The following is a 72089-nucleotide window of genomic DNA, read 5'->3' as shown; positions in this document are numbered from 1 at the left end:
CAAAATTATGTCAAAATGCATGTCTCTGTAAGTATCCTTGTAAACACAGTTGCTTATGGTTAAGGTGAAGGTAAACAATTGAGAAAAAAATGGATGTGTAACAGTATATTCACAGCAGTTTAATGTTCCTGTTGCTTTCTATGTCATTAATGTTAATCAAACAACAAAACACAGAGAAAAATCACTTTTGTGGCTTTAACACAGATTTATTAAGACTTAATTTATACAGTGAAGACTATGTAGTGTTATTTTACATATGACTATTCATCTATGCATGTAATATGTTTATTTTCTATGCTGATTTACTCACCTACAAAGTCACCCTACTCATTAATCGTTTATTTCCAAACACAGCTATTCAAGCCATCTGGTGATCACAATATATAATCGCAGAAAAACAAAATATCCCAATGTGAGTTTTTTCCAATATTGTGCCGCCCTAATTTGAATTGTAACGCATCTACCCGGTGGGAGATAATTTAAATTTTAGCATTTACAAATCGTAATGTCATTCATATTAAAAGGTTAATAGATGGTTAATTAATGCATTACAATTTAACTAAATCTGATATATTTAGTCAACTAAATCTACTGAATCTAATATTTATTAGACTAAAACCAAAACAACTGATACGATTAAAATATGACTAAAGCTAAATGGCATTTTATTCAAAAGACTATGACTAAAACTAAATCAAAATTTGCACACATAGAAAGCACCTGGGTAACAGTGTGATTAGTTCTGTCTCAGATTAAAGCATTTTTTATTAGTATATTACTTCATAACTAACTGCTACATCAAAGCTTATTAAGGCATAAAGACAAATTACTTTGGAAGTCTAAACCAGGAATAAGACTCGCAATCAAGGACTGTAGTGATGCAGCAGCTTTGGGCCGGTACAACATAACCTGCCTATATACCGCTACATCAATGTAGAAAATGTTATGAGAGATTCAATATTGTTATGGTTAGGGCTGTGACGGTGGCAGATTTTTACCACTGCAGTGGTAATGGGACCAACTAATTTATATATATAAATTATATTATAAATTTAATTTTATATATATAGTTTTTTTATTAATATTATTTTAATATAATTTAAACATTAAACTGAAAAATTTATTGCCTGCACAACTGCTGCTTCTGTCAATTTTTCTCTTGACAAGAAGTGCATTTATTCAGTAGCAGAAACGAGTGCAGAAACGGTAGGCTACTGTGCTCGCAGCGCGTGCTCTTCAATTGCACGCACAAAGGTCCCAGTGCGCACTGTAGCCTATATTCTTTCATATCAAAGCGTGAAATAAACTACATGCATGCAATGCCGTGGTCAGTTAAGTCATGAAGTTACCAAAAAGGCGATTAAAGCTGACTTAAATCTGTGCATGCATGTAATATATTTCATATGAGTCACATTTAAGAATATGTCTCTGAAATGGTTTTCAAAACTATCCTGGAGCAGCCCAGCACTGTCTCACTCATCTAACACACCAATTTAACTTGTCAGTTCGTGTTTATTTAAGCACTTCGCACCCTGCAACACTAAAATAAATATAAAAGAAATAATACAGTTAAACAAGAAAGTAACCTAAATAAGAAAGTTAAATACAGTCTGTCTACCTGACGCGAGTGACGCGGCGCAACAAAATACTATAGAACTTATTATAATAAGTGATGCTACATTGGATGCGGCACGACAGCATATGACAAATCCCCGACAGTAAACTACCTCGTCCTATTCATGAGGTACTGACACAGAGTTCAAATGTCCTGGGTAGACACTAGACAGACTCAACCTGTTGCGATGCGGCGGTGTCGCATCTGGTGTAGACACGGTTCACTGTTCCGCCGCCAAGCAAGCAGTGCATTAACACCTCTTCTGCACGCGCTCTCTTTGGAATAGGAATCGTTCCCACATTTCTTGTTAACATATTTCATTTATCGCTGTCTCGTTTGTATTTGGCCAGTTTGGAGAAAACCTCAACAAACCTGACCAGCCAGGCGTCTGCGTTCACAGGAACGTACAATCAGGGATGGGTGACATGGAGATGGCTCCAGATCAGCGATTTGGTTTCCCAACAAGGTCCATCTCCCAACACAAAATTAATTTGCTGAATGCATAAACTGTATTACCCTGTGCTCAAACCTGCCAATCTAAAGGAAACGCTGCGTATGGCCTTTGAGGTAATTTGTAAATTACCATAGACATAGTCTAAATAAAACAATTTACTATTACTATTTACTATAAACAACTATTACAGTTATTACACTTGTATACAAAATGTATTATGCTTGTTATAGAGTGCGTGACGTCACATGCACTTCCGCCGCGTGACGTGGCTGTCACGGCGACCGTCACAGCCCTAGTTATGGTTTGCAACAGATCCTCGCCAGCACTTTTTTTTAGTAGAAAAGGGGTTGTGTGTGTGCCACAAGAAAACAGAGTAAAAATATACCTTGGGCTTTTTCTCCAGATCTGCCTCAGTTTTTGGACCCAGAAGGTGCAGCACCTGAGAAAAAATGCAGAGTTTCAGTGTTCATACACACAGTGATACACAATGATTTGGACTGATTTGAGCAAGGTAGTAAAACTGTCACACAAACCTGCATATCCACTTCATTCTTGACAATCTTCCCATCAGCCCATTTGAGAGCAGTCCTGGCCTCACCTGAAGAGCACAAGCCAAAACTGTTCCTCAGCAGCACCACACATGATGGTATTCACACACATATGATATGCTGCCTCACCCATGAGTATCCCCATGTTAAAGCGATATCTCTCTGCCAACAGCTGATCTTTGTGCTTCCTGATAATCAATTCAACCTGTGGAATTATTAAATTATTAATATGTCATTGACATAATTGAAAACTTCTTTAATGGTTCTTTTAATTCTTTCAAATAAATAATAGATAACTACATAAATTAATTTCTCCAATTCTCGCTAACTAACACTTAAAAAACTATACTTCTGCCTCAATATAATCCTAATTACTGTTTATTAATACTAAGTAAAGTAGTTGATGACAATTAAATTGGGCAGGATTAAGGATTTAGAATAAGGTCTTGCAGAATAAGACATTAATATGTGCTTTTTAAGTTATAATAAACAGCCAATATCCCAGTAATAGTCATGCTAATAACCAACTAATTAATAGTGAGAACTGGACACTAAAGTGTTACCAATATTCTTGAGAAGTAAGAAGGTTACATAAAAATCATGCATTTTAAGGTTAGACTTAAAATTTTGATGTTAAATTCAATATTGTACGGAAGTTCTAAGCGGCCATCCATTATAATTTTTTTCCTTTTTGTTTTCTCGTTATAACGACTTAATTTTCTCGTTATCTCGACATAACGAAAGTTTGTTTTCTCGTTATAACGACATGAAAGTTTTACTGTTGCTATAGTAACGAACTCAACTTTGACAGGCATCTGATGGACAGCCATGCAGGCGCTCTTACTGTAGCCTATATTTCAGCAAATTTTGCTTCGCCTAGGTAATAATAACGTCTACAATACTGTATAAATAAAGGCTGATCAATCACTGTTGATTTTTTCCAGAGACAGTACAACGAACATTTTGTTTTTGTAATTAACATGTTTAAATGGCAACACCGTGCCATTAGAGCTGCTTGGATTAAACTCACTTTTAATTTTCCCTTTATATGAAATAAAATTATATATAATTTGTAATTTGTAGTAGTCATTATGTGGCAGATATCATGTGTGTTACAAGCTTCTGTTTGAAAAGAGCGTTCATGTGTACGTGTAGTGTATATGTGTGTGTGTAGAAAAAAACCATTACAACATTACAGAACAAAACTGAATTAAATTAGCCTATGGATTTTACATATACATCACATTTCTCATCAATATGGTTAACAATAAAGATTAGTAATAAGGAAAAGAAGCACATCAGCCTACATCGTTAAATCCCGTCCTACTGTTGATAAACAGAACATCTCCGCTTATTAACTACCTAATCATTAAATTAAAATTAAATTTAAATTAATCATGAGCCTAAAAGAAGCACAAATATAATATATATTGGTGCAAACAGAATACAGTGATGTCAACCTTGGTTTTGATAAGCAGTTATTGATGAAACAGAATGCGTTGGTGAAAACTCATGCATCTAGCAGGAACTTAATACACAAAATATTCATATTGATTCAAGCATTTAAACATTTATGAATTAATTAAATGTCAGTAATAAACAAGACTGCACAAATTATAGCGATCACGAGGAAGGTCCGCGTACAGTAAAGTGGATAGTATACACAACCCCCCATCAGTTATATTCAGGTCTATAGTGCCACCTGCTGGCGCAGTTTTGTAAATTCTTAGAGGAAAATTAAATCGTTATAACGAGAAAACGAACTTCGTTATGTCGAGATAACGAGAAAAATTAAGTCGTTATAACGAGAAAACGAACTTCGTTATGTTGAGATAACGAGAAAATTAAGTCGTTATAACGAGGGGGGGGGGGGGAAAACGACCTTCGTTATGTCGAGATAACGAGAAAATTAAGTCGTTATAACGAGAAAACAAAAAGAAAAAAAATTATAATGCATGGCCGCTTAGAACTTCCGTAATATTGTATTGTATTGTATATAAATATACAATACAAACACCAGAACGACCAGACACAGGAACAGTTTCTCATTTGTAAGTCGCTTTGGATAAAAGCGTCTGCTAAATTATTAAATGTAAATGTAAATGTAAATGTTTCTTCCCCCAGGCAATCCATCTAATGAACACTTGATAATAACTGTGGAACACATTACACTATTTATATTTACAGACACATACACTTATTTATCTAACACACATACTTAGTGTACACTTACATTTTTTTTTGCACATAATATACCTGTAAATACATAATTGCACACTGTAATATATCTGCCATACAATTGTCAATTTGTATATTGTCATTCCTTACCTACTTATTTGTATTTTTTGTATTTTTTATTCTTTTATTGTGTGTTTTTTGTTCTGTCGCTGTCATTCTGTTGCACTGCGGAGCTTCTGTCACGAAAACAAATTCCTCGTATGTGTAAACATACCTGGCAATAAAGCTCATTCTGATTCTGATTCTGAATATTGTCTATACACAGTATTAAGTTCAATTACATAAGTAACTAACTAATTAAATTACAGAAGAAAGAAGAGTAATCCCTTACTTTATTTTTTCAAGGGAAAAGTAATTAAATTACAGTAACTAATTACTTAGTAACTAGTTACGCCCATTGCCATTTTAATCCTTGGCCACTATATAAACAATTAAAAATAAATATGAGAACAAAGATACGTCATTCAGATGAAACTGGTATTTCTCATTATCATCATAAACTATTTAAAAAAAAAAGGTGAAACGCTAATGAGCTGTAGCAGACAGCAAAGGAAAAGCATTCAACAAATGTCCAGCATACATAGGAACTTTTTAAAAGAATCCCAAAATAATAACATTCTGAAATTAGTAATATTAAAAATAAGTAGAAGTGTTCAGTTTTTGATTGACATATCTCCTACACGTCTGCACTCACACCTCAAAAATCTTTCAGTATTCTATTTGTTTTCTTTTTTATTTATTATACAATTAACAAAAGCAAAAAATGCCTCTAACACTAGCTTGCTCTATTCTTTACTTATTCTATCTTTTTATTTTATTACATTTTTTTCATTTTCTTTTTAATTATTATACGATTTAAAAAACCTTGATACGTGTACTGCATTAAGTTAACTGAGACTTCTTATAGCACTTGCATATCATTGCTCTTTTGTTGATTTTAATTTCTTCCATTGTCCTCATTTGTAATCGCTTTGGATAAAAGCGCCTGCTAAATGACTAAAATGTAAATATAAATGTAATGTAAAAAACCTTGGTAATGAAGTATCCTTACCGCATCTTCTATCTGCTCAGGTGTGACCACCACTCCCACGCCACAGGCAGCCTCAAACTCAAGTCGATCCAGATTCTCCTGAGGGTGGCTTTTTATAAAGTCCAACGCCGCTGAGAAAAATATCAGAAATAAAAATGTCAGCAAGTGGTGAAATGCAAATTATTGAAGCCCTCTAAACCATGACAAAGGGTCCCTGGTGGTTAATTTATTAGTGCCGATAGATACAGATATTTCTGACAATCTAATCTTCTTTTATAAAGTTTTCTCTTCACATTTATGTTTGTGTTTTCTTTTCAAATTATGTTGATATCTAGTGTCTAATAAATCTCGCTAATTTCAACCAGTTGCATGTCTTGTTTTCGGTTTCCCGCAATCATGATTACGGCGTAAATACATTAACTTTGCGTTGAAAAGTCACACAATCACAGCTGAATTTAACTGGCTTATACTTATGTGAGGGGTGCCCTTATTGTAAAACCTCTTAATCTCATTGATAACAGTAAGAAAAAGAAGTTTCTTAAGAATTATGATTAATTTTAGTACTAATTAAGGCGTCTTTTTACTTTTTCACTTTCATTTTATATTATTTTCTTCAATGAAGTGTTATTTGTTTTCTTGCAATAAAATAATATTACCATCACTTCAAAACACTAACAGTTTTATTAGAAAATTTATGCATTAGAAATGCACATATGCATCATTTTGATAATCACATAAAATTTATTTTAAAAAATTATTAACTAATTTTACTGATCTCTACAGTACATATAGAACACAAAACATTACAGACACTGAAGGAAAAAATTGTGACAGAAGAGTAAAGACAATCAGATACCTGACAGCTGCAGTTCTGAGTTTATCTTTCGTGTAATGATGTATTCTGTGAGGAAAGACAGTCGAGTGGGGTCTTTGAGTCGTGTCACCATATTATACAGCATAGTGCCTGCAGTCTTATCAATGCTAGCGGACCCCAGCAGCCCTCGAGCCTGAAAAATAAACAGTAACATCAGCAATAATATTACAAGTCTTTTTCAAATACTTTATGTGAATGTAACGAGTAAAGAAACTGACACGTGAGTTCTCTAGAGAGGCTGGTGAGGTTGACAGCGCACAGCAGCAACTGCTTTATTATGCGTATTAATTAATTATGTACCTGTTCGATAGCCTTCTTGAGTGTTGATGAGAGTGCTTCATTTTTTAATGTTTCCTTAGCTTTCTGCTCATTAAGGCCAATTGACATGAAGATAGACACCATGTCCGCCATTTCGCTTCCTGTACAAACGCCAGCCCCGCAGGAGCACGGCCCTCAGCAAGCGTGCATTCGGATTGGAGCGAACCATGATTTATCCAATCAGATTTGTACATCCTTCCACCAATAATCGGTGCGCTTCTGTTGACACACAGTTGCATCAGAGCATTGCCACGTGAAGTGCAACACATTGTTAATAAATACATATCTTTCAATGTTTTGAACTAAGTTATGTAAAGGACCTCTAGGACAGTTTAGCTTCGCTAATGTAACATTAAGTGTAACGTACAGATCAAGACCACAGTGGAAAAAGACTGGAAGTCACCCAGGGATCGTTTACTGATGGCCAGTTAAACTCCGGGAACGTTTTAGGACATTTTTAGAACGCTTGTATTAAAATAGAATTGTCAGATCGAAAAAAGACGTTCTCTCTAATGGTTCTCTAATTATGTATTTAAATAGTTAATTGTCATATTTTAATTCTTTACTGTTCATTTGTTTTCTGTGGACTACATATATATATATATCTATATATACACTATAAACAAAAGCGACTTACAAATGAGGACAATGGAAGCAATCAAAAACAACAAAATTTAGCAGACGCTTTTATCCAAAGCGACTTACAAATGAGGACAATAGAAGCAATCAAAAACAACAAAAGAGCAATGATATACAAGTGCTATAACAAGTCTCAGTTAGCTTAAACGCAGTCCACGTAGCAAGGGCTTTTAAAAATATATAATAAATAAAAAGAAAAAACAGATAGAATAGAAAAAGAATAGAGTAAGCTAGTGTTAGAGGTCTTTTTTGCTTGTATAATAAATGAAAAGAAAACAGATAGAATACAAAAAGATTAGAAAGGTAGTTAGATTTTTTTTTAAATAGAATTAGAATAGTGAGTGCAAAAGTTAGAGGGTCAAATAAAGATGGAAGAGATGTGTTTTATATATTATAAAAACAACAACAACAACAACAACAGATGACTCATAATAACAAAATAATCAAAATAACAGATAATTAAAAAAACGTTTTTCATTGTGCATTCCAATTCATATCAATCAAACTGCAGTTGGGTTATTTTCATTAGTTTAAAATATTATATTATTATAACTAAAAAACAGATAACTAACACAAAAACATGATAACATTCATGTTAACAAACAGGAGTTATCTGTTTTTTTTCAAATAAACACTTTTGTTTCATAGTCCTTAGTATTAAGAATCGATTTTATACACACACACACACACACACACACACACACACACACACACACACACACACACACACACACACACACACACACACACACACACACTATATTACACTATTAACATTTTTACACCAAAATGGACTTTATGTAATTCACTAAGAGGAGTTCTTCAAATAAACTGAGGAGGGCAGCAATACTTTGATGTGTGTAGTCTGCCGCAGATCTCATAAGAAGAAGCAGCAGAAGAGCGACGGACCATCCACCGTCATTTACTAGACGGTTTCGATTTGTATCTCAGATGCCAATCCTTTGGATCATTAGATGTAACTAATTTATTGAGCAAATTCCAATATGAAATAATAAAACATCTGGTATAAAAACAAACTGCGATTTGAATGCACCTTGATGGGGGATTTCTCTTTTTGAGCCGTCGAGCGTCCCTTGGAAGAATGTGCATTAAGTTGCACATTAGCTAGCAACAACCCAATGGATTACAAAATACTTTTGTACAAGCACGAAGATATATTAAGTATACTGGCATAGTCTGTCTCATCTGTGTCTCTTTGTAAGCTACAGACCTTATCTATTTTAACTTTTCTTAATTGTAACCATAGATTTGTGTGTGTTTTCATAGCATGCATTTTAATCTGTTTTAGTTTATGTTATTCTTTCCTTTAATGTATTTTTGTTATCACAGTAGCTAACTTGATTGGTCCTGACTGTGAAAGGAACAGAGCTACATAATGTCCCAGCATGCTCTGCTCTCTGCGGGTTGTAAGGCATGGCGGTCACTGTCATGTCCCCGGTCAGAGCTTCGGCTGGATCTCACTCTGGGATGTGGTCAGACGTTCCGGTAAACTATATATTACTGTTTCATTGCTGTCTTCAACAGAAACTTTCTTTATAGGGGTCGCATTTTATGTTTTTGTAGCATTTTATTAATTCCCTGGTGTCCATTTATAATTTCAGTCATTGTTTCTTACTCCAAAGTCAATCATAATTTAAATTTGACACTTTCTCGAAAACAGCCTCAAAATGAAACAGGCTGTTTTCGATACTGTACCTTTAAGATGTCTGTGTGTAAATCACTGGTCCACCTCCTCATGTATGATATAATTAACAACACTCCCACCAAGCTGCTGAATACTAATATACTGATAAAAAAATATGGGCAGTATTAAAAAAAATAAAAATAAGCAGTAAGCAGCAAGCAAGCAAATTTTATTTATATACTGTAGCACTTTTCTAAACAATTTAATGCAATTCAAAGTGATTTACAGACATGAGGGAACCAAAATGATACAGCAATTAATAAAAATGAAACTAAACTGAATTAAAACAAAAATAAAATAGACCCAGTAAAATACATGAATAAGAATGAAGTTTATAAAGATTAAAATATAAAATAAAACATTAAAAATGAGGCAAAACAAAACATGAAATATACAGAGGTTTTATAAGTCTTTACAGAAAGGCCAGACTAAAAAGATATGTTTTTAATTTAGATTTAAAACTATTAATGTTTTCAGCACATCTTATCCTCTCTGGAAGGTTGTTCCAGAGGCGAGGAGCATAATGGCTAAAAGCAGCATAAACTAATTTTTTAGTTCTGCTATGAGGTACAGTTAAAAGAAAAGAATCAGAGGTTCTAAGAGTCCTTCTAGGTTTATATACTGTAAGCATTTTTGAAAGATAGTCTGGAGCAAGTCCGTGCCTTATAAACTAATAAAATATTTTTTAAATCAATACGACAACTAACAGGTAACCAGTGTAATGACTTTAATACTGGTGTAATATGATCTCTCTTTTTGTTTTTTGTCAATATTCGAGCAGCAGTATTTTAGTTATAAATGCATGCATGCATTTTTCTGTGTTGCTCAGAGAAAGAAATGGTCTTACTTTTGCAATGTTCTTCAGATGATAAAATGCTGTTTTGGTAACATTACGTACATTAGCTTTTAAGTTAAAATCAGAATCAAAGACAACTCCTAAGTTTTTTGCCACATGTCTTGGGTTTAATCTGAGTATATTTAGTTAAGGGGTCAATTTCTCTCTCTGCGCTTTTGATCCAATAATTAAAACTTCAGCTTTATCTTGGTTGAGTTGTAAGAAGTTTTGTGACATCCAGACAGTTATGTCTTGGATTCTATTTGCGAGTGTATCAATTTGCACAGGGTCAAGCAGCGTACAATACAGTGGCACTGTGTAGTATTGTGTAATTAGTAAACTAGTATTCCATTCTGAACAAAGCCTTACAATTAAACAAGCTGTGTTTTTGATAATGCATATAAACGTCTGTGTTTAGTTTTCCATAATACAGAATGACTATATTGCCCATCCTTTTAGATGGCGTGAGACTGGAGATGGTCACTGGACGGGAGTAATGCGAGGAAAAGTGTGGACACTAACTCAAACAGAGGATACTTTATGGTACTATGTTTACAGTCATCAAATAAATCCAACAGAAAACAGACAGAAATGGAAGGTGGAAGAGGAGGAGCAGTTATTGGGGAAGATGTCAAAAAGAAAGACTGACATGAAGCAGGAAGAGGTGGGATTTTGCACCATGATGTCAGAGCCTGACAACAAAGAGGAGGAACATCTGAGGGAGTATTTCCAGTTAGGTGTTAAATTAGGGGATCTCTACAGGGACTGGAGCACTGTGGATCCACACTTCAAACATACAGCAGACATCTTCACAGGTACATGTCTCATTAAAGGAATAGTTTCCCCAAAAAGGAAAATTTGTTAATAATTTTCTCATGTCATATGATTTTCCACTGAACACAAATGCAGTGTTTGCCTGAATGTTCATGGTGTTTCCATACAATTGAAAGCATATATTTTGCTTTCTTATAATGTTGACACCCTTGGTAAGAGTAAAACATGCTGTAGAAAAATGTATTTGCCTTTTTCCTCTTTCCTCGTTTAGGCAAAATATTGACTTTAGGTTGACTTTTGATTAAGTAAAATAATTGAAAAAATATGTACATTTGCCCAAAATGTTTTATTGCTTGATATACAGGTATATATCAAAAAATTAGAATATCATGGAAAAGGTCTTTATTTTTTGTAATTTAATTTAAAAAAGCAAACTTTCGTATATTCTAGATTCATTGCACACAAACTGAAATATAATAAACAGAGTTTTTTGTTTTCATTCTGATGGTTACACTTACAGCTTTCAACTTATAGCAAAATTAAAAATTCAGTATCTCAAAACATTTGAATATTTTCTCAAAGATCAATCAAAAAAAGATTTACAAAACAGAAATGTTCAAGATCTCCAAAGTAGGTTTAATTATGCACTCAATACTTAGTTGGGGCTCCTTTTGCACAAATTACTGCTTCAGTGCGGCGTGGCATGAAGGTGATCAGCCTTTGGCACTGCTGAGGCATTATTGAAGCCCAGATTGCTTTGATAGCGGCCTTCAGCTCCTCTGTATTGTTTTTCAGATGTAACTTATCTTCCTCTTCACAATACCCCATAGATTCTCTGTGAGGTTCAGGTCAGGTGAGTTGGCTGGCCAATCAAGCACAGTAATATCATGGTCAGCAAATCACTTGGAATTGGTTTTGGCATTGTGGGTAGGTACAAATGTCCTGCTGCAAAAATGAAATCAGCATCTCCATAAAGCTTGTCAGCAGATGGAAGCATAAAGTGCTCCTCCTGGTAGATGGCTGCATTGACTTTGGACTTGATAAAACACAATAAACCAACACCAGCAGACATCGCGGCACCCCAAATCATCACGGACTTCGGAAACTTCACACTGGACTTCAAGCTTTTGGATTCTGTGCCTCTCCAGTCTTCCTCCAGACTCCAGACCTTGATTTCCAAATGAAATGCAAAATTTACTTTCATCTGAAAGGAGGACTGTGGACCACTGAGCAACAGTCCAGTTCTTTTCTCCTTACCCCGGGGGAGATGCTTTTTATGTTTTTTTCTGGTTCAGGAGTGGCTTGGTTCTAGGAATGTGACAGCTGTAGCCCATTTCCTGAAGACGTCTGAGCGTGGTGACTCTTGATGCGGTGACTCTGGCTTCAGTCCACTCCTTGTGAATCTCTCCCAAGTTCTTGAATTGGCTTTTCCTGACAATCTTCCCAAGGCTCTGGTCATCCCTGTTGCTTGTGCACCTTTTCCTACAATGCTTTTCCTTCCAGTCAACTTTCTATGAATATATTTCGATACAGCACTCTGTGAACAGCCAGCCCTTTCAGCAGTGACCTTCTGTGACATAACCTCCTTGTGGAGGGTGTCGATGATCGTCTTCTGGACAACTGTCAAGTCAGTAGTCTTTCCCATAATTGTGGTTGCATGTTCTAAACTTGCCCAGGAGGTACCCAGTATTTATACTCCAAATTAATCTAACTAATCAAGCTCAAAATTTAATATTAAATTTTTTTGAGATACTGAATTTGTAATTTTTCTAAGCTGTTAGGCGTAACCATCAGAATTAAAAACAAAAAAACTCTTTAAATATTTCAGTTTGTGTGCAATGAATCTAAAATATAAGAAAGTTTGCTTTTTTTAAATTAAATTACAGAAAATAAATACTTTTTCCATGAAATTCAAATTTTTTGATATGTACCTGTATGTGTACAGAGATGTATTGGGAACCCATACTATTAATACTTCATCTAGCCCAGCACTTTGACACCCCCTGGTCTCTGTATGTTTTCAAAATCATATTTGTGAGATAACACATGATTTTCTCCTTTTAAGCTGCACCAGGTGCATTTTTTTTCTCATTAAAAGAAGATTTGCACATATATAACTGAATAATAATTTTGGAAAATGTAGATCCAATGGAATATACTTTCGAGAAAACAGATTAATCATGGCTGAGTGCATATCTACATTACAGTAAAACCTGTAACTGAAAATATTCGCTTCTGCATGAGGCTGCATTAGCATTGCTAGGTGTCAATATACAGTACATCCAAGACAATAGACACATTTGCATGTGCAACATAATCCAAAATATACTAAGTTCACCTTTAACATTGTAGAATAAAGGTTTTTTTTAACAGTGGTCCTTATTACAAAACACCTTTTTTTCTGCATCTGTCTGTTTGAACATCTCAGGAGTGCGTTTGTTGCGTCAAGATCCTGTGGAGTGTCTTTTCTCATTCATCTGTAGCTCGAATAATCACATCTCGCGGATTCAGGGCATGGTTGACAGACTGTGTCAGACACTTGGGACTCTCCTCTGCAAGCTTGATGACGTGGCCTATCATGATTTCCCCCCTCTGCATGCTCTTACAGGTAGCTATACTAGCACTCATAGAACGTAGTAGCAAATGTTTAAGTTCAATACTGCTAATTATCCTTGGCAATTCTACTACTTTTGTATATAATCATAAAGAAAAACGCATTGCATTTTAACATATAGGTATAAGTAATGACACAAATACACAATAGAGTGATTCAAACATCAGTATTATAAAAATATGTGAAGGGCTGGTGCATAAGTCCGTCACATCTTTCCTCTCACACATGTATATTGTTTTATTTAAAGAGAGCTGGTACAACACCCTTAATCTTCTGTGATTTTAGGTTCAAGGTAATACAGTTACAGTGTTTACCAGCCATTGCTTTCTTAGTACTAGTTTGGCTGAAGTACAGCTTTAAAAAAAAAAAGTAAACCTCTGTATTTTAAAGATAATGTACACAGTAATATTTAGAATATATCATTTTCTGCTTCTGAAAATGTAGACTGTAAAATCTTCTTCCTAACTATCATTTAATCAATTTCAAATAACCAGAAATAGGCAAGCCATTTTATTTAAATTCATAATTACATCATGAAGCTCAGTACAAGTGGTCCATTGAGCCTACAATTGAATAAAATGCATATTAAATGTTAGGTAAAAAATAAAAATGTACTATGGGAGTCTGTTTTGGGCCCTATATTTTAAATATCAGCAATATTTTTACCACTTTTAGTAGCATTTTGCCACAAGCACTGGTCAATTTTCTGACTTTGGTACTTACTAAATAAAAATAATTGAATACATTTGAAATATTAAATATTTAAATTTAAATTAGCTCATCCTAAAAAAATTGAATTTAAAATGTACTCACACTCATGCATTTCAAATTCATGAGGCTTGTGTTCAATCTTTGTAACACAAAAGAAGATATCGTAATAGAATCTGGAAAATATTTGTCCCTCCATTGTCCATTCACCCAAAACTTTGCTTGCTTTATGTGTAAGAACTATGAGATTTGTTCTCACATGTTGTGCAAGCACATTTGAGCTTCTGAAAAAACCAGTGAGGTTTGTTCTTGAGCGTCATGTATGTTATTAATAAAAGCTGATGTTAAATCTGTTCATCATGTCATCATAAAATCTTTTCAACACTATGATGTCTCTCGGAAGACTTTTCTTCCATATGACTGTTTCATATAGATATAGGTTGTATGTAAGTTATATTCACTTTTTGAAGTTTAAAAGTTTTATGAGAATGGGTATTCAGTGGTGGGACATATACCTTTAAGATTTCATAAATAGTATCTTTGTGTTTAGAAGATAAATTGAAGTATTACGGATTTGGAACATCATGATATTTACAGTTTACTATCATTATACAAAAATATTTGGCTGCTGAATAAATGTTTCTCAAAATCATTGATGCATCATAATCCAAAATTATAAAAGCACTTAATGTTTAATATTTGAATGTTTGTATATATGTGACAGATCCTAGTGTGGAGATGCGTTTGCGTGATTTGGGTTTTGGCTACCGTGCTCGTTTCCTGCAGCAGAGCTCTCAAATCATTGTGAACTCTCACGACCCTGACTGGCTCCAGTTGCTCCGCAGCACCCCGTACCTGCAGGCCAGAGATGCACTGAGAGCTCTTCCTGGAGTTGGTCTCAAAGTAATTATTTATTCAATCTACATTTATGCATAAAAATGTGCAAGTACATAAATAGAACTTGGAGGATTTTCTCTTTCAACTTTCTGTACAATGCAGTGCAACACTTTTTTGTTTGTATACTTGCATAGAGTATGCTTTTGGCATATGCCCTTTTAATGCATACTCCCCTTCCCAAGATATATTTTATTCTTATTTTAGTCTGTTTTAGACTGCCTATTTTAGCTATTATTAGCATACATTTATCATAATTGTCTTACATTTGTGAAATCTATGTTTGCTGGGGATCAGGTGGCTGACTGTGTATGTCTGATGTCCCTGGATAAGTTTGAGGCTCTTCCTGTGGACACACATGTGTGGCAAATAGCCAAACGAGACTACAGCTTTGCTGGTGGGAGCAGTCAGAAGACTTTGACTGATAGAGTCTACAAAGAGATTGGTTAGTACCCAAAAAAGATACCCTGCCCTGGAAACCACCCACAACAGCCTAGCATTTATGCCTTTGAGCTTTGGACTGACACACAAAAAGTCTACTTTACTTTGAAAGTAAATGTGAAATTTTAATCCTCTTTTGCAGGTGACTTCTTTAGAAAACTCTGGGGTCCCTATGCAGGCTGGGCACACTCTGTAAATAATACTGCACATAATTCATTGGATATTATTATTATTATTATTAATATTATGGTATTTATTATTATTATTATTACAGAATTATTTATTCATTTTGTCTTTTCCGGGCTCAGGTACTTTTCTGTGCTGATCTAAAGAGGTTTCAGAAGCTGAAAGAAGAGATTCCTAAACTGAAAGATGATAAAACAGATCTGAAGAAAAAGATAAAGGAGAGAAGACATGACAGATGTGAGGAAAAACAGAAAAGAGAAAAAGGCAAAAAGCAAAAGAGAACATGAGATTATATGACTCACAACACACTGAAGGGCTTCTTGTTTGTGACAAAGGATAAATTACTTTTATATTATGTAATTCCTTTTTCTTAATTACTATTTTCTAAGTAGATTGCATCTTTCATTGGCTCATTTGCCATTTCAGCTCCTTAATATATTATTTTATGTTTTGCTTTTGGATTTATATGTAGAAATTATAAAATCACTATTATAACATTTTTTAAAAATCACCTTTTCTCAAAGTTCAGCACTGTTTTGTGCTTGAATATGAAGTAGCATAGTTTTCAGAGTCTCATGGGATCTACATGAATCACACAAATGACCTATTTTGAATTCAAAATGGTGATTTTCGGTGAGTGGTATAGATCCCTGTTAACAATCTTGTCAGTTTCTCTTGATTGTAAATTGAATGCTCCTACAGAAACATACTACGACTTTTCTGAGCAACAGAGACAAAAATAAATGTTGATTGACTTAAGCTTACAAATCTCTGTTTATTCATTTGGCCATTGCTTTCTTCATTTTAATGCACTGTTTTTAATTTTTCCTTTGTATTTTTCAGTTCTGGGCCCCAAAACGTTTCCCTCTTCTATTAATTTTGGCCATGTGACTGTCTGTTACTGTTTCGAGGGGTGAGCGGTTGATACTTACATAAGTATATATATATATATATATATATATATATATATATATATATATATTATATATATATATATAGAGGTGCATCTCAGTAAATTAGAATGTCATGGAAAAGTTATTTTATTTCAGTAATTCAACTCAAATTGTGAAACTCATGTATTAAATTAAGTCTTTGGTTCTTTTAATTGTGATGATTTTGGCTCACATTTAACAAAAACCCACCAATCTCAACAAATTAGAATATGGTGACATGCCAATCAGCTAATCAACTCAAAACACCTGCAAAGGTTTCCTAAGCCTTCAAAATGGTCTCTCAGTTTGGTTCACTAGGCTACGCAATCATGGGGAAGACTGCTGATCCAACAGTTGTCAAGAAGACAATCATTGACACCCTTCACAAAGAGGGTAAGCCACAAACATTCATTGGCAAAGAAGCTGGCTGTTCAAAGAGTGCTGTATCCAAGCATGTTAACAAGAAGTTGAGTAGAAGGAAAACGTGTGGAAGAAAAAGATACACAACCAACCGAGAGAAGCTCAGCCTTATGAGGATTGTCAAGCAAAATCTATTCAAGAATTTGAGTGAACTTCACAAGGAATGGACTGAGGCTGGGGTCAAGGCATAACAAACGTATCAAGGAATTTGGCTACAGTTGTCGTATCCCTCTTGTTAAGCCACTCCTGAACCACAGACAGCGTCAGAGGCGTCTTACCTTGCCTAGGAGAAGAAGAACTGGATTGTTGCCCAATGGTCCAAAGTCCTCTTTTCAGATGAGAGCAAGTTTTGTATTTCATTTGGAAACCAAGGTCCTAGAGTCTGGAGGAAGTTTGGAAAGCTCATACCCCAAGTTGCTTGAAGTCCAGTGTTAAGTTTCCACAGTCTGTGATAATTTGGGTTGCAATGTCATCTGCTGGTGTTGGTCCATTGTGTTTTTTGAAAACCAAAGTCACTGCACCCGTTTACCAAGAAATTTCTTCCTTCTGCTGACCAGCTTTTTGAAGATGCTGATTGGCACCTGCCCACACTGCCAAAAGCACCAAAAGTTGGTTAAATGACCATGGTGTTGGTGTGCTTGACTGGCCAGAAAACTCACCAGACCTGAACCCCATAGAGAATCTATGGGGTATTGTCAAGAGGAAAATGAGAAACAAGAGACCTGTGCCACAAACTGATCACCTCCATGCTACGCCGAATTGAGGCAGTAATTAAAGCAAAAGGAGCCCCTACCAAGTATTGAGTACATGTACAGTAAATGAACATACTTTCCAGAAGGCCAACAATTCACTAAAAAAATGCTTCTTTTATTGGTTTTATGAAGTATTCTAATTTGTTGAATTGGTGGGTTTTTGTTAAATGTGAGCCAAAATCATCACAATTAAAAGAACCAAAGACTTAAACTACTTCAGTCTGTGTGCATTGAATTTATTTAATACAGGAGTTTCACAATCTGAGTTGAATTACTGAAATAAATGAACTTTTCCACGACATTCTAATTTATTGAGATGCACCTGTATATGCCTCATTAGCATCTGTTTCCATGGGCCACTATACGTAAGCCGTCCACCTTACTGGAATGGTCAAAGCCAATCCATAAACACCCAAGCTGTGTTACCTAATGACTTCATTTTGTTGTATTGTGTTATTTTAGCAAAATCATCTGCTGAAGCCTACTGCAGATATAGATATTCATATATGCGTATAACTATGGTTGCAGATGCACAGTTGATTTGCTCTTGAGTGATCACAAACTTGTTTTGTTATGTGTCTTAAGTATCCACATTTTACCACCTTTTCTGTGTGTCCTTGATTTCCATTTAGAGATAATTTGACTTTGAATGAAACTCATGATATGGATTGACAGTGACACTGTATTTTTCACATCAACGCAGACATACCATGTTTGAAGGTGGGAGCCAAACAGACTTTCAGTCCTGAAAAAGTCAGGAAAATATTTCCAGATTTTATTTGGAAAAAGTCTTTGTCTGATATCTGGTCCTCTGGTAAAACATTTCTATTATGCGAGTTATTTTGACATTGCTTGGCATGCTGTAAGCCCCTCAGAGCAAGAACAGTGCACGGGTCACACTTACATAAGCCACTGACTCAATCTAGTCTTTCCTTTTTTAGTGTCACTCTGTTTGTGTCTCTGGGCGAGTGGCCATGTATATGTATATATATATATTTATATATTTAATTTATTTGCATGTCCTTATTTGTACTTTATACTTTTTGTACGTCCTTTTTTGTATATTTGTAAACTACAATTTTATTCAATCTCTAAAAAATAAAATCTGAAAATTAATAGATTTTTATTGTGAGTGAATACACGTTGACACTTAGCGGTCCAATGTGGAATCTGCGTATACATATCTATGTTAATATCTCCAACAGAAAACACTTGGTTAAAACACCAAAATTTTTGGTCCTGTTATTATTTTTATGTCTTAGCTATGTCACCATGTAACATCAGCTGTGTCCAGATTTGAGCAGCCCTGATTTAAGATTGCAGATCACATATTTACGTCTCCAGTGTACTTCACACAAAGATTGTAATTTGTGTTATATAAGTGTTATTTGAGTCTCTACCTATACATAAACTTTTGTATTTCTCATTCTGAACCATAACACTTAACTCTGCTTTGTATGTATATGTCTGTTTGTGGTTGACGTTTGTCACAGTGTGCCTAGGAGAGGACTAGGAGAGATGCTGGTAACGTAAACTTCACTTTTATTAAGTAAACACAAACTCATATCACCAGAGGTATCTCCATGGAAGCAACTGAGGTGAATGTCAAGTCAAGTCACCTTTATTTATATAGCGCTTTAAACAAAAAAGATTGTGTCAAAGCAACTGAACAACATTAATTAGGAAAACAGTGTGTCAATAATGCAAAATGACAGTTAAAGGCAGTTCATCATTGAATTCAGTGATGTCATCATGCAGCTCAGTTCAGTTTAAATAGTATCTGTGCAATAATTTGCAATCAAATCAACGATATCGCTGTAAATTAAGTGTCCCCAATTAAGCAAGCCAGAGGCGACAGCGGCAAGGAACCAAAACTCCATTGGTGACAGAATGGAGAAAAAACCTTGAGAGAAACCAGGCTCAGTCGGGGGGCCAGTTCTCCTCTGACCAGACGAAACCAGCAGTTCAATTCCAGGCTGCAGCAAAGTCAGATTGTGCAGAAGAATGTGGCAGAGAGTGCATGAGAACAGTCTTACCTGAAACACCCGGTTTCCAGTTCACAGTCCTTTGAGCACACAAAGATCTTGGTGATAGGCAGAGCACAGGTAAGTTACTGTCTTTTGGCAGAGCCGAAGAGAAAGACACGAAAGAGTAACCTTGAGACCAGCCAATGGTCCAGAGTGGTGAGTGTGCTCTTATAGTGCATGATAATGACCTGATCCCGGAGACACCTATATAGAGTCCAGAAGGGAAATCTGGAGGGAGGTTGGTATCTTCTGGACCTCCCGGTGGAGCAGGTTCTTCCTAGTTGGCGGCACGGATGTCGTCATTCAGAGACCAGATGATAGGACACACAAAGAGGTTTGGAGGGAGCACAGGTTCCGGATCCTCAGATACAGGGTCAGGTGAGTGAATTCTTGATAGAGCATCAGTTTTCCTATTTATTTGGCCTGGACGATATGTGACGATGAAGTTGAATCGAGTGAAGAATAATGCCCATCGAGCCTGTTTGGGGTTTAGGCGTTTCGCTTCTCTGAGGTATTGCAGGTACCTTTCTTATGATCAGTTATTACCTCAAATGGATGATTTGCTGTTGCTGATGTCATAATTCTGCTCCACCAGGGATAGCTTCTTTGAGAAGTAGGCATATGGATGGAGTACTGGGGTTTCACCTCTCTGCTGGGATAGCACTGCTCCGACTCCGAGAGATGAAGCATCCACTTTGACAATGATAGGTCTGGGTGCCAGAGTGCTGGAGCAGTGCAGAAGGCGGCTTTTAGCTTTTGGAAGGTTTCGACTGCACTATATGTCCAACTGAGACGTTTTGGTTTCTGGCGTAGGAGAGAAGTTAAGGGAGCTGAGAGTTCACTATAGTTACAGATGAATCGACGGTAAAAGTTTGCAAACCCCAGGAAGCACTGAAGATCCTTGTGGTAGAGGGTTGTGGCCAATTCTTCACTGCTTCCACCTTGGTTTGATCCATTTGGATACCTTCTGATGTGATGATGTCACCAAGGAACTGGATGGTAGGTTGGTGAAACTCACATTTCTCCAATTACAAATAGAGGTGGTAATGGCGGAGCCGACTGAGTCTTGTTTGACATGATGGATATGGATAGCGAGATTGGAGGAGTAGATGAGGATATTGTCTATGTAGACTATTACATATTTGTGGAGCATGTCACGGAAGATTTCGTTCATGAAATTTTGAAAGATGGAAGGTGAGTTGGAGAGCCCATACAGATGGTGTCTCCGTGACAATGTTATTCTGGTGTCAAAAATGAGTTGTCTTTATTGTCAGCTACATTACTCTCATGTGTACCTCACATTACTGAACAAAGCACTTTCTGTTCACATAAGATGCCCCCTTCTACAAATTTGTGCTTGTGTAATTGTATGTGTGTGTGTTTGTGGACTGAGCTTCTCAGTGATGATTATGCAACTGTCTTTGTAGCCCACATGCTTACTCTCAGTGGCCTAAATCTGTTCTTTCTCCTGTCAGGCTGTAAATATCTCTGCTTTTCATTACACTGAGTCTCCCTTTCTCTTTTGGTGCTCACACATATTCAATTACACAATACAGCTTTCTCCATATTCAAACCATTCACTGTCATGTGCCCAGTAGGGCCCACTCTGCATTGACTTATATAATGACCTATAGTTATTATATATGCATACTGTGCTCCAAATGTTTGAAACAACCTTAAAACTTCAAAATGCATTTAAACATGCACATAAACAAAAAGCTGTAGGATTTTGAGAAGCAAGTTAATGTTATTATGTAAAATCAAGAAATATAATTAACACTTCACAAGTCAAGTCAGCTTTATTTATATGGCACTTTATACAATACAGATTGTTTCAAAACATCTTTACAGTGATAAAACAGGGAAATAATGATTCAACGGTCCAAACAAAATTCAATTATGCTGCAAAGCAGCTCTGAAAAGACAATAGTAGACAGTCATTATTCATTTGAAATCAGTTCATTGTTGATCCAGTTCAGTTTAATAACTGTGTAAAGTTTATCAATTATGATAATGAGTTTAATTCATCTAAGAACATGAAGAAAATAGTGATGCCATCATCCATCTCAGTTAAGTTCTCATCCACTAGTGCCATGCAGTCAAGTCAATAATATTGCCAAAATAATAAGGTCTCATTTGTTAATCTCTAACAGTAAAAAACAAAGTGCAGTATATTTTGACAGCATTTATTAATCTTATTTATTGGGCATTTATTTAGGTGTTCTCTAGGACATTGTCAAATCATACTGAATAACATGGATTATCAGGTTTTGTTCATGCTCAAGTGCTAGCATCAACATCACAACCATGCAAGGCATTAACAGAGAGCAATTGCACAGCGCTATTGCCATGAATGAATGCATGAATGAATCTGGCAATGCTTGTGTACAGTGTGATGTCATTACTGCTCGCTGGGCAGCCTTGGGGAAAACATACTGTCAAACATGTGAGGAACAGACTGAATTTCTGTCTGATGACACAAGGCAAGACAGATGAGATTGCTGAGACAGATGAGATTTAGAACAGGGGTTTTCAAACCATTCCTGAAGCCTTCCCAGCACTGTCCATTTTGGATGTCTCCCACAGTGCAACAGTGTTTAGCAACAATTTAAAAACCCATATTCTGAAAGTTATGCATTATTTAGTTGCCCAGTGGAAGGAGCTCCAAGATTGAATATTATATCAGTTATATATTATATCATTTTGCTATTATTCCACTATTTTGTGCTTATTTTCTTGTGTTCATGTTAAGTCTTGTATATTTGAATGAAGAAAACCATTTCATTTTATCTGAAGATCAAATAACCCTTGAGTTTCTTATTAGCCTGCTTCTATCAGATAAAACAAATTATCTTCCATATTATGGGCATGATCTGCTAATGGCCGACAGCCCTACCATTTTTTTTTTAAATATATTTTCTGGAACTATAGATTCTGTTTGGCATGCAGTGGTATTCAAATAAGGAAGCATCACGTTTTTTTTTTTTTTTTAATTCAAGTTTAATTAAATTCAAGTTTATTTGTATAGCGTTTTTTACGATACAAAATGTTTCAATGCAACTTTACAGAAAATTAAGTTTCTACAATATTTAGTAGTAACTTATCAGTGGTGACTGTCAGTTTATGTACATATGGCAGGAATGAAAATATAAAAAAATGTAAATTAAATGTAAAATGTTGACATTCCTTGTACTATCAAAAAATAAATAAATAGATAAATAAATAAAAAACAATACAATACTATTTTGGGTTGCACTTTATTTTATTGTACGTGTACTTACATGTACTACCTAAGAAAGTTCTGGTAATACCTGGTAACTACATGGGGTATGGTTAGGTTTAGGGATAGGTTCAGGGTTAGTACCTAGTTATTATCTCGTTTTTGTAATAACTATTATAAGTACATAGTGTGTACTGTCCATAAGGAAAAGGACTGTAAAATAAAGTGTATGTTTACATTAAAAATGTAATGTTCCTGTTCCTGTTTCACCTTGTGACTGTGTTCCTGGCTAAATTCTAGTCGATAATGAGCATCCCTATGCCCTATTGCCTCTGAACGGCAGAACCCTTTAAGTGGGTACTTTTGATGGAGCAGGGCACTTGTGTCATACAATGGCATACACTGTCTGTCATAATGTGTGACAAAGTCATTTGGAGTGCACTTGGCAATAGGAGCGATAAAAGACGATGTTGTGTCATAGCATAGACATTATAGGAACACTTCTGGGTTGACAGGTGTCTGAAGCATGTGTGTGCATATTCCAATCTGTGATTGGCTTGAGTATGTGAACGTGTTGACATACCACAGCATCATCAGATTGAAATGTACATCAACACATTGTAATCGTCTAAAGGAGATGCACAGGTTTGACTGAGGCATTGTGACACAGTGGTTCATTCGCTTTTCAGGGAACCTGGTTACAGACGTAACACACATTACATGAAAACAATGCAATAAACATTAACGTGCCCCTATTATGCTATTTTAAATGTTTCTAATTTTGTTTTAGGAGTCTTCTAAAATATATTCAGTTCTTTTATTTAACCAGGTTAATGTCTAGAATGGTTCTTAAAGATCTGGTCTCTCTGAACCTCTGCTTTCTGAGAGGCTGCTCTGCTCTGACTGGTCAGATGGCCGAATCTGTTGTGATTGGTCTTTTGGCACCTTGCATACACAGTGATATGGACAGCACCAAAATTTTGCTCCACACTTTATCATTACTCAGACATAATTGCTGAGGGACAGACAAACTGCATTCATCAACACAGTTTTAAGTTATGGTGGACCCACAGCTGATCAGCAGAAGTATTTCAAGACAATAATGTGAGTTAGCTGGTTAGCAGACTAGTGTACTAGGTCTACACTGTATACAATACAAAACTATGTTTTTTGAATACTTTGTATGGAATATATACTTAAATAATGAATCATACTTACAGGTGGGTAGTTTTAACAAAATGTAACAAAATCCTAATATAAAAATAATAAAAATACTAAAAATATAAAAGACAAAAAACAAAACATTTTACAGTCTTTTTCGGTACAAATGACAAACATTTTGTTAACATTCTACTAATTAAGTGACTTGAAAACTACATGTCAACTAACTCATTAATTTGCAGCTATATGTCAGCTAACCTGTATATAATAGTGGACCATTAGGTTAGGGTTAGTAGAATATGTTGACATATCCTCACAAAGTTACTTATAATAGAATGTCTAAAGTGGACTATCAAATAAAAAATGTTACCAACATTTTTAACAGTCTATTGTGCACATATTTTACAGTGCTTAAAACATGTTATATGCATCGGTCACATAACTCTTACAGTCTAAAATGGACCATGGACCCTGATGTTGGCAGAGTCACACTCCTGGCCATAAAGGAGACTGAAAGTAAATGTCCTTGCCACATTACTGTAATCCTGTTAACATGCAAAGGATTAACGTCATGCTCCTAATATAATCTGACATGCTATATGCACAATTATAATTAAAATTATTCAACCCCACTAGAGACTGTAATCATTTACAAACGTAAGCTTTCCTGTAGATCCAGAATTTAAAAAAAAGAACATATTAAAAGTAATAATGTCAATAATGTAAAAGTTTTGAGATAATGTGTATATGTTTTTGTTTTGTAATTCAGCTATTTCATACTTTTTAAACCCCTATTCAATATTGTTCTTTTGACTTATTTGTATGGTAGGGTAGACAATTGTGTCAAATAGCAATTAAGCCATAAATTCACATAAATTCAGTGCATACATGTGCTAAAGTTGAGTAGCAAATATGGCAAAAGAGCTCTCTGTCAAAATGACAGAAAACCCTTTGAGGGAGGTGAAGAAAAAGCACAATATCATCAAGGTTAGTAAAACGTTTAATCATAAGATAAAATAAATTTGGATAGACCTGTGCAGTTCTGGAAGAATGTTTTATGAGAGATGTGACTAAACTGGAACTTACTGGATCAGCAATGTCTGGTACAAAAAAAGACAAAGCTCATGAGCTTTGAGAGCAGATCCATTGTTGGCTGATGAATTAAACTCTTTCTACAGCTGCTTTGAAAACAGTCAAGGCAGCGCGAGTCTGCCGATCAGCACGTCTGGTAGCAGCAGTCAGAGCTGCGATAATCATGTAATCACTGTGTCGGATGACGAGGTTCAGAAGGCCCTAAAGCGAGTAAATGTCAGGAAAGCAGCCGGACCTGATGGGATTTCTGGCGGTGTTCTGAGGTCCTGCGCTGATCAACTCACTGGTTTGTTTACTTTCATCTTTTTCATGAGTACCTTGCTGCATAGGTGGTTCCCACCTCCTTTAAAAAATCTGTCATCATCCCTGTGCCTAAGAACAATAAACCCTCTTGTCTGAATGACTAGCACCCAGTTGCCCTCATATTGCCTTTCAATACTATAGTCCCCAGCAAGCTAGCTTCTAAACTCATAGACCTCGGTCTAAACTCTTCGCTCTGCGACTGGATTCAAGACTTCCTCACCAGCAGACCTCAAGTGGTGAAAGTAGGCCAATTCACCTCCAGCTCCAACACCCTGAATGTAGGAGCCCCACATGGCTGTGTCCTGAGACCCCTGCTCTACTCTCTCTACACACATCACTGTGTGTCTTCCCACAGCTCCACTTCTATTATCAAATTTGCTGATGATACTGTGGTTCTGGGCCTCATTTCCAATAATAATGAAACCGCATACCTGGATGAGGTAGAGAAACAAACATCATGGTGCCAGGACAATTGTCTCTATCTGAATGTGAGCAAAACTAAAGAGCTGATTGTTGACTTCAGGAAGAGACAGCAGTTGCCCTACACTCCTCTTAAAATCAGTGGGACCCCCGTGAAGAGGGTAAGCAGCTTCAAGTACCTTGGTGTAAACATCTCTGAGGACCTGACTTAGACTACCCACATTCAAACTCAGGTTAATAAAGCCGAAGACTTTTCCATCTGCGACACTCAGCCTCTTAACATCAACACGACTCCACTTAATAATCACTTAATAATCAGTAAGATATTCATTATTCTCTATCTCATATTGATATTGACAGTGTCACTTGCACACAGCACTTTCTGGGATTTTTTTTTCTCTGTTTGTATTGCTGTATACAGTATTCTTTCATGGACATTTTATTTTATATTTTATTCTTATATTTTTACTGTTTACTTTTATTCCATTCTTTCATACCTACATTTATGTATATTTTCCACTGTGTTGTATTCTTTAATAATTGCACTGTCCATGGAGCGGACCTGATTCACATTTCACTGCTGGTTATATACTATTCTCTATATAATCGTGTATGTGACGAATAAAAATCTTGAATCTTGAATCTTGATTGAGCTGAAGAACACCATCACCATGGTCAAACATAGAGGTGGGCCAGTCTTGTTAGGGGAATTTGCTTTTTTAAAGTGGAAATCTTTACTGTATTAAGGACATAATGGATTCTTTCATGTATGAGTCCATTGGCAAAGATTATTAAGCATTCAGTGCATCGACTAAAGCTTGATGATCACTGGACACTCCAATGGGACAATCATCACAAATACTGTATATCCAAATATACGCAAGTTTGGTTCAGAGATGGGTCATACAATGTTCTTGAGTGGCCTGTTTAATCATCAGATTTAAATCTTATTAAAAATCTTTAGTGAGATTTGACTAAAGCAATGGCAACATAAAAACCAAAGATTATGAGTGATCTGGAAGCTTTTTCAAGCCATGAATGTGTTAAGATCCCAGTAGAGAGATCTTAGAAACTTATTATTAGCAACGTTTATTTACAGTATCAGAATGCCTTGCAGGTCAAGAGGATTTAATTATTCTGACTGCAACTGTATGCAAACAAAAACACAAAATGCAGTCATATTTTCATGATTGCCTTTAAAACTGATGATTCAGACTAAACCATTAGTTGATATTTATATAACATTAACATATGGTTAGATACATAGGTATGAGGTATAGTATAGGAAGGTGTCACAACAAGAAATCTCTCTCTCTCTCTCTCTCTCTCTCTCTCTCTCTCTCTCTTTCTCTATAGGACAAACGAACGAACATAGGCGCTGTATTTGTGTCGCATTGTCTTCACGGGCAGAGTTGCTGAAGGAAATACAAAAGACAAATGAATAAACAACGTAACGACTGAACTGCAACAAACGACAGTCTCACAGGTACGAATGTTTAATTTACTCCTCTCTGAGAACACATAGTTAAATATTAATGAAAATAGCCTACGTGTGTATGCGAGCGCGACTGTAATAAGATGGTTCATGACCATGACAGATGCTTGCGCAGTAAACTCTTTCGACTTGTCTCTAATCAAGCGTAAATGTTCAGATGAAAATGCTTGTTTAGAGATGTTACTGTTTATTTTAGTGTCGTTGCGTTTTGGAAAGCGTTGGGCTAAAGGACGTATAGGCTATATGCATAGTACAGAAAAATAAGAAGCGAATGCAGCACGTCTATAGCGCAACCTTGGACGTCAGAGGGTTTTTCCATAAAGAGTCATACTCCATTCTAAAGATGTCTATCATATATATGCCTTAAGGCACGAATGATGGTGCACCGGTCTACACCATCTAATATTTTGTCAGGTAACCTGATATGTGCTATATGTGGTGCGACTAAATTACACGTTTTTAGGTTAGAAAAATGATCGTAATTTTAACGGTAAGATCACGTAGAAATAGGTGAAACAACTCCACAGTTTCACTTTGTTTCACTCTGAATATGACCAAATCACAAGAATTACAAATATATTTCAAAATTTTAAAGGGGTCATGAAATGCATTTTCAGTTCTTTACCTAGGCCTACTGTATATTATGTTTCTAGAGGTTAGCTTATAAAGTTCGCACTCACAGGGCGTTACCATTTTAAAAAATGCAAGTAAATGCCCAGTGCTGTGATTGGCGAACTTCATCGTACTGTACCTTATCTATGCTCTCCTCAAAGCTATGCCTGACCTGTTTTGATGCTGGAGACGGCCAGCACTGTAGGTGGCCAGAGCCTATGTGTTTGAGTCTCAGATCCCAAGGCAGAAGAAAGTGAACCATGAACCAGTGCTACCACAGTTGCAACAGTCTGCTTCAGCATGGTAATTGTGCTTGCTATAATCCTTTATCTGTATATAAAACTTATTATTATAACTGGCATATGGCAAAACTATTATTGCTGAACTGGCATCATATTGAGAATAATAATAATAAAAAAAGAGCCTGTTATGAAATGAGTCAAATGAAAACATTCTCATTCATTTGGGTTAGTTCAACTAAAATGAAAATTTGGTCATCAGTTACCCTCATCCCATTGCAAAACTGTAAGATGTTTGTTCATCTAAGGAACACAAATGAAGATAATTTTAATTAAATGAGAGATTTGTTCTGCTACTCAAAGTTTATTCACCCAAAACTCTGTTTTAAAACATTTGTAATGGGATAAAAAAAAAACAAAAAAACAAAAAAAAAAACATGTGAATCAAGAAGTTTAATCCAAGTCATATGAAGAGACAGATGTAATACAGCCAAGTCAAGTCACCTTTGTTTATATAGCGCTTTATACAAAAAAGATTGTCAAAGCAACTGAACAACATTAATTAGGAAAACAGTGTGTCAATAATGCAAAATGACAGTTAAAGGCAGTTCATCATTGAATTCAGTGATGTCATTCATCTCAGTTCAGTTTAAATAGAATTTTTGCAATCATTTGCAACCATGTCAACAATATCGCTGTAAATGAAGTGTCCCCAACTAAGCAAACCAGAGGCGACAGCGGCAAGGAACCAAAACTCCATCGGTGACAGAATGGAAAAAAACCTTGAGAGAAACCAGGCTCAGTCAGGGGGCCAGTTCTCCTCTAGCCAGACAAAACCAGCAGTTCAATTCCAGGCTGCAGCAAAGTCAGATTGTGCAGAAGAATTATCTGTTCCCTGTGGTCTTGTCCTGGTGGTCGTCTGAGACAAGCTCTTTACAGGGGATCTGTCTCTGCGGTTCATCTAGTTGTCCTGGTCTCCGCTGTCTTTCAGGGTTGTAGAGGTCCTTTCTAGGTGCTGATCCATCATCTGGGCTGGATACGTACTGGATCCGGGTGACTGCAGTGACCCTCTGATCTGGATACAGACTGGTGGCTACGGTGACCTCGGAATAAGAGAGAAACAGATTAATATTAGCATAGATGCAATTCTTCTAGCGATGTAGCAAGTACATCAGGTGTTATGGGAAGTGTTCCCGGTTCCGGTTTACCTAATTAATGCAGCCTTGGATATTAAATATTAATCCAGCCTCGGAATTGGATATTAAAAGCGTATTAGTGTGTTATGTGTAAACCAGGTTAAAGAGATAGGTCTTTAATCTAGATTTAAACTGCAAGAGTGTGTCTGCCTCCCGAACAATGTTAGGTAGGTTATTCCAGAGTTTAGGCGCTAAATAGTAAAAAGGATCTGCCGCCTGCAGTTGATTTTGATATTCTAGGTATTATCAAAATGCCTGAGTTTTGAGAATGCAGCAGACGTGGAGGTCTATAATGTAATAAGAGCTCGTTCAAATACTGAGGTGCTAAACCATTCAGGGCTTTATAAGTAATAAGCAAGATTTTAAAATCTATACGATGTTTGATAGGGAGCCAGTGCAACGTTGACAGAACTGGGCTAATATGGTCTTACTTCCTGGTTATAGTAAGAACTCTAGCTGCTGCATTTTGGACTAGCTGGAGTTTGTTTATTAAGTATGCAGAACAACTTCCGAATAAAGCATTACAATATTCTAACCTTGAGGTCATAAACGCATGGATTAACATTTCTGCATTTGACATTGAGAGCATAGGCCGTAATTTAGATATATTTTTGAGATGGAAAAATGCAGTTTTACAAATGCTAGAAACGTGGCTTTCTAAGGAAAGATTAAGTTCCTAACTGATGACGAAGAATTGACAGAGCAGCCATCTAGGCTTAGACAGCGTTTTAGGTTATTACATGCAGAGTTTTTAGGTCCTATAATTAACACCTCTGTTTTTGCAGAATTAAGCAGTAAGAAATTACTCGTCATCCAGGTTTTTTTTATCGACTATGCAACCACGATCAGATGATAAGAGCAGGTCATTTGTAACTCTAAGGAGAGCAGTCTCAGTACTATGATACGGTCTAAACCCTGACTGGAAATCCTCACAGATACCATTTTTCTCTAAGAAGGAATTTAATTGTGAGGATACTACCTTTTCTAGTATCTTGGACAGAAAAGGAAGATTCGAGATTGGTCTGTAATTAACTAGTTCTTTGGGGTCAAGTTGTGGTTTTTTGATGAGAGGCTTAATAACAGCCAGTTTGAAGGTTCTGGGGACATATCCTAATGACAATGAGGAATTAATAATAGTCAGAAGAGGATCTATGACTTCTGGAAGCACCTCTTTTAGGAGCTGTGACGAGTCAGCTGCCTTCCCCCTAATTATCATCGGCAGCACGTCCCAAATCGCCGTCCTTCACCAGGCTCCCGAAAGGAGTGGGTGTGTGAGAGAGGAGGGGCGCTGAACGAGCCAGGGCTGGCGGCGTGTGATGGGGCACACCTGATGTAGATGGAGCCTCATCACCGCCGCTGTTTAAAAAGCCCAATGCGCCTCTCCTCGGGAGATCGGTCTCTTCCCCGTGCATGCACACTGGTGTCCTCGTGGGTCCAGGAAGGGTGCGTAGAGGGACTCCTGCACCACCAGAGACGTGAGTTGCCAGACCCGCGGTCCGGATGAGAACCGCACCCGTTACACGGCCGTCGGGCCAGGATGCTGGGCCGTCTATCCCCTTCAAGCGCCGTGGCCAGCGAGAAGGATGCAGCCGCTGGAAGAAGCCGCCACCCCTCGCGCCCTGGACCGAAGAGGGGAGCGCGTGCGGCCACCGGACTCCGCCCCTTACCTGGACCCTTCCCTCCTGAACACTGCCCCACCTACACGAACCCCGCAGCATGACGAGGACACCAGATTCCCTGTTTGTTTTGGACACTCTTATTCCCTCTTTTGGTTTATTTTCTGTTAATAAAAGCCTCTCCGAGGCCTGACGCCACCCCCACAGTGTCTGTCGTTTGCTCCTCCAGCCACAGAGCTTAGATGGAATAGTGTCTAACATACATGTTGTTGGTTTAGATGATTTCACAAGTTTTTACAATTCTTCCTCTCCTATAGTAGAAAATGAGTGGAACTGTTCCTCAGGGAATCTATAGTGCACTGTCTGATGCAATACTGTAGCTGGCGTCTGCATGGTTACAATTTTATCTCTAATAGTATCGATCTTAGAAGTAAAGTAGTTCATAAAGTCATTACTGCTGTGCTGTTGGAAAATCTCAACACTTGTTGATGCTTTATTTTTCGTTAATTTAGCCACTGTATTGAATAAATACCTGGGGTTATGTTTGTTTTCTTCTAAAAGAGACGAAAAGTAATCAGATCTAGCAGTTTTAATGCTTTTCTGTAGGATAGGTTACTTTCCCGCCAAGCAATACGAAATACCTCTAGTTTTGTTTTCCTCCAGCTGTGCTCCATTTTCCGGGCTGCTCTCTTTAGGGTGCGAATGTGCTCATTATACCAAGGTGTCAGTCTGTTTTCCTTAACCTTCCTTAAGCGTAATGGAGCAACTGTATATAAAATGCTAGAAAAGAGAGAGTCCATAGTTTCTGTTACATCATCAAGTTGTTCTGAGGTTTTGGATATGCTAAGGAATTGGGATACATCAGGAAGATTACTTACAAAGCAGTCTTTTGTGATAGAAGTGATGGTTATACCATACTTGTAGCAAGAAGTAGAATTTACAGTTTTAGCTATATGAAGTTTGCACAAAACTAAATAATGATCTGAGATATCATCACTTGGCTGCATAATTTCAACACCATCAACATCAATTCCATGTGACAGTATTAAATCTAGAGTATGATTTCGACAATGAGTAGGTCCTGAGACGTGTTGTCTAACCCCAGTAGAGTTCAGAATGTCTATAAATGCTGATCCCAATGCATCTTTTTCATTATCAACATGGGTATTAAAACTAACAACAATTAAAACTTTATCTGCAGCCAGCACTAACTCGGATGTAAAATCAGCAAACTCTTTAATTAAGTCTGTATGGCGCCCTGGTGGCCTGTATACAGTAGCCAGTACAAACATCACAGGGGATTTATCATTAACACTCGTTTCTCTTGATAATGTTATATGAAGCACCATTACTTCAAACAAGTTATACTTGAAGCCCACCCTCTGAGAAATACTGAGAACATTGTTATAAATTGAAGCAACACCTCCCCCTTTACCTTTTGGATGTGGCTCATGTTTATAACACTAATATTGGGGGGTAGACTCATTTAAAATAATGTAATCATCAGGTTTTAGCCAGGTTTCTGTCAAACAGAGCACATCTATATTATGATCAGTGATCATATCATTTACAAAAAGTGCTTTCGTAGAAAGGGACCTGATATTCAATAAGCCACGCTTTATCATTTGCATCTGTTTTTTATTTGTTGAACCTCAATTAAATTGTTACTCTTAAATTGGTTTGGACGTTTTTTGTATTTTCTAGTTTGGAGACAGACACAGTCTCTATAGTGTGATATCTAGGTGAAAGGGTCTCTATGTGCTGAGAATTAACTGACTTGACGTGAGGTGGCTAGCAGACGGTCAGTTTAGCCAGTCTGTCTGCTTCCTGACCAAACTCTAAGACTATGTGCCATATTTCTAGAGAGAAGAGTGGCACCACCCCAGGAGGGATGAAGACCATCTCTTTTCAACAGTTCAGGTCTGCCCCAAAAGCTTGTCCAATTGACTATGAAACCTATGTTATTCTGCGGGCACCACTTAGACATCCAGCCATTGAGTGATGACAATCTGTTATGCAGATCACCACGGTAAGCAGGGAGGGGACCAGAGCATATAACAGTGTCTGACATCGTGCTTGCAAGTTCACACACCTCTTTAATGTTATTTTTAGTGATCTCTGATTGGCGAAGTCAAACATCATTAGCACCGTGAATAACAAATAACAAAATAAATCTTACTGTGTTTACGTTTAGCATTAGCCAGCACTTTTGAATTTGCCAAGATGTCAGGCGCTCTGGCTCCCAGTAAACACTGGACTATGGTGGCTGGTGTCTCTATTTTCACGTAACGTACAATAGACTCACCAATAACTAGAGCACTTTCATCAGGTTTCTCAGTGGGTGTGTCACTGAGTGGGGAGAACCTGTTTAATGTTTTGATCAGAACGGAAGAGCTGTGTTTTGACCCGCGACTATGCCGCCTCACAGTCACCCAGTTGCCCTGCTGCAGAGGTGCTGTTACTGGAACCGAACAATGTACAGGTCTCCCTGAGCTAGTCGCATCCAAAGCCATATCTAGAGCCCTAACATTCTTACTGTCCTCAATTAAAGTTTGGATGCATGTCTCTAATTCTAAAATCTTCTCTGTCAGCCTAACTATTTTCCTGCATTTATCACATGTGAATCCCTCGTCGCCGACAGAGAGAGATAAACTACACATGTGGCAAGCGGTGCAAATAACAATAGCAGGAGAAGCCATTACTCACTGTGCTTGATGAAAAATTCTTACCACAGTTGACTGATGAACTTGTGAAAAACCGGAGCGAGAGAGTAGAGAGAGAGAGGAGAGGAGAAAAGAAAAGAAAAAAGAAAAGAAAACAGCGATAGGCACGAATGGAAACGCTAAAGACAAGCTAACGCGATGCAGGTGCGCTGCAGTCGCGGATTTAGAATAAAAGTTAACTATCAAATTAATCAGATTAGATTGATAGATAATGTCAGAAATATGGTGGGAATTAAGTTATATTTTATCACTTTAAACAACAGAGAGTGATAGTAAGACAGAGATTCTAAAGAAAAACAAAGCAACACGGAGCTACGATCACAAACCAGCAAGGCAAGCAGGAAGCAGGAATAACACTGTCCAACACTGTCTGTGTAGGCTTTTACTCACATTTGTTTTTATGAAGAAGATGGAGAGAATGAATTTCACCAGGTTTTTGCCAAAGAAGTTAGAATGAGAGATGAGAGACAGTGTAGGATCCACTGACCTTGTGTCATATGAACCTGCATTGACATAATGACATCACAGACTAACTAACAGTGTAGCTAATAGTGTTGTTTTGGTTGATCAAGTGAGTCAATTTCTGATTGTATGAGCCACATTTATAGTGACAATAGTGACATGACATACAATCAAGTAAGGTGACCCATACTCAGAATTCGTTCTCTGCATTTAACCCATCCAAAGTGCACACACACAGCAGTGAACACACACACCGTGAAAACACACCCGGAGAAGTGGGCAGCCATTTACGCTGCAGCGCCCAGGGAGCAGTTGGGGGTTTGGTGCCTTGCTCAAGGGCACCTCAGTCATGGTATTGGCGTGCATATGTGCAGGTTCATTTAATTTGCGTTGCATATGGCTGGTTAGGAATTATGAATGAGACATTCTTTGGACTTTCAGTTGTTTATGTAAAGCAGCTGCTGCATACCCTTATGTAGCAAATTCAAACAAGTAATTCGATCCATACACGTCTCTAAACTGACAAGAATGCTGCAATACTCTTAATTAGTTCTGACCTCAGTCAGACACGCACACACACACACACACACACCCACCCACACACACACACACACACACACACACACACACACACACACACACACACACACACACACACACACACACACACACACACACACACATACACACAGTTAAATGGTTAAACGGGACACAGTTCTGATCTTACTGCATACAAATGGGCCTCTGTCTGTGCCTGGAAACATTCACGGAAATGTACGGAAATGTCTGACTGTATGGAATCTGAGCATGCATGAGAGGGAAATAGAGAGGCCAGCTGCACTAATAGACTCTCTTTCAACTGGAAACTTTCTTTATGCGACCTATCTGTTTTTAAATGTGTTTGAGCACCATGTATTAATATAACAATGTATTTTCACATTTATAATTAGGTCAATGACATGATGTTTTTTTTTTATTTTTTATGCAGACCGAAAGTAATGCATTTATTGCATACAATAATTTCAGTACATCTCTTCTAGGATTAATATGTTTCAAACATGTTTGACGTGTCAAAATCCAGCCGACAGCCTAACCCCCAAACATTGTAAACTAAGAAAAAAGAATAAAGCACATGTCATTGCAGTCAGGAGCATCATGTTGTAGACAATATTGACAACATGCACTTGTTGTTGATAGTATTTTCAAAGTCAAGGGCCAAGTGCCCATCTAATGTGCACCTTAATGGTGACTTAAAACAGACTTCAGCAACTTTTGTAGACACACTGTTTGTTGGGTGTTGCTGGGAGTATAATAGCATCCAAAAGACACATATGCCGGTCATCTAGCATGCCAGCATCCCATGCTGTGGACCAACATAACAGAACCAGCATCCCAAGCTGGTCCATGATAACAGAATATTAAAATTTCCTTTGGATATTGCGTGTAGGCTTATTCTTTCACTGTGTTAGACTTTTTTAAAGGAAAAAAAAAGCCTATGCACAAAGTGGATATACAAACTTTTTGGTGTTTCGCATAGATGTTTCAGCTGTTTTTGTCATGTAACAAGAAAGCCATTGACTGTCCAATTAATAACACATCTCTCCTGGATACCACTTGAATAAAGTGTGAGCAATAATATTATTAAAATTAATGTGTAAAAAGATCAGCAAAGGGCCAGAAGCAATCTGTAAATGGTAAATGTAAAAATCTGGTTATAACACTCTCTCTCTCATTCTCTCTCTCTCTCTCTCTCTCTCTCTATCTCTCTCTCTCTCTCTCTCTCACACACACACACACACACACACACACACACACACACACACACACACACACACACACACACACACACGTTTGTTTTTGTGAAAAGTGGGGAGATCCCATAGGCGTAATGGTTTCTATACTGTAAAAACTGTATATTCTATCGCCCTACACCAACACTACACCTAACCCTAGCCCTCACAGGAAACTTTGTGCTATTTCAGATTTTCAATACACTCCATTCTGTGTGATTTCTATGCATTTTGAAAAGTGAGGACATGGAGTAATGTCCTGAAAAGTCACCTTCTCCTTGTAATACCTATGTTATACCCTTGTCATTATACAAATTTGTGTCCGGATATGTCACAGAAACACGTGTGCACACACACATACACAAACACACTTTTTCAAGGGAAAGTTCATTTCCTCATAACACAGCCACTGTACATGTTAAAACACATTGACACATTGAACAAACAGAAACTGCCTGAAGGAAAAGATTAAATCTAATATTTCCAGGAACAGCAGAGGTGGACAGACATACTCATTTTCCTGATAAAACTTTTTTTTTTTCTTTGCTGGTCTGTTATGCTCTTGATGATAAAACATGTTATAACAGCTCTTAATAAAATTAGACCATGAAAAAGATTTCCAATTGGTGTTCATCTTCATAGAATAATATATATATATATATATATATATATATATATATATATATATATATATATATATATATATATATATATATATATATATAATATATATAATTGTATTTTATTTTATTATTCATTTATTTATTTGGACATTTTTCACTTTATTATGATAGGACAGATCAGTGTTGACAGAAAGCGAAGTGGAAGAGAGAGGGGGCGGGATCGGGAAAGGTCCTCAGGATGGGATTCGAACTGCCCACAAGGTTATCGGTGCCGAAAAGTCTTAATATTTTAAGAATAAAATCGTAGCATTATGAGATTAATGTCATAGTATTTTGAGCATAAATGTCAAAATCACAGACATTGTTGGTGCCATGGCGGGTAATATTTTTTAGAATGTGGTATATTGCATGAATAAAGTTAATTATTGTGACAATTCCACTCTGCAAAAAAGTCTGTGGCATCTAACCTTTTATTCTTTATATGTTTAACATTAAAAACAGTGAAAAAAAGTTTGTTTCATTATGCTGTACTGTTTCTGTCAACATGCATTCTGATGCTTTCATTCTTCTGATGCCTTGATTCATGCCTTAATTCATGTTTATTTCATGAAGAGGAAAATAATAAATAGGGGAAAAATTATATAATAAAGTATATTAAAATAGAAAGCCGTTATTTTTAAATTGTAGTAATATTTGACAATACTCGGACAATGGGGGAACTTGTGGCCTAATGGTTAGAGAGTTTGACTCCTAACCCTAAGGTTCTGGGTTCAAGTCTCGGGCCGGCAATACCATGACTGAGGTGCCCTTGAGCAAGGCACCGACCCCCCAAATGGTCCCCGGGGTGTGTAATTCTGCTGCAGAAAGTCAGAGACACTATTCAGAGCGCTACAACTTCAGTGTCAGTGATCATCAAAAAATGTTACATTTTGTATTTGAGTGACCCATTGCACTTTAAAATCCTGTAATTCCTGAATGCAGTGACGGCGCTGCACTGGGGCTAGGGGGAGCTATAGCCCCGTTAGAATTTTTAATAGCCCCGGTTTAGCCCCATATTCTTTATGAAGTAATTCCGATGTCATCAATATCATTTATTTTCTTAGCACCCCCACATATTGGTCTAGCCCCCCCTTAGCACCGGTTCAGAAAAAATTCTGGTGCCGTGCCTGCCTTTACGGAACTTCAGAACTTTACCAAATTAAGCATGTGACATAGGCAATAGGTAAAACACAACATACACTTACAAGTACATTAATACAGTAATATTTAACATGACCGGCTGACCTTCTGTGCACCCATCAAGTCCGATGATGCAAGGCCTCTGCATTACAGTACATCAACTTCACCTGCCTTTAGTAACTTAGAGGAATGGATGAATTTCAATGGTAGACACCAAATTGGTTCAACTTTATCGTTTCATTAAAAGACTTAATCTCCATCTCATCTGAGTTTTGGAGTAATTCATAGTCTGCTCATATGAAAGTATGCAATTAAAATAGGTAAAGATGGAGCTTGCTGAATGTAATTTGTGACTTTCATGTTTCCTTCTGACCTTACACGAGTGAGGAGAATAATGACATCTTGTTTTACACTAGGTTGATCTTGGGAAAAAGTGGATACCTTGTAGAGAACTGAAGCTGTAACAACTAATCGATAAAATGCAATGCAACAGCAAAATCTATCCATCCATCAGGTATACCTGCACAAGTAATTAAAAAGCTCAAGTGCATGTATAAAAATATAAATGCCTAATTTGAATTGAATGTATTTGTTTCTCTCTGCAGGAGAAAAAATGAGAAGGAACAGATGAGCATATGATTTTAACAAACAACCACAGCTATAGGCAGTTTCACTATAGCACAGACTGTCACTATGGTGCCTCTACTCCAACTCTTTTTTCTAATGCCTCTAATTAAGCCAATCACAAATCATGTCCATGGAAACTCTCTTTATTCTCCAACCTCTCATTCAAATCACAGCCTGTTTTCTCAGACTTACATGCTTGTCAGAAAAACTGACCACAGATTGGCAGCCAATTCTGCGTTAGAAACTGTGAGACCATTTCTCCATGGCTTCTATCAGAAAAGTGTCTTTAAATCAAGCGGAGATTCAAACAAATGGACTGAAAGCAGAAATACTGAGGACACACTGTCAGAAAAAACATCACATACTGACAGAACTGGGTCAAGAGGTCTATTTTTATTATCACCAAAAAACAGAGTCAAAAGAGGTCCTACCCAAAATGCTATAACACCACAAGATGCTGCTGGAAAAGAGAAGGAGACTGCTGATGAGACAGAATCAATGACAGAAGAACCAGTCACTGAATGGGAAGAAAAAGACTTGTCAACAGTTGGGTCAGGTGATATGTTAATACCCAGAGAAACTGGCTTTGTTGGATCATCAACAGAGGCAATAACATCTCTTGATAAAAAGCATACCCATTACAGACTGCAAATTCAGACTGCTTATAGTGTGCTGGCTACAGTACAAACAAATCCAACAATCAATCTTTCACTTGGGATCAGTCCTTCTGCAACTTCACCACCTAATGAAAAGCCTGTATCCACTTCCAGTAGGACTAGTCAATTAGACACCAACAGGACTGAACTGGAAATAGGTAGAGTATAGATGTATTAATGCTGCATTCACCTAAATAAGTGAAATTAAAAATGGCACCTTTGAGATTCTACTCATTTACTCAATCACTTGTTTCTGGAGCAACAATAGTGAAATAGTTCACTATATTATTTTACTTCTTTATTTTGGTAAAATTGTAATTACAAAGATTAAAAAAAATAATATATTTATCTCTAGTTGTAAACTCATACAGTTATTATAATAGTTATGTCGTGACTTCTGTCGAGAAAACTAGAGAAAATCTGTAAAAAAAAAAACCTTTGATTTTGATGTTACTGTACCATTCCTCAAATTTTCTTTTGTTTATCAGGTAGGTTGGGGATAACCACTCCACATAAAATTCAGTCAAGGCAGTTTACCACTTTACAGTCACATACTGAAGCCACCTCTCTTAGGACAAGCACAACCAATCTACAACTAGAGGCACCATCACTGGGAGTGGACATCATTACTTCCAACAATTCACAACTAAAAAGCACTTCACACTCAGCAAAATCAGCAAAAATACCCAATGACCAGTCAAAGGAGCCAGGAACGAAAGGAACAGTGACCGATATAAAGAACACTAAAGGTATGATTTGTCTGAATAAAGAAAATAAAAAAATGTTTCATTTGAATATAATAACTTTTGTAACAAAATGTAACATTTTTAATATATTTATTTATGTACTTATCAGAGTCAGAGACATACTTAAAAATTATACTTATAAGTATACCTGGCTTATTCTGACAAGTATACAGAAAGTATACTTGGCCTATACTTGTATTTTTTAAACAAGATATACTTAAGAAAAGTATAATTTAGTATTCTGAGTACACCTGGTTATTAAACATTTTTTTCCACACATATGTGACCCTGGACCACAAAACCAGTCTTAAGTAGCATGGTATATTTGTAGCAATAGCCAACAATACATTGTATGGGTCAAAAATAAAGATTTTTCTTTTATGCCAAAAATCAATAGGATATTAAGTGAAGATCATGTTCCATGACAATATTTTCAGAATCCGAATCAGAATTTGTAAATTTCCTACCGCAAATATATCAAAACTTAATTTCTGATTAGTAATATGCATTGCTAAGAACTTCATTTGGACAAATTTAAAGGCGATTTTCTCAATAGTTTGATTTTTATTTGTTTTTGAATAGATTTTCAAATAGTTGTATCATGGCCAAATATTGTCCTATCCTAACAAACCATACATCAATGGAAAGCTTATTTATTCTGTATTAATTGAGATATCATAAAAAAAAAACAAAAAAACTGACACTTATGACTGGTTTTGTGGTCCAGGGTCACATAATGGCTTCTTTGAAGTGGCACTGCAGTTTTTAAAACTTACATGTCAGCTTTGTGGTGGAATATTTATTAATTTAACTTAAGTAAAGTTCAAGTATATTTTACTTTAAGTAGTAAGTATACTAATATTAGAAGCCTATGTGTTCTATTTTAATGTTTCTTGAGAGTAAATTGGCTTAAAGTGTAACAGTAGTAAACTTTACATTTTACATTTTAAAATGAAAATTGTGTCATTGTGCAAATATATAGACCTATCTATGTGTGCAAATATATAGACCTATCTGTTTGTGTATATATATACAGTATATAATGTTAAATAACTGACTTAAAGTCAGTTTAGCTGCTGAAAATACTAGTGTTTTAATAATTTTGACCACTGTATATTGTTTACTATTTTACATATTATTTTTGCACTATAAGTATGCAGTGAAAATAGTATAAATTTTGAATAGTAAAATCTGAGTTAAAAAAACAAAACAAAAAAAAACAACATTTATTTGCCAATAACAATGACAGATAACATTTTTCATACATCTGCATTCAGTGTCTGCATTGTAAGTTCATTAATAGTTCATTAAAATTGCATATAACCTATACAGTATATAGTACCAATTAACTCTCCAGTGTGCATTGGTAGTGTTACCTTATGTGCTAGGAACAGATGTTTGGGAGATGAGTGATACTTGTTAATATGTTGTCTGTTAATGTTACTGGCTTATGGATAATTTTACTGAACACATTTTCCAAACTGGTTGGCATGTTCTTCCTGTTTCCTTTGGTTTCCCCCCACAATCCATATACATGCAGGATAGGTGTCTTTAGGTGTGAATGTGTGTGTCTGGTATTGTGACCTAGTGAGTAATAGCTTATTGAAAAAGAAAAAAATAAAATAAAATAAAAAAATCCACATGGGACAGAAGAGAGGATTCAGTCATATCACAGGAGGGGCAAGTTATGACATTTTGATTAAAGATTACACAATCAAAAAGTTTTTGGTCCCTATTGACTTTTTTTTTTTATATATACTATGGAAGTCAGTGGGGACAGCAACTGTTTGGTTACCCATATTCTTCTGTTCAACAGAAGAAAGAATTTTGAACAGGGTTGGAACAACATGAGACTGAGTGAATGATTACAAAATTCCTTTAAATGTATGTGAGCCACCATTCCTTTAAATGTACAGTCATGGCCAAAAATATCGGCACCCTTGGTAAATATGACCATAGGCGGCTGTGAAAATTAATCTGCATTGTTAAACCTTTTGATCTTTTATTTAACAAAATCACAAAAATCTAACCTTTCATTGGATAATAAGAATTTAAAATGGGGAGAAATATCATTTTGAAATGAATGTTTTTCTCAAATACACACTGGACACAATTATTGGCATCCCTAGAAATTCTTATCAGCAAAATATCTCTGAAGTATATTCCCATTCATATTCACAATTTTAAGCACTCCAGGGTGATTATGAATATGAAATTATCCAGCCATGGCTTCCTGTTTCACAGAAATATAAATAGGAGGGAAAACAAAGCCCAAATCCCCTTAATCATCCATTACAATGAGAAAAACCAAAGAATATATTTCTGATGTGCAGCAAAAGATTATTGAGCTCCACAAATTAGTGAAGTGGCTTTAAGAAAAAAACTAGAACAGTGAAAATTCCCATTTCCTCCATCAGGGCAATAATTAAAAATTTCCAATCAACAGAAAATGTTACGAAACTGCCTGGAAGAGGATGTGTGTCTGTATTGTCCTAATGCACAGTGAAAAGGAGAGTTTGAGTGGCTAAAGACTCTACAAGGACCACAGCTGGAGAATTGCAGAAAATAGTCTCAGGGTCAGAAAACAGCACTTACATCACTTTATGTTGTTTGGGAGAGTTTCAAGAAAAATTCTCCTCACTCATCCAGAAACAAACTCCAGCATATTCAGTTATCAGACACGACTGGAACTTCAAACGGGACTGGCTTCTATAGTCAGATGAAACTAAAAAAATAGCTTTTTAGCAGCAAATACTCAAGATGGGTTTGGTGAGCACAGGGATAAAAATTACCCCAAGTGTACAATGAAATATACTGCTGTATTTTTGATGTTGTGGGCCTATATTTCTGATGGAGGTCTGTTTAGATACATGGCATCCTGGATTCTATCAAATACCAACAGATAACAAAATCAATAAGTGACTGACTCTGTTAGAAATCTTATAATGGGCCATGTTTGGATCTTCCAACTGGACAATAATACAAACACAAACCTCAAAAACAACACAAAAATGGGTCACTGAGAGCAAAACCAAGCTTCTGCTATGGCCATTCCAGTCCTCTGACCTGACCCCTTTAGAAAATGAGTGAGGTGAACTGAAGAGAAGAAGCACCAACATGGAGCTGGGAATCTGAAGGGTCTGGAGAGATTCTGGATGAAGGAATGGTCTCTGATCTCTTGCCAGGTGTTCTCTAACCTCATCAGGCATTATAGGAGACAATTAAGAGCTGTTAAACTGGCAAATAAAGCTTTCAAAAAGTATTGAATAAAAGGGTGCTGTTAATTGTGGCCAATGTATTAGAGAAAAACAATTATTTCATAATGATATTTCCCCCCATTTTAAATTCTGATTATCCAATGAAAGGTTAGATTTTTGAGAAATTTTAAATAAAAGATCAAAATGATTAACAATGCAGATTAATTTTCATAGCGTTCTTTGATCATATTTACCAAGGGTGCCGATATTTTTGGCCATGACTGTGCAGGTATATGCATATTCAGTTGTACAATTCATGTTAATCAGATGTCAGTATTATTTTGTCAAAATTGTAACATCAGCAATGAAATTTTACTAATCACAAAACAATGCTCAAATCTGTGTAAGACGGCAATTTAGGAATTTTGATTCAGAACGTCTTGGTTACATATGTAACCCTCATTCCCTGAAGGAGGGAAGGGAGACGTCATGTCGGTGACCGGCGAATTGGGAATCTCACTTTAAGAGACCAATCTACTTTGAGTGTATACTAAACTAAGCAAGTATTGCATCTAGCTGTAGCTGATCACAGTGTGAGCATAAAAAGGCAGCAGGTGCAATGCATACCAGGTTTTCACTGAGGAGCCAAGCCGGTGATCCGGCCGTGATGTGTGCAGGTCCCCTACCCTCTTGATGGAGGCCAGTGCAAGCAGGAGCTTTGGCTTGACTGAGTGCAAGGGCTCAAATGGGCCCTGCTGTAGTGTTTTAAGCACTAGAGACAGGTCCCAAGAGGGTATGCAGGGGGGCCGGAGAGGATTTAACCTTCTGGCCCTTTTAAGGAACCTGATGACCAGTACATGCTTACAGTACCTACCGACTTCCCTTCCATGGGGTCATGGTTAGCAGCGATTGCAGCGACATAGACTTTAAGGGTGGAGGGAGACAGCCTTTGCACCAGCCCTTGCTGCAAAAAGGAAAGCACAACACTGATTGGGCATCCCCAGGGGTCTTCATGACTAGAAGAACACCACTCAACGAACAGGTTCCGCTTTAAGGTGTAACCGTGTCTCGTAGACGGTGCTCTCGCCGAAGTGATGGTGTCCACTACCTCTTGGGGTAGGTCACCAAGAACCTCCTCGGGTGCCACAGGGTGCCCTGTCTCTGAGTCAGTAGATCCTTCCTCAGACGAATCCTTTAGGGAGGAACTGTCATGTGGAGCACTAGTTCGGTGATCCAAATCTGAGTGGACCAATACGGCGCCACAAGAAAGACCTGCAGTAACGCCGTAGCGTGTAAGGCAGAGGCAGCTTCTCCACAGGCCGTATAAGCATTGACGGACAGGCCAGACGAGTACCTACCTGGTATGCATTGCAGCTGTTGCCTTTTTATGCTCACACTGTTATCAGCTGCAGCTGGATGTAATAATTGCAAACCAATGTCCATTCGCTCGTTTGGTTTACACTCAGTAGATTGTAGATTGGTCTCTCGAAGCGAGATCCCCAATTCGTCAGTTACCGACTATGTATTTTATATTGTTTTATAAAAAAGGTCTGAAAATTATTGTATTGTATGTAGTTTATGTTAACATTTTTTCATTTGACAGGGGTTTTTATCCAAAGTGACTTTCATTGCATTCAAGTTATACAATAGGTATCAACCCCATGACATTGGCGTTGCTAGTGCACTGCACTATTGTTTGAGCTAAGGAAAGCCTATGTGCTTGGTTTATGTTAGGCATTTTAAACAATTATCTCAATAATATTTCCTCTCCCTCTTTTGCTTTTCACAGACATACCCCCTTTTCTAAGGACTGCCTCCCCTCACCCGACTGGACATGGACATTTTCCATTTTTAGAAAATGATGGAAGATTTACAGAGAAGGACCAGTCAGTCTCACAGGGAATAGTCCCATCTCTGAAGTCAAACCCTGCCTCTCCAACCTATGCCCTTCCTAAGGACCCCTGTGCTTCTGGTGTGGGTCTCTGTGTTTTTTCAAAAGATCAAAACAACAATGATAAATATGGCACAACAAATGGGAGCTTTTTAGTGTGGGCAGACTTAAAACACACACTTTCATTTGCATGGGAGCTGCATGTATTTGGTTCTGCTGCCCTTTTCCTTCTGCTGACTGCTGGCTCAGCCCTCGGTTTAGCATTATCTCCCAGCTTGAACTGCCCTCACCGTGGTGAACTGATACTCACCAATAGCCTCTTGCTAGTTGCAGGTGCAGTTAGAGCAGGCCACTTCTTGCTCGACCCATATGGGACTCGGCTCCTCCTGCCACCTCCTGTCGTAATAGCTTTATACACTCTGCCGTTACCACTGTTAATTCTGGCACAAGCTGCGTTAGTGATACTGGTACTAAAAGAGACAGGGGTAACCTGGCTTCCACCTACACTTCAGCGCCCCCCTCTTTTAGGAGTGTTAGCTGTTTTCCAATGCACTCTCCTACTTGCTGCAGACTTACTTTCCCCTGCTCTTTCGCCAGCTGTTCCCATTGTCCTTCAGAGCCTCACCCTGACTGCAGGCCTCGTACTGTGTTTAGGCTACCTTTTCTTGGCACTGCCACGCTTCTCTCACACACATGCAGCTCGGGCAGGGATTAAGGGTACTGGTGAGGGAAAGGTGCAGGTTTTAGCACGGGTACTGGCAGTGTGCGCTCTTCTTGGGGCGCTGTGCTGTCTGTTGCACATTTATGCCTGCTTGTGGCTATATGGACTTCTAGGAGACTGGAGGCGCTTTCGTTGGGCATGGTGGCTCTGTCAGTTCTGGGTACGACTGTTGGAGCTTGCCTGGGCTTTCTGCCTGCTTCTGATGTCTTCCTGGGTCTTCTGGAGACCCAATGGAGGAGCACCAAGACAAGAAGGTGCTGCCACAGCAAGCTTGCCCTCACCCACCCAATCATCAAACTCTACCAGCAGACATACTTGCTGGGCGAAAATTGTGCAGAGCCTCAAGGTAAGGCAACAAAGGAAATCTGAAAGCAATGGGATTGGAGCGTCAAATAGTGGTGCAGGGGCCGGAGAGTTGCCCAATAATTGGGCAGGACAGGAGCGATCAGGGGCAGACATTAGCAAGAGCCTCATACGAAATCGTGATCCACTCAAAGACAGCAATCATTTGCGTAATCTGAACGTTTTTGCTGGGGGCTCTGCAGGTTCGTTGCTAAGGCTGCAGGAACTTGCTCAGCCACCTCAGTGCTCTTTAAGCAGCAGTTTGGACAGGGACAAGGAGTCAGCCATCTCCCTCTGCGATTTTGATCTGCGCCCACCAACCCCAATTGACCTCAGCCGCAGTATTGATGAGGCACTTCATCGTGAGCATCTATTTATGGGTGAAAGTTTGTTCCAGCCACTGGGACCACCATCACCTCCTCCTTCTCCAAACCTGTGGATGCGACGGAATAGTGACCCCCAAGTCACGCTGTCATTGAGCAGTGATGAACACACATTGCTCACAGAGTCCTCTGCAGGTCTGGATCGCTCCATTCCTAGTGCTGTGCCCAGCCGACAAGTCACAGCGCCCCCCACACCCACTCATCAGGGCTTCCGTTGGGTCTCTGAGGCACAAGTGCCTTCCTCTTTGTCCTGCCCAGTCTCACTGCACCCTTCCCCAAGCACAAGCCATGTCCTCATGCCCAGTGCAGAAAACACAAGGCCGTTTCTAACCCCTGACCTTGAAAGTTCGCAATCAAATACCGGAGGGGGACAAGGTTACTTGAAAGTCGCTCAAAATGATGACTCTGCCAGTGTCAGCAGTGACATTATTGACCTTTGAACATGTTATGATGCACAGCAGCTACAGATTACAACGCATTCACATTCTCCAAAAAGTAGATATTATACATTTAACACTGACTTGCAGTTTAATTGCTGTATAATGGCACTTAAAGGGGAGGAGGAACATACTGTTAAGTGGCTTCATCAGATTTTATTAAATGGACTGAAATGTTTAGTGCAATAAGCACTGGAAATATAAGTTTTTCATTTAAAAATCTTGTTTACAGTGATGCACATACTATAGAAGTCTATGGGGCAAGGCATACCAGAGGCAGAAATCTGCGGCTTGTATTCACTATTATTAATGTTTTTGTAAAAAACGTGTGTTATTTGATCTGTAAACTTGTCGTTTTAGTGGTGGGACCACTATTTGAAGCAAAATAACCTATAGATGTGAGATCTCCAGCTAGTTGTTCCCAAGTCTCGATTAAAATTAAAAGGAGATAGGGCCTTTTCTGTTGCAGCTCCTCGTCTATGGAATAGTTTACCTCTCCATGTTAGATCTTGTGCCACTCTTGATGTTTTTAAATCTCATTTAAAGACTTATCGCTTTTCTCTTGCATTTGACTGTAATTAATTTTATCTAATTTTGTGATGTGTTACTGTGTTTATAATTTTACACTGTATGTGCTATGTCTGATTTGTAAAGCACTTTGGCCAACGTCTGTTGTTTTTAAATGTGCTGTATAAATAAAACAGAATAGAATAGAATATAATTAACATAATTTCTTTTGGTGTAGTTGCTCTACGTAAAATACTTTGGCAAAAAGATAGTAGTCTCCTGTTGTCACATGTTAATTGTTAAGTTTTGTGGCTGTACTTTGCAGTAGTGTGTGTATTTTTATGTTTAATCTGGTGCAGTGCCTTGTCCCATAGAGCAACCTAAGTGCTACCTTAGCATGCATTGTGAGAGCTGTGTCTGGACAGTGTTTTTTCCCCCTGTTGCATTGCGTTTGAACAAAAATTATACTGGATGTGCCAGTACTATACTGGATGTTGACTTTCTGGCCCATGCTTTGTACTTCCAGTTTATTCCTGCAATGCAGCATACCTAAAACATACTATTCTCACAACTGGAGTTATGTTTAGTAAAATAATTTTGATATAAATTAGTCAGCAAAGCAGACTAGAAATTGGTGGTTGGTATATTCAGCAATTTAGTCAAAATTTCAACACAGCTGGATGCTCAACTCATCACTACTTTATTCGATAAAGAAGAACTCTTATGTGAGCAATACATTATAAAAAGCTGAGTATAATTTAAACAGATTATGTATAAACTATATTTTTGTTTTTAAAAAATTATGTATTCTGATTACATTTAATGCATTTACTGTGAATGACAATCTTTCCTACTGCAAAAATATACTGATCCTGGCAGAATAAGGACTAAAGATACACTAGATTTCTCCAGGCATATCTGTCTGTACAAAATGTGAAATGTTAATGTGCTCCATTTAAGTGTGACACGAAAGGAACGTGATTATATGCTTTGTACATTTTCTTGATTAGTTGAAAATTTTTGTTCCTCTCCCTTTCATTTTTAAAAATGGCAAGGCACGGTTTTAATATTACTTTTATATTTGCAAATAAACAGGATGTTGTATATAGAGATTCCAGTCAGAGGCTGATAAGCGAGTTTTTGTTTAGTGGTTTCAGTAGTCATTGACAACTATATTAACATAGCTGTATTTACATTTTCAGAAGTTTCCCTCTTAATAAATAAATAAATAAAAATCAGCGCCATAGCAGAAAACACACACTTTGAGTTAACCAGGCACTGTCTGTGCTTGTATTATGTTCTGCCATATTTTGATTGAATTATTTTCATTCTTTGTTTTTATTCTTTTCAGCTAAAGTCTGCTTTCTATGCAAATTGGACTTTATAGAATGCACTGTTTGCATGGTACAATTGAGATTTTGTGTGCTATTATTGATCACAGCAGCTGTAATACATCAAATGATGCTCATATAATGTAGAAGCATATTATAACTGGGCAAGCCACCTTACATGGTAAACTGTCAGGCAAAATTTGGCCATTTTAAAGAGATGATTCAGGACCCTGGACTGCAGTAGTGGGGTATTGCTGTACAGTCCCAGCAAATTATGCAGTAGTGTGTTGTATCCACCACAACCTAATACTAAGACCTGGCCTGCAAGCTGGGGAATTGCACCAGATATGTTTACACCATTTTCTTATTTGCGAATTTTTTTGTGGGTCCTAGAATAAAGCAGACCGTGCATTAAAAACAAAACATAGGCACTAGTCATTCTTACTGAATTTTCCCTCTGAATTTTTTACTTTTATTTATTTATTTATTTTTTGTCTCAATGCATTTTTCTGTGGTCAAGTTAACTTTTTAACAAAACAAATGAAAGAGCTATCACTGTACTGAATATGAGAAGTGTCTTTGTGATTGGACAGTTTACACACTGTTATTTTAATTATATTTCAAGAAGCTTTAATTATCTAAATCAGCACCACTGTCTTTGAAATTTGTAATAAGACTGCTCTTTCACAATGTTTTTATATAAAAACACATTTACCACTTTTAGCAGCATTTATAGTTTTCTTTATTGCATATTACACTGGTATACGGAAACATATAACTGGAATATATTTTGATAAAATATTAATATTCAGATTGATTTTTTTTATTCAGTGTTAATTCCCAGAACTCAAACATTCCCAGAACTAAAAATGATATTTAAACAAACAAACAAACAAACAAACAAACAAATCAACAAAAAAAAACAAAACAAAAAAAAAAACAATCAAATCTCAGTGCGGAACTTGACAGTGGTGTTCTTCATCTTCTGTTTGTAGACTTCATCAAACTGTTCATTTTGTGCCACGGTGAAATGATTTTTCCAGTCTCCAACTTTACCTTGGAACAAAAAGATGATGAAAGCAATTATTTTACCTAAGGTTTTTTTTTTTTTTTTTTTTTTTTTTGACAGAATTCAGAAGGACTAAATTAGATGAGTTGTTTATTAACCTTTCCTCATGAAGGGTGAGATCTTGAAGTCCATGACTGGGATAGTAGAATAGTTGGTCATTTTGTTTTGTTTCATGGCATCAAACTGAACCCCTTTTGTTATTTTCTCCCTCTCTTCAACTGAGGTTGACAAACCCAAGAAGGAACACAAGCGTTCCACCTCACGTCCAGTGTCCTAAATAAAACATGGAAAATACACATTAAACACATATGTCAATTTTATGCTTCATTAAAAGGTCACTTTATGAACAGAACTACTTACTTCAACCAAATCCTCATAGAACATGTACAATAAGTTAGAATAAGTCTGTTTTTTCTCCCACCATCCACTGACATGGTCGTACCAAGGACCAAACACTTCTAAAGGGAATATTTAAACAATTTTTAGTGTTAACTTTCTTGCACATAAAAAAGAACTTTAAAGGGGTGATATGATGCTGCTAAAAATAACATTATTTTGTTTATTTGGTGTAATGAAATATGTTTATGTTAAGGTTAAAAAAAAAAAACATTATTTTCCACATACTATGCATTATTGTTTCTCCTCTATGCCCCGCCTTCTGAAACGTGTCGATTTTTACAACGCTCATCGCTCTGAAAAGCGAGGTGTGCTGTGATTGGCCAGCTATCCAGCACGTTGTGATTGGCTGAATGCCTCAAGCGTGTGACAGAAATGTTACACCTCTTAACATTTTGTGATGCCTTGCCCGCCCGGAGCGACGAGACATAAACATAAAACCCATTATAAATGTGATATAAACATATAAACAATTCTAGTCGTGTCTTCTTTTGGAAGGCAAAAACAAAGTAGTTTCGCTTTCTCAACAAAACAGCATCAAGTCTTGAGTGAGCAGAGCCCAGAGGGCTAGAGTGAGCAGAGGACGGCTTGAGTGAGCAGAGGCGGGCGGCTTGAAAACTGTGCGGCAGGCGGATTCTATGAAGGAGCGTACCTTGGGCTTGCAGCAACCACGTGTGATGACCCCAGGCTGGACTCCGCTTCGTCCACGGAGTCCGATTCAGCGATCCACAGTGCAAAGTTGATGTATTTCCTCAGTGACCAGCACGGATCAGCCCCAGGCATGATGAAGCGGATATCATCCTCTTTTGGAAGTAGTTTCACTTTCACAGTGAAACACACAGCGTCTATACGACATGGCGGCGCAACAACAATACTACAACGAGAATAAAAGGTATGCCTTCTTTCTTTGCGTGAACATCTGGGCAGCGTTATGCAGATCTCCCCACATACAAGACCATAGGAAACAGATGATTCTTCTGCACAATCTGATTTTGCTGCAGCCTGGAAATAAAGTGCTGGTTTCGTCTGGTCAGAGGAGAACTGCCCCACCCGACTGAGCCTGGTTTCTCCCAAGGTTTTTCCTCCATTCTGTCACTGATGGAGTTTTGGTTCCTTGCCGCTGTCGCTTCTGGCTTGCTTAGTTGTGGACACTTCATTTAAAGCAATATCGTTGACTTGATAGCAAATTATTGCACAGATACTATTTAAACTGAACTGAGCTGCATGATGACATCACTGAATTCAATGATGAACTGCCTTTAACTGTCATTTTGCATTATTGACACACTGTTTTCCTAATTAATGTTGTTCAGTTGCTTTGACGCAATCTTTTTGTGTTTAAAGCGCTATATAAATAAAGGTGACTTGACTTGACTTGACATACTGACATAGATATGTGGGGGCGTGTTAGAGCGGGCCATTTCAGGGGGGCGTGGATGAGTGTTAACTTTTATAAAGAATATCTCTTTGGATTTGAGACTTTAGTCTTTGCAATTTCACAGATCTTCTTTATTCACCAAGAGCTTGTAACACTCCAAAGAGAAAGGAAATAATAATTTAATATTTTTACTCTCCCAATGATTTTGTTGTTATAACCTGTTATTGTACTTGTAAAAATATGTAAATATATGATCAAAAATGGTTCTTTAATTATACAATTTAATTTAATTACTTTAAAAAATATTTTACTTACTCTTTCCTTCTATAAATTTCTGTAAGAAGGTGTTCCAGTCTCCTGGTTCAGGTTCTCCCATGTTCATTCGATCAAAATGAAAATAGGAAACTGCATTGTCTTTTCCATTCCGTGCTACATACACAATCTGAAATAATTGTCGACAGAAATATTATGAGTATAGGGACCAATTCTCACTATTAACTAGTTGCTTATTAGCATTAGTTTGACATCATCCTATGAGAGATTCATTACATGTTGCCCACTACATCACATCACAGAGTGAAAGAAGTCACATATACTTTACCCTTGAGTTTTGCTCCCAGAAGGACTTGGGCACAAGCTGAACAGGTAAATGAGTTTTGATGAGGCGAGGAGAAGTGGTCAGATTATCAGCCAGTTCTGTCCCTGAAAGTCAGAAATATGGCTCTAAATTAAGTTTCTATGTTTACGGGGACAGATATTAGATGTATTTAATATCTCCTAAACCCTAAACCTACCACTCACAGAAAACATTGCATTTTTGGATTTTCAAACAAACAAACAAACAAAAATTTTTAGTATGATTTATAAGATGTTTTGTATGTATAATATGATGTTTTCCTTATGGAAAAAAAAGTGACTGGTATTTATATCCTTGTGGGGACATTTGGTCCCCATAATGTACTGTAGGGCAGGTGCTGGACTGCTGCAGGTTTATGGACAATTATACATGAATGTTTTTACCAGAAACAACTGAGGCTGAACTATACTATGTGGAATGTGGAACAAGTTGTGCAGTTAGTCAATTAGATTTTGAATGAGTTAAAATTTTATCATTGCTCCAAATTTGTATATTTAGTTTACATTAAATGCAGCAGCACCTGCACTGTAAAGCCAGCAGAGGACCTCAGTGTCCGCTTCACATATCTCTGAAGAAATACAGAGAACTGGCTCTGATTTGCAAGAAATGCAGTGGCATTTTACTTTTGCTGAGTACAAAGCATACAGTTTAAATCAATCTATCACAGTTGGATACATAGATTACAGAACGTGGAACACAGTATCCATGCAGGACTTTAAAATGTGGAATGTGGAAGACATTAAAAATAAAATAAAACAATTATTTAAAAAATAAAAACACACAAAAAACATGAAAATACATTAATTAATTATCTTATTATACTGTGGTCTCTGACCTGATGCTATCACTTTAAAACATGACTCCAGGAATGGCACTCTCATATAGATAGGCTGGGAAGTTTGGCGCTCTGGAGCATCGTTACCAAAGTATAGAAGGTCTAGAATATATGACACCCAGGTGGTACCTAGAAAATCAGTGGAGAGTAAAAAATATTACATACTTCAGGCTCTTTCCTTAGAAACATAGCAAGATAGTAAAAAACATAAACAAGATATGAAAAAAAAGAACCAGCCTATAAGAAATTATATCATTAGTACTGCTACTCCAATAGAAGTGCTTTCTGCATCACAATATGTGTCTAAGATTTGTAACTTGTAACAGATCTAAGACTAAGAATCAATGGCAAGTTTGAAATTTTGGGTTATACACGATAACACACAATTTTTGTTATACATAAACATGTAAGAATTACTTATTTAGTATTACCATACCAAAGCCCCATTTAAAATGTCATACTATTATTAGTAACTGGTTAAGTTTAAGAGGTCATATAATGAAAAATCTAATCTTTTGAGACATAATATTATAATAAACCTTGTTGAAATCTATGTCTGTCAAAATAAAACTCAACAACCAGTCATTGCACCAGAGAGAAAACACTTCCTTTATTGCAAATGGAATAAATTAAACTCCTGAAAAGGCGCGAGTATGAGGACGAAAGAAAAGAACACGGCAGAACGCAGTCCCCCAAGTTAATTATTTTACACACACACACATTGAATCTTCAAATTCAGTACATTAATACAGTGGTGCTCCCTGTTGAAAATGGCACATCAGCCTACACTGCACACAATTAAGGCATTTTGCTCCATTCGCTATACTCCCCGACTCCACTCTTGCACCAATCACACCTCACACACCCACCCAATTCATTCTTTCATCCACATCCACAAACACAGGAAAAAGTTAAAACACTTTGCTTGAAGAGCGTCGACATATGGGTCTGACAAGGGAAAACACAATCAGTCCCATATAAGCTGCCTACATAAGGCCAAAGTAGTACCCACATAGTTAATGTCTATATGGGTTCTGAATGGGAAACACATATGGTGCCCGGTTTGATAAACCATATGGTTTAGGCATGGGCAAACACAATCAGTCCCATACAGGCTGCCTTCATGGGGCCAAGGAAGTACCCACATAGTTAATGTCTATATGACTCATGTTGTGACATGCAGAGAACAAAAGCTGGAATGTGAACACAGAGGAAGGTCGTGCAAACAGATTGCTGATATCAGGTAAGAGAACATTTTTTCAGTCTTTCAGGCGTGCTGTCTGGCTGACCGAATCCAACTCCATGCCAAGAAAAGAGATCCTCTGCGCTGGCATGAGTTTGCTCTTTTCCTGGTAGACCCGAAGACCCAACTGGCTGAGGTGTCTGAGCACCAGGTCCTTGTGTGCGCACAACTGATTGTGAGACTGTGTAAGGATGTTGAGGATGCCCCCCCGTTCCCGTTCCCGTTCCTGTTCCCGTTCCCTCAAGTGAACAACTGCCTTCACAACTATGGTGAATACTCGAGGTGACAGGGACAGCCAGAAGGGAAGGACCTTTTACTGATATGCCCGACCCTCAAATGGGAATCGCAGAAATGGCCTGTGCGACAGCAGGTTGATCGCTTGGACAACCCACTGCTGCTCGCTGGCGAGAGAGGGCGAGGGAAGTGGTCCCGTGATGCACAGTTCACAACTCTCCTCCTCTTGAGACCCAGAGACTGAGGAAACTGCTCTTTTACTAAAGTTTTGGGTACTGCTGGCTTCTGGACCAGTGGCGGAACAAAAACAGAATGAAACAAAAGATTATCCACCTGGCCCTCCTCCAGGTGAGGGAGTGGTGTGGTCACCATCTCCCGTTGAGCAGTCTCCTCCATCTCCGAGTTGCCTGTCTCAGGGCCTCTTGCACTTGTGCTTCCCGCCGGGTTTGGCGGGGGCCTGGACTGGCTGGGTGTTCTGCCTGCAACTGGCTCCACGACGCTACCTGGTGGAAGGCTGCTGCTACTGGGCGGGAGTGGGGGCATCAGTCTGCTTTTGTGCTGATACAGCCAGGGATGGCGCTCTTGGACCATTAGCGTGGATATCACATGACCCAGAGACTGTGTGTTACCTTCATCGCTCAAAGCGTGAGGTCCGTAGCAGCATGCAGTTCGTGTAGAACTGCCAGGTTGTGACCCCCTCGTGTAGGTCCCTCAGGGCTTTGTCCTGATGGACCTGCAATAATGACATGACGTGGAGGGCAGAAGCTGCCTCCCCACAAGCTCTGTAAGCACTGCCAGTTAGGCCTGAAGGATACTTACAGACCCATTTATAATTTACAAAACCATTTATACAGGCTCGAAGGATCGGGATGTGGTGGAGGATTCCACATGAGCCCGACATTCTCGGCGACCTGGGAAAGCATAGCCTTCATCTCTGGGTCAGGCTCGGACTACGCTACCACACCTAAAGGGGGAAATGCAGCCGGAGAGAGAGATCTTGCCCTCCGATGCAGCGATCAACATCTGGAACTGGAACATCGACATTCCATCTACCAATTGGAATTTTTAAGCTACAATTGTGTTTACCTTGCTATGATACATCTATGAAAAGAGTCCATTGTTTTTTGACAAGATCACTCCAAACATTCATATCTGTGTTGGCGCTGCCAGTAGAAATAAGGCAAATAAAGTAATTAGATTGATCTGCATTTTTATGTCACAAGCTCCAAACCAGATTTAATCTTTTAGGTGTACACTGCAGGAATATACAGTTTGCCTCTGTTGTCACACACTAACCATCCTTCTTCATTTTAAAAATCAGACATAATAGTTATCCTCATGTTGCAGCATGATAATGCATAGCCCCATGTTGCAAGAATCTGTACATAATTCCTGGAAGCTGAAAACATCCCAGTTCTTGCATGGCCAGCATACTCACCAAACATGTCACCCATTGAGCATGTTTGGGATGCTCTGGATCGGCGTATACGACAGTGTGTTCCAGTTCCTGCCAATATCCAGCAACTTTTCACAGCCATTGAAGATTGTCAGGAACGCGAAGAGAGAGAACTCAAACGCAGAGGATTCGTGCAACAGTTTATTGGGTACAACAAAAAAATACCAAAATAATCCAACGTGTGAATGTCACACACACACACACAAACTGAAGCCTGGTGTAACAACTCCAGAGCCGTCCGTACAGACACCTGCGGACACAGGCTGTGGAGACCACCTCTGGTGCAATGCCCAACGGGACGTGGAAAGCGAGACAGAGGATCTCGGGCACACGGCCAACAGAAGACTCCTCGTCTAGACGTCCTGAGCACAACAGCGGTAAAGGTGAGGAAACAGACACACAGCACAATGACAACGCGAAATCTACTGACAACAAGGGACAGACACAGCAGAGAATAAAAGGGAGAATGGGAACTAGCAACAGGTGAGGACAATCAGCTCGTGATCTGCACACACCAGCGCTGAATTATCAGCGCTGATTGCCCAGGTCACGAGCTGCAGCAAATGACAGGACACAGACAACAGGGAAGCTGATGAAGCACCCTGAACCGTGACAGAAGATTAGTGGACCAACATTCCACAGGCCACAATCAACAACCTGATCAACTCTGGGCAAAGGAGATGTGTTGCACTGCGTGAGGCAAATGGTGGTCACACCAGATACTGACTGGTTTTCGGACCAGTACCAATATCCGGCAACTTCGCACAGCCATTGAAGATTAGTGGACCAACATTCCACAGACCACATTCAACAACCTGATCAACTCTATGCAAAGGAGATGTGTTGCACTGCATGAGGCAAATGGTGGTCACACCAGGTACTGACTGGTTTTCGGTCCGATTATTTGCAGGAATTGGAACACGCTGTCATATACGCCGATCCAGAGCATCCCAAACATGCTCAATGGGTGACATATCTGGTGAGTATGCTGGCCATGCAAGAACTGGGATGTTTTCAGCTTCCAGGAATTGTGTACAGATTCTTGCAACATGGGACGTGCATTATCATGCAACATGAGGTGATGGTCGTGGATGAATGGCATAACAATGGGCCTCAGGATCTCATCACGGTATCTATGTGCATTCAAAATGGCATCAATAAAATGCACTTGTGTTCGTTGTCCATAACATACACCTGCCCATACCATAACCCCACCGCCACCATGGGCCACTCGATCCACAGTGTTGACATCAACAAACCACTCAACCACATGACGCCATACACACTATCTGCCATCTGCCCTGTACAGTGAAAATCGGGATTCATCCGTGAAGAGAACACCTCTCCAAAGTGCCAGATGCCATCGAATGTATTTGCCCACTCAAGTCGGTTACGACGACGAACTGCAGTCAGGTTGAGACCCCGATGAGGACGACGAGCATGCAGATGAGCTTCCCTGAGATGGTTTCTGACAGTTTGTGCAGAAATTCTTTGGTTATGCAAACCGATTGTTGCAGTAGCTATCCGGGTGGCTGGTCTCAGACGATCTTGGAGGTGAAGATGCTGGTTGTGGAGGTCCTGGGCTGGTGTGATTAGACATGGTCTGCAGTTGTGAGGCTGGTTGGATGCACTGCCAAATTCTCTGAAACGCCTTTGGAGATGGCTTATGGTAGAGAAATGAACATTCAATTCATGGGCAACAGCTCTGGTGGACATTCCTGCAGTCAGCATGCTCCCTCAAAACTTGCAACATCTGTGGCATTGTGCTGTGTGATAAAACTGCACATTTTAGATTGGCCTTTTATTGAGGCCAGCCTATGCCACACCTGTGCAATAATCATGCTGTCTAATCAGCATCTTGATATGCCACACCTGAGGTCGATGGATTATCTCGGCAAAGGAGAAGTGCTCACTAACACAGATTTAGACAGATTTGTAAACAATATTCGAGAGAAATAGGCCCTTTTGTGTACATAGAAAAGGTCTTAGATCTTTGAGCTCAGCTCATGAAAAATGGGGGCAAAAACAAAAGTGTTGCGTTTATAATTTTGTTAAGTGTATTTATCAAGCAGTACAAACACCCCTTGCTGTGGCTGAAACAAGCACTTGTGGGACAACCTCATCCTGAACCACTTCGCAAACTATGAGTGTAATAAGAATTTTAGATTAACACAGCAGTCATTTATTATATTCTTAAGATAATAATACAACAACATCAGTTTGTTCTGTGCATCATACATTATGTCATTTCTATATCACTGCACATGCACAAAGCTTTCCAGTTTTGGTTTTCAGTCCAATCAAATGTTTACTTATATACTTATGTCTTATATAAAGGATCAGAAAAGGCGTATCCCTCCTCTCAAATCGATTTAAATTTAATTAGCTTTGAACATTTGAACAGTCTGTGTCTCTTCATATCACTGTATGCTGCAGAGGAGACTGTTGACAAAATAATTGTTGAATAAAGTTGTTATTTTTGTTTTCTTTGCTTACAAAAACTGTTCCCGTCACTTCATATAACCCAGATTGCACGTCTGATAGCAGATGGAGTATTCTGGCAACGACTTTCATACCTTTTATGGACCTTGACACTGTTATTTACTTAGCAGTCTATGGGATAGTCACAGGCCTCCCGGTTTTCATCCAAAATATCTTAAATTGTGTTCCGAAGACAAACAAAGCTTTTACGGGTTTGGAAAGACATGGGAGTAAGTGATTAATGACAAAATTTTCATTTTGGGGTGGAGTATCCCTTTAACATGTGACCATTATGGAACCCATGGACAATCCCATATTTAGCCCATTTTTCAGGTGAATACAATCAGGGCAATCACATGATCACCCGACAGCATTCTACAATATGTCATTGTACTTTGAAATCTTTCAGAACTTTGCAATAGGCAGTTTAAAAGAGCATTTTCTGGAACTTAATAGCCAGGTTAATTTTATTTTCATTGTTCATACGCCAAGGTGCACTACATCTATTCTAGAGGGTTCTGTTCCTCATCCTGGTTGCGCAGTGATCGCTCAATGTAGGCTAAATGTCCACAAAATCAGCTATACACTTTCCCCCACCCCCATCCTTTGCACAATGCCTGATGACTATGACTCCTCTGAATCAGTCCTCCCCCTTCTTCTCCTAAACCACAGCTTTCTGACATAAGAAATACTCCTATTTAGTGTTCACAAACTTTCCAGCCCCACTGTATAATAATAAGAATAGTAAAGTAATTTAAGTAAAAAGAGTTAGCAAGAAACATGCTATATACACACAAAAAGACATGAAGAGAGAGTGAGAGAGAGAGAGAGAGAGAGAGAGAGAGAGAGAGTTTAAATAGGTTTAAATATGTATGTATATATTGTATGTATATGTATGGCTTTTATAAGTTGGGCAACAGTTATTTTAACCCTAGCTGCTACAAAAATGGTATATACCTTCGATGGCAAATATATTCTTTTTTTTTGGCAGCCATAACTTCACACTCTAGTGAAATCATCATTCGAATGTGCTGATTTAAATGTAGTAAGCATCATTATTATTATTATAATTTATTTATTTATTATTATTATTATATATTTTTTTTAATCACAGTTGAAAGTGTTTGCATTGGCCTAATATTTCTGTGAAAACTGTGAAACTTTTTTCAGGATTCTTTGATGAACAGAGAGTACAAAATAACAGCATTAAAAATAGAGACTTTTTGTAACATTATGACTTTAATGTCCCTTTTGATCAATTTAATTTGTCTTTCCCAAACTGTTGAACCCTAGCTGAACCCTAGTGGTAACACTGTTTGCCTGTAAAATTCCATGCAGTGCTCTTACCTGCTTTGGGGTAAGTAGCAATAAGAATGTCATCAGGTCTTGCTTGAAAATTTTTCACCTTTTCCCAGTTATCAGTGAAGTAGTGGACCATTGAAACACCCTCAAAATCAAACAGCTCAGGTCGGCTAGGTAGTTTCATCTGTATCATTGAAAAGTGTTTTATTTAAAGTGTTTAATGCTGAAGCATCACTAAATGATCATTAGAGAATCAGAGAAAAAAAATCATGCCTTTTGTCATAACTTTTATAAAGAGTATTATATTGAAAATGTATTCCATAATACTCATATTTCTAATGCTGAATAATGGAGAGACTAAAACTTACTTTAAAGTACTGTAAGTACAGTACTTTATATAAGATCTTTAAACTGCAATCATGTGATTTTCTGTTTCCAAATCATTATGTTGTCTATAATTTGTAACTTGCCAATCTTTATATACAAAGTTGTACACCCAGTGGTGAATGAAATATCTTTTGATTTATTAATCAGGGTAGGTGTTTCTTTAACTATATCTATATTTGAAGAAGAAATGTATTTACTCACTGAAGACCAGTCTGGGATTTCCATTATGTTGAAACAGTGTTGTTCCTGTAAATCCTGCTCTTCTAAAATTTTTATAACATGCTGGCACGCTATGCTTATCCTCTCTCTCTCTGTACTTTGCACTCAACCGGTTATGTAAGTTTAGACAGACTTCCCTCTATTCACTTCTCCACAGTCATAATAACAGAAATTTGAGTCCCCCTCTCTTGTAAGTCGCTTTGGACAAAAGCATCTGCTAAAAGCATAAAAGTAAATGTAAAAATTTCAATTTTATGACAATCACTAAAGTTTTACAAAAAGTACTACAAAAGACACTTTCCAGGGCTCGAGGGGCCCCTCAAATACCAGTTTTGGTTGTTACAGGAAGTTAGTGTTGATCTTATAGGATCAGTGTGTTTTTCTTTAAGACTCCAGGAAGTGAATAGGCATTTTTCCACAGTGGTTCCAGATTAGTTCCAGCTATGCTGTGTTTTTATGCTGAAACTATGCAGGAGGAATCTTAGAAACAGGGACATGCAGTGAGTTCTTCAGGGGCAGGAACTGAGAAAGGGCAAGTTAACAACAGTAGATGATTATTGCAGTGGAGATAAGGTAATAGTCAAGTCAAGTCTGCTTTATTGTCAATTCTTCCACATGTACAGTACATACATACAGAGAATTAAAATTGCGTTACTCTTGCATTGACCCTTGGTGCATACAGATAACACTAACAGTAGAACATTAAATACAGATAAAATATAAAATACAACTATACCAATATACAAATAAGGTCATGTAAAAAAAGATAAGTAAAGCAGCACAAGACACATGGCAGATAGAGTGCAAACCAGTGAAGTAAATAAACAGTGCAGATATAATTGTAGTGCAAAAGAGATTATTCAGTCTGATTAAATGCAGTAATGCAAATGCAGGCCATGCAGTTACACTGCGTTATTGAAAGGCTTCAGTATTCGTTTTCCCTATAGCATCTTAGCAAGACGCAGTACTCGTTCCCGTATCTCAGGGAACCAAGGTTACATTAGTAACTGAGTATGTTTTCTTATGGTCTCCTCCCCCTTTTTAAAGTGTAGGCGATGTTTAAATACATAATTTATTCATTCACGTTGCAAAAATGCCTTTCTTACCGAGTATTTCTGTCTTATTTCAAGTACAAATATCTAAAAATCCTTAAATCACATTGCATTTTCTATATAAGAAAAATGATTTTTGAATTTTCATTCTTGTTTCCTCGGGGAAACAAGTGCATTTAAGTGCATTTTACTTAAAGGGGTCATATGATGCGATTTAAATTTTTCCTTTCTTTTTGAAGTGTTACAAGCTCTTGGTGCATAAAGAAGATATGTAAAGTTGCAAAGACCAAAGTCTCAAATCCAAAGAGATATTCTTTATAAAAGTTAAGAGTCAACCAAGCTTTACTAAAACGGCTCATTCTAACACGCCCCCACATGTCTACATCACGATGTGGGAAGATTTGCATAACACCGCACAAATGTTCACGCAAAGAAAGAAGGTGTAACTTTTATTTTCGCTGTTGTCGCCTCCGCCATGTTGTGGAGATGCTGTGTGTGTTTTGTCTTGAAAGTCAAACTACTTTGTTTGGCCTTCCAAAAGAGGACACAACTAGAAATCAGTGGTTAAGTTGTATCTACAACACTGTTTATGAACAGTTCAACCCAAATATTCAGATGTGTGCAGCGCATTTTATGGAGGACGAGGACTATTTCCTGGAAGAGTAGCCTACAATGCCAGTGTATCTTTCTATGAAGTGGGGCATTTCCAACTTTGCAAGGACAGTCTGGCGCTTCTGAATCACAGCCTGTAAGTATGTTTATGTATTTAAAGAATTTGCCACTGATGATTCAAATGTGAGTTTTGAGCAGTATATAGTAGCGCTAGTTGTTTGCCGTTTCTCCGATCACAAATGCAGACATGGGTTTTATGTTAACATGGCATGATACGCAACACAACGTCGCGTCGCGCTGGGACACACAGCATCACAGTATGGTAAGGGGCATAACATTTCCATCACATGCGTGAGACATTCAGCCAATCACAATGTACTGGATAACTGGCCAATCAGCATATACCACACTTTTCAGAATGATGAGCTTTGTAAAAACTGACACATTTCAGAAAGGCAGGGCAAAGAGGAGCAACAATAATGTACAGTACATGGAAAATATTATTATTATTTTTTTTAATCTTAAACCGCATAAACACATTGCATTACACCAAATATACAAAATAATGTTTTTTTTTTTGACACCGTAAAAGTGACAAAAATGGCATGTCTGTTTTATGGCGGCATTTTAATGGCATTAATAACCGAGCGTACAACTGATGCTTGCGCGCGCTGTAAATCACTTCCGTGAGATGAAAACAAAATCGCGTGACATGTCCTCTGCGCGCAATACAACTTTACAGCAGAAAAAAACATGTTTACAGCCTGGTGCAAAAAAATGATTTTGGTCTTGAGAATGCTGTCGCTCTAGGTGGGCGTGGCTTCAGCAACCAGCTCCCGCCTTTTTGCCCATTTTCGATTATCTGGGAGAGTCGGGCGATGACGCGCTGCCAAGATGGCGACGGCCCGCTCTGCACACTTTGAGCTTCAAAACTGCTCTTCTGGAGTCTATGGGTGACGTCACATGTTTTTATACAGTCTATGATCATTCCCCACATCCTCTCGCTCGATCTTCTCACCTGCTCGCTCGAACACTTTTATTTTTGTCAGTCGTGGGGCGGGGCTTGCTGTTTTAATTGTTATCTCAAATATCATTGGTTATTCCCCTTTTCCTGAAGTCAGTATTGGACGCCTGTTATAAGATGATTAATAATTCACTTGACTTGACAAATGGCTTCATCAGTGGACCAGATACATGTGAGTTATCATTTCATTTGCTTGTTTTATTTATTTATGTCTTTATTTAATGTAATTTAATGCATTGTTCATAGAGTAGATCTTTTCCAGATACTTCATTAACAGAAAGTCTTCTGATTAGTGACTGCAGTCTTGTGATGATAAGAGATACAAATATGAACACTTTTTACAGACTGTAATAATACACACACACACACACACACATATAAAGCTAAAGGAATGGCAGTAAAGTGTTTCAAAAGTGTTTTATCTTTAATCTTGTAAATGGATACATCGTAATATTTGAAGGTTTAGTCTGTGTTCCTATAAAACAGGTTTCATCAGGTTTTTTCATCAAGACTGATCTTGATAGTAGATGAATAGTAACACTGTAAATCAAATGCAAACCTGATGAAACCTGTTTTATAGGAACACAGACTAAACCTTCAAATATTACGATGTATCCATTTACAAGATTAAAGATAAAACACTTTTGAAACACTTTAAACATACATATATATATTATTTTTTTTCTTTGTATTTGCAGGTCATGTGCAACCGGGCCTCGACATCATACCTATTCTTCTCAGAAGCAATCCAGAAATTTGGCATACTGTCAAGGCAAGTACAGTGAAGAAAAATACATTTGAATTTTTAATTCTGGAAATGTATTGCATTTTTTTTTCTTTAAATCAGGGTCAAGGGAGACCAAGGACTGGAGGATGTACAGATTGCCAGGTTCATGTTTTCTTCAAGAGGCACTGAGCAACATAGTTTCATATCTGGGAAAAGTGTCCATAATCAAACGTAAAGTACAGTTGTCTGAAATTTCATTTAGGAAATTTACAGTTGTACAGTTGTCTGAAAATTCTAAATTTAGTAACTTTAGTAATCTTTAAATGTATGTAGTGATTATCAACAAAATGCTTCTTGCTGCAGTTCATGCTGGGTAACACCACAGTAAAAACTCACATCATGCAGTGCTGTATGAATAATTATTGTTTGTTTGATAAGTGTTCATATCTAAAAGCCTGAACTCATGCCGTTTTTTTTTTTTTTTTTTTTCCAATATTGAAGCTTTACAGTGGCATTTGTTTAATGGGACTTTTTTTTTTTTGGCAGTTCAGTAACAGCTGAATGTCAGTCAATAAACCAAAAAAAAGAGAGCACTTCATGATATTCATTCAAATGAGTTATAAGCAGAAAGTGTAATCTTATCAGCTACTTCAAGGTTTGATTCAAAAACACAAATGTTTGCTACAAAACAATATTCCAATTACTTATTGCAATTTTTTTTAAAAGTCTCAAGAGCTCAACTAAAGCAAGCACAGACCACAATTATGGTGGAAACGTGGGAGCAGGGGAGCGCTGCTAAAGTACTACGAGAACCGCCCAAATAGCCCTTCATGTTGAGGGAAGCGATGCTTGAAATATATTAATAAAGACACACTGGCTGAGTGGAGCCCAAGGAACTAAGGTCTAACTAACTCAAAGAAAGGGAACATGATCTGTGATCTGGCCGCCTGATACCAGAAGCATGAAACCGGAATCAGGGCTATCATACTGGCTGGACATAATGCCGACACGTGTTTAGTAAACACTGCAATTGAGCACTGCAAAGAAAACTCACTGAGGATTAGTACACACATTACCACCAGCAATTTAATACATATATATGTATGTATAGAATGGCTCATACTCACTCACCCTGGTTCCTGCGCTGGAGCCCCGCTCAAGGGGTGACTCCTTTTAGTCCGGACCATCAGTAAGGTGCTTACTATGAACTATAGAACCAACCAAAAACATCATAGGTCCAGCATAGGAGACGGTTATGCAAAAAGTTCTCACCTAACCTCGGTCAGGTGGAGAGCTGGTGGTTACAGGGGAATTAGGAAGGGGAAGATAAGGCCAGATGTAAAAACCCCCAAAGGGAACAAGTAGATACTCAAGTATCACTCTGATTCGGATGAAAGCGCTGATGCCTTGTCTGGATCACATCCCTTAGGTCTTGCCTATCTTCTGTAGCGTATCAGGCCTGAACCAGACAAATTATAGATTCGATCGGGAGCCTGGTAGAAACATGAGCCGAATTCCACAGAAAGGCAGGATGTTGTAAATCAACTCCTAGCACCACAGTCTGATAACCAACCAACTCTTTCACAGAACAGCTTTCAACATTAACACCATTAGAACAATTATTGACAATTTCAATTCAGGGAAGAGATTGTCAAATTTGGGGCAAGTAATCGAAGAGATGGACAGTCTGACCCTCACATGTAAAGCCATGAGAGTAAACAAGATCGTTGGATTGACTTCCCCCCCACCTAGCAGAACCAGACTGAAATTCCTAAGGAGACCTGTTAACCCCTCTGGTCTTCACAGGACATATCCTTACTCCCCAGAATGGCACAGAGAATGCCTTCCAATGCATATATGCACCAAAATGAACTCAAAAAAGACTTCTAAATGGATATCAGTCCATTGCTTAACTCCATATCATACATGTAACCCACACATTTTATTATAATGTTTCTAATCACTTATTGTGTATGTCTTTTTAAATAACTCTTGAATAGCTTAAGGGATCATATTCATGTTTAGTATGTGTGTGTTCGAATCTTCTTGCTTGAAACGTTTCTGACCATCAGTTATTTGTCAAATGTATCATATTCTTGTTATAGGAATCATTTCCAAATTATACCCTGCAAGAGTGGGAAAATTCGGATCACGTGCTTGATAAGATAACATATGATTTATGAATGGGTGGGACAAACAATGCAACACCCCGAGAAAAGACAATTTCTAATTGGTCAAGACAACATTTGAGGTGTGGCCAAAAGGCCAGTTTAAATACTCAGGACACCATCAAATTTTGCTTTTAGCTTTTAGCTTGCGTTTAGCTTTTGCTATCAGTCATGCCGGCTTTTATCCTGCTTTTTAACTGCTGCTTTTAGTCATGCTTTGTCATCACTTTTAGCATTCTTCGAGCGCTGTTCCAGCGTGCTTCGGCCTGCACGCCTGCTGCTACTTAGCCACGATGAGAAGAAACACCACCTAGTCTCGTCAAACTTTACTTCTATTCTTTTACTTTAGTTTCTTTTCTTTTCCATTTGAGAGTTCGTGTTCTGAGTTAAGTTTTGTAACGCCGTGTCTCCGAGTCTGACCTCCCATGCCCGTCTGAAACTTCAACCAGCCCACAACTCCGCATCGTCAGCCAACGCCCAACCACGGGCTTCCCAAGACGTCACTACAATGACTACTGAACTTCCAGCCAATCAGCAACTTCGGGAAACCCCCTTTTCAGCGACAACAAAGGGAACCCCGTTAAACAGGCAACGCAAGTAACCTCCAGACTCACATCTGTACTGGTGTTATCTAATATAATTTTAACCTCATTGAGGAACTCAGTGCGAAGGTTAATTAAGTGATTAATGGTTGTTCATGTCTATGCAATTTCACGTAATGCTGTAAACTTGGGATTTCACATTTTTCATCCTCTTAAACTCATTCTTTCCTAACTTTCTATCCTCCTGCAACTTGTGTGAATGTGTGAGTGCGTGTGCTTATGTGTTAGATTAGTTTATATATCTTAGATTTATCTAATAAAGCCTTATTCATATTGAAAAGAGAAGTATCTTGTGTTTTGTGCTCACAAGTTAGTCTTAAACTGCCGATCTTGTTACTGTGCTAATTAATAGTGTTTTTACTATACTTTGGATATTAATATCCAGCGCAGATTTGATGTTATACGGCTTGTTCAACGAATCGCTGGCCGTTTCAGTGATCAGCCGTGAAACAGTGATTCTGTTCAAATTCCCTTTAAAATCTTAAATGATTCCCTTTGACCTAAATTGACCTGTTTCCCTTACACTTCCATTGACCCACGATTCCTCTTACCCCTACCCGCAGGTGGGGGAGGAGCGCGAGCCGCAACACTAGCCTTCTGTGCCCGTCTCTGATCCTCAGACTGAGACAGACCAGGACCCCTATGTTGTTCGGGCTCAGACCTAGACCTTCGTGGAATGAAGGATTTGAAGGTAGCTGAGCGCGCCTTCGCCTCCCTGAACTTCTGACTACCGTCTCAACGGAGGTACCGAAAAGTTCGGAAGGTGAAACCGGAGCATTGAGAAGAAAGTCCCTTTCTTTCTTCCTGATATCTGCCAGGTTCACCCACAGATGTCTCTCCGTTACTACCATGGCCACCATAGACCTTCCCATGGTGGAGGCGGCCTGCTTGGTAGCATGGAAAGAGAGATCTGTGGTGCAGCGCAACTCAGCTACCTGATCAGGGGAAAGGCCCTTGCCTTTATCCAGGTCTTTCAGCAGATCAGCCTGATATGCTTGAAGCACCACCATCATGTGCAATGAAACCACAGTCTGACCTGCTGCTGTATATGCCTTGCCATTTAAGCTAGGGTTAGATGGCAAGGAGGGCGATTTAAGAGAGGACGTCTCCCCCACAGAGAGATAGGTAGCCAGTGTCTACTGGGGCATCCTCTCATAGAAACTTTTACGCTTGGCCTCGATGTTGGCATAACTTGTATGCTGAAACCGATGGATGCGAGAAGAAAATGGCCTCTTCCATTCCTTTTCAATCTCTGTATGGAGATCAGGCAGAAATGGAAGGCTCACCTGAGCTGGAGGGCTATGGTCGGAAAGATAACGACTTTGCGGCATCACCTTGCTACCGCGCTTCCATGGCAAGTCCAACTTTGCCGTGGCGCGATCCATAACCTCCAACAGCTCTACATATGCAGGGCAGGAGGAATGAGAAGGCTCAGCCTCAGCTTCTTCGCCATCCTCGGACAGCTCCTGTTCTTCCTGGGCCGAACCCAACAGAGCACTAACCTCTGTATCAGAAAATGTTAAAGATATAGCATCATCCTCCAGAGGCTCTCTCTCATCCACCACCGACAAGCGCGAAAGGTAAAGTCCCTCTCTAAACTTCTCAGCCTGATCCACCTGTGACCCCACGAGCTCATTCTCCTCTGTGCCTCAGCAGCAGCGGGTCCTGAACCGCGGGAAGCAGATGGCTACCCCTCTTTCCTCGAAAAAAGAGAGACAAACGAGAGCGGAGCTTTTTTATTGAAAAACTTTCACAATGCATGCAGATTGCCCCCTCAATGACATTGTGTGCGTGCTCTTCACCCAAACAAACAACGCAAAGATTGTGTGTGTCATCGGGTGTCAAATAACGATGACACGAACATGCACACACTGTCTAAACGCTTTGCTAGTAGTCGCCATGAGAAAGATCGTTCTTACCACGTTTCAGATGCACGCTTCAAACAGAACAGTCAGTGAAGACGAAGAAGAGAATTACGTGTTCTCCCGGCGCCTATTTATTTATAGTTGCAACGGTAGTGACGTCAGGGGCTGTTGCCGGACAACTTGTTGGTGTTTTTTCAATGTATGCTTCAGACGAGGTGTTCCCCATAGTGACCCCTTTAGGACGCAGTTCGAAGTTCCCTTGAAAGGGAAACACGTGTGTACGCCTGTCTTCCAGATGGGATGTTTATAAATCGCAAACGATCTTGAAATTGTGCACAGCTGACTGATGTCAGATCTCCGCCTTGTAAACGAACCCTTATCAATATCATTACCATATTAAAGAGCACACACCAATATCAGAATTTCTATGCTTGAGAATAACAAACACACACAAAAAAAAAAAAAATAATGAGTTTGAAATTAAGGTCCTGCTGGCAGAGGTCAAGGTTCATGCAGGGACGCTTTTTATTTACTAATGTGTAATTATTCTGTGGACAAAAAAATGTGTGTGTGGTTATATTTTTTCTGTTGACTATTATCAAAATTACTACTTCTAGAAAAAAAAAAACAGAAATAATAATAATAATAATAATAATAATAATAATAATAATAATAATAATAATAATAAAAGTTATTATAAAACATTCAAGTTTCCAAAAGTAAGAATAAACTACGAATTCAAGTAAAATTTTCAATCATCTTACAAAAAGTGAGCTAACTAATAAAAAGTTTAGTATCACAAAATTCTTGCAAAACATTATTGAAAGAAAAATTGGACATTTCATATCATAATAAAATAAATTGTTACACGAATATGGTCTCCAGTCTGAAAAAGCCTGCATGTGATTCGGCATTTCTTTATATTTACACAGTTTATTAATGCTGCTCAAATGTGCCATTAATGTACTGACACAAAAAATATGTAGTGTATTTTATACAAATATAACTGAGGTAAATGACAAAAACAAAGTTTAAGGCTGATGTCTCTATTCATTTTCACAGAAGCAAAGTGGCAGATGTTATAAATAAGAACAGTTAACAATGTTATTGAATAGAATACAGTATATTAAAAACATTATTGCACGACATAGGCCTATTCTTATAGGCTACACAGACAAAACAGTCGGAGATGCATTTATGCATTTTTTATTTTATTTTACGCATAAGTAGTAAATCAAGACTTCGCAAGTTCTCTTGTAAAATAAAATAATAAAAAACAACAACATGGAATAAACATGACAGCGAGTAAAGAACTCTCAACATTAGGCTACTAAAAAGGTCAGTTTAATCTTGCAAATAGTCCTGTTAATAAAAAATCTGACTACACTGCACAGTTAATCTCTTACACTGCATCTTTGTTGTTTATGACGAATTTGATGCTTGCATGTACACCACTTTTATTATTATTGCAGCTTAGATGTTCAAATAGCTGCAGTACTACGACTTTGCCACAAGGAAAAGTGCGTACGCCTGCTCAAAACCCTAAGTACTTTTCCATGTCAAAAACTGTTTTTATAAATATGAACGTTGCTGTGGATTTTAGCATACGCACACTCTAAGATCAAATCTGTGCGTATGCACATTTTATAAATGAGGCCCCAGGTGCCATTCGGTTTTTCCCTATGGGGTAGTTTTGGTTTGTTTTGTTTAATTTTATTATTGATAAAGCCAATTCTTCTGCACAATTGAGTCCTCGCCTCATCCCTACACCCAACCCTGACAGTGAGTTGATAAAAAGCTAATAAGTAATTGAATCATAAAAATGTAAAATAAATAATTTTAAAAACTTGGACACTAAAATAGAAATATGTTATATGTCTACCTGCATGTCAGTATGTCCATTAAGTGGCACTGAACAGTAAACATGCAAATGTGTTATTAAATTATTGAAGTATTAACTTCCTCATAGATATTGTCAAAGGGGTGTAGATGACAAGACAAAGTTTGGGAAACCCTGGGAAACCCATTACATGAACAAACATTAATAACATGAAACAAGGACACCACATGCCCAAAGTCTTCCAGGATTGAACATTTTTGTCAGTTACTGAAGGTCACTCAGGATGTAATGAAGACATAGTGTTTCACACCATCATCAGAGTTAAGTAAATTGTGTAATTATTTTGTTTCATGCATGGATTATTTGCTTGAGAGTTGCTTTTTCAGTAGCATGGTTTGAAAATGTATTTGCATGACATTTACAGTATATGTCCATTCTATATTGTGAATGTAGAAAGGAAAAAAAAAATAGGGAGAATCAATACATTATGAATGATTTACTGCCATTGTGTGACTAGTGTATAATAATGTTATCCATAAAAAGTAACTGTAATCTGATAACAAGCATTACAAAATGTATTATACTTTTATTACGAGTACTTGATTTAATAAACTACACTGACAGCTGCAATTAGATCCTGTCTCAACTACTTTTCCTTGTTCCTGCAACCACCTGCTTATACTTTAATTAACCATTCCTTTTGAGAAGCATGCAATAAAAACACACTGTCCACAGTTTAGTTGGTTAGTGAACATGTTTCACAGTTCGTTTAAAAAGGTACACTGAACTAATGCCATTTGACTGAGAAATGTAGTAAAGTTAGTAGAATTTTGTTAATATGGGATGCACTGGGCATAAAGATTACCAGTTAACTAACAAAAAAAATCTAATTTGTCTGCAGGCAGGGAAACAGACTGGATGGATGTCCAGTTAATCACAAGACTAACTCACACATTCCACTTGCACTCACACTTATGGACAATTCTCCTCATCACTGGTGTTTATAATGTCTGACCGTTTGTGATGCTGCAATGTTAAAATGTTCCATTGACCATATATAACAAATAAGTGAACAAGTAATCATTTTCAGTCACAGCTTTAGTGTCTTTTATAGTACAGTATAAAGAGTGGGGCTTCAGATTCGAGAGAGCATTTGATTGGTCTGGTCTGCTGAGAAGATGAAGTACAGAATGATGGCAGCAAAATCATTGATCCGTATAGAGACTGTAAGTTTTGAATGCTTATAATTTATAAATGCAAATTTTGTTAATGTTTCAGAGCACACCAGCTTAAGGCTTATATCCTTAAGGCTAACATATTCCTACTAAAAAAAAAAAAAAAAAAAAAAAAAAACCCATTTTGCTCAATTTTGATTTCATCAGAACAGTTTAAAAATTAAATGTAATTTTTAAGTTAGCATTCTGTTGCAGCATTCAGAACTCTCTAATATTAGATCTCAGTGCGGAACTTGACAGTGGTGTTCTTCATCTTCTGTTTGTAGACTTCATCAAACTGTTCATTTTGTGCCACAGTGAAATGATTTTTCCAGTCTCCAACTTTACCTTTGGAACAAAAAAATAAACAAATAA

At 37.8% G+C, this 72089-nt stretch overlaps 5 protein-coding genes across 9 annotated transcripts in view; 2 read left to right on the top strand and 3 right to left on the bottom strand.

Annotated features, from left to right (window-relative positions):
• LOC109063365 (glutamine--tRNA ligase-like) overlaps positions 1 to 7237 on the bottom strand; it is a 34402-nt gene extending 27165 nt beyond the window's left edge. The window contains exons 1-6 of the mRNA XM_042730356.1: positions 7060 to 7237; positions 6742 to 6892; positions 5907 to 6016; positions 2747 to 2822; positions 2603 to 2667; positions 2455 to 2508 (exon numbers count right to left, since the gene is read on the bottom strand). Coding sequence (XP_042586290.1) covers positions 2455 to 2508; positions 2603 to 2667; positions 2747 to 2822; positions 5907 to 6016; positions 6742 to 6892; positions 7060 to 7170 — 567 coding nt within the window. The 5' untranslated portion in view covers positions 7171 to 7237. The remainder of the gene's footprint in view (positions 1 to 2454; positions 2509 to 2602; positions 2668 to 2746; positions 2823 to 5906; positions 6017 to 6741; positions 6893 to 7059) is intronic.
• A 1341-nt stretch (positions 7238 to 8578) lies between these two features.
• ogg1 (8-oxoguanine DNA glycosylase) lies at positions 8579 to 16632 on the top strand. 3 transcript variants are annotated; one of them, XM_042730354.1, is made up of 8 exons: positions 8579 to 8934; positions 9070 to 9222; positions 10716 to 11071; positions 13459 to 13638; positions 15077 to 15255; positions 15544 to 15691; positions 15830 to 15879; positions 15996 to 16632. In XM_042730354.1, exons 2-8 carry the CDS (start codon positions 9113 to 9115, stop codon positions 16158 to 16160), a joined length of 1188 nt encoding a protein of 395 aa, XP_042586288.1. In that variant the 5' UTR covers positions 8579 to 8934; positions 9070 to 9112; the 3' UTR covers positions 16161 to 16632. The 3 variants fall into 3 exon arrangements, with proteins under 3 accessions (XP_042586288.1, XP_042586287.1, XP_042586289.1); XM_042730353.1 differs by having other exon boundaries at positions 9067 to 9222; XM_042730355.1 differs by having other exon boundaries at positions 8585 to 8692; positions 9067 to 9222.
• A 10899-nt stretch (positions 16633 to 27531) lies between these two features.
• LOC109094676 (proline-rich transmembrane protein 3-like) lies at positions 27532 to 48759 on the top strand. 3 transcript variants are annotated; one of them, XM_042730348.1, is made up of 6 exons: positions 27534 to 27686; positions 28469 to 28610; positions 38552 to 38649; positions 38741 to 39576; positions 39907 to 40167; positions 45151 to 48759. In XM_042730348.1, exons 4-6 carry the CDS (start codon positions 38829 to 38831, stop codon positions 47136 to 47138), a joined length of 2997 nt encoding a protein of 998 aa, XP_042586282.1. In that variant the 5' UTR covers positions 27534 to 27686; positions 28469 to 28610; positions 38552 to 38649; positions 38741 to 38828; the 3' UTR covers positions 47139 to 48759. The 3 variants fall into 3 exon arrangements, with proteins under 3 accessions (XP_042586281.1, XP_042586282.1, XP_042586283.1); XM_042730347.1 differs by lacking the exon at positions 28469 to 28610 and having other exon boundaries at positions 27532 to 27686; XM_042730349.1 differs by lacking the exons at positions 27534 to 27686; positions 28469 to 28610 and adding an exon at positions 37150 to 37217.
• Positions 48760 to 49691: 932 nt separating this feature from the next.
• On the bottom strand, positions 49692 to 60746 carry LOC109110363 (cytosolic sulfotransferase 3). The gene is made up of 8 exons (XM_042730350.1): positions 60593 to 60746; positions 60050 to 60188; positions 53289 to 53417; positions 52418 to 52518; positions 52132 to 52258; positions 50403 to 50500; positions 50141 to 50315; positions 49692 to 50029 (listed from the first exon to the last, which is right to left on the bottom strand). The coding sequence occupies exons 1-8, from the start codon at positions 60614 to 60616 to the stop codon at positions 49917 to 49919; spliced, it is 906 nt and encodes a 301-aa protein (XP_042586284.1). The 5' UTR covers positions 60617 to 60746; the 3' UTR covers positions 49692 to 49916.
• Positions 60747 to 71580: 10834 nt separating this feature from the next.
• LOC109088138 (cytosolic sulfotransferase 3-like) overlaps positions 71581 to 72089 on the bottom strand; it is a 7710-nt gene continuing 7201 nt past the window's right edge. Inside the window, exon 8 of the mRNA XM_042730351.1 lies at positions 71581 to 72062. Coding sequence (XP_042586285.1) covers positions 71950 to 72062 — 113 coding nt within the window. The 3' untranslated portion in view covers positions 71581 to 71949. The remainder of the gene's footprint in view (positions 72063 to 72089) is intronic.

This window comes from Cyprinus carpio, chromosome B8 (assembly GCF_018340385.1).
Source record: "Cyprinus carpio isolate SPL01 chromosome B8, ASM1834038v1, whole genome shotgun sequence".
NCBI classification, from domain to species: Eukaryota; Metazoa; Chordata; class Actinopteri; order Cypriniformes; family Cyprinidae; genus Cyprinus; species Cyprinus carpio.
This window is presented reverse-complemented; position numbering and strand designations above follow the sequence as displayed.

Bases quoted from the DNA above. Each gene is read 5' to 3' on its own strand.
- LOC109094676 (XM_042730347.1), top strand. From the start codon at position 38,829: ATGGTGCCTCTACTCCAACTCTTTTTTCTAATGCCTCTAATTAAGCCA. The intron at 39,577-39,906 runs GTAGAGTATAGA...TTTGTTTATCAG, and splicing joins CAGGACTGAACTGGAAATAG to GTAGGTTGGGGATAACCACT. The intron at 40,168-45,150 runs GTATGATTTGTC...TGCTTTTCACAG, and splicing joins CGATATAAAGAACACTAAAG to ACATACCCCCTTTTCTAAGG.
- ogg1 (XM_042730354.1), top strand. From the start codon at position 9,113: ATGTCCCAGCATGCTCTGCTCTCTGCGGGTTGTAAGGCATGGCGGTCA. The intron at 13,639-15,076 runs GTAGCTATACTA...TATATGTGACAG, and splicing joins CCCTCTGCATGCTCTTACAG to ATCCTAGTGTGGAGATGCGT. The intron at 15,256-15,543 runs GTAATTATTTAT...GCTGGGGATCAG, and splicing joins TTCCTGGAGTTGGTCTCAAA to GTGGCTGACTGTGTATGTCT.
- LOC109110363 (XM_042730350.1), bottom strand. From the start codon at position 60,616: ATGGAAATCCCAGACTGGTCTTCA. The intron at 52,259-52,417 runs GTAAAGTATATG...CAATTATTTCAG, and splicing joins TCTGGGAGCAAAACTCAAGG to ATTGTGTATGTAGCACGGAA. The intron at 50,030-50,140 runs GTTAATAAACAA...TTTTGTTCCAAG, and splicing joins CTCACCCTTCATGAGGAAAG to GTAAAGTTGGAGACTGGAAA.